This window comes from Eretmochelys imbricata, chromosome 1 (assembly GCF_965152235.1).
Source record: "Eretmochelys imbricata isolate rEreImb1 chromosome 1, rEreImb1.hap1, whole genome shotgun sequence".
NCBI classification, from domain to species: Eukaryota; Metazoa; Chordata; order Testudines; family Cheloniidae; genus Eretmochelys; species Eretmochelys imbricata.
In genome coordinates this window covers 60,992,271-61,064,359 of record NC_135572.1, presented here as the reverse complement: position 1 = coordinate 61,064,359, position 72,089 = coordinate 60,992,271, and the positions used below count along the sequence as shown (strand labels likewise).

The following is a 72,089-nucleotide window of genomic DNA, read 5'->3' as shown; positions in this document are numbered from 1 at the left end:
ATTCCCAAACTGCTATGGAATGATAGATAGCATGCATATCCCTACTTTTGCACCAGATCACCTTGCCACAAAGTACATCAACAGAAAAGGCTACTTTTCTATGGTTATGAAAGCATTGGTGGATCACCAAAGATACTTCATTGACATCAACATTGGCTGGTCAGGGAAGGAGTATGATGCTCATATCTTTAAGAACACAGGGCTGTTCAGAATGCTGCAAGGAAGGACTTTCTTTCCCAACCAGCTGATTACCACTTGTGATGTTGAAATGCTAATAGTGATCCTGGGGTACCCAACCTATCCCTTGCTCATGAAACCTTACTCGACCCACCTTGGCAGCACCATGGAAAGATTTAACTACTATCTTAGTAGGTGGAGAATGACAGTTGAATGTGCTTTTGGTATATTAAAGGGACGATGGTTGTTAGGATATAGATATTCAGGCCTGTCTGTAAAGGCCTATAGTCTAAGAATTTAGGTGTATTCTTATCACTTGGCTAGTTAGAGGTATAAAAGAATCAAAATCACTGTCTGCCAGGGTAAGGTCCTTCTCTTACTGTGCAGTCTGAGGCTCTGTTGCGTAGAATCAAAATCACTGTCTGCCAGGGTAAGGTCCTTCTCTTACTGTGACTGTCTGGCTAAGCAACAGAGCCTCAGACTGCACAGTAAGAGAAGGACCTTACCCTGGCAGACAGTGATTTTGATTCTTTCTTTTATACCTCTAACTAGCCAAGTGATAAGAATACACCTAAATTCTTAGACTATAGGCCTTTACAGACAGGCCTGAATATCTATATACTAACAATGGTGTTGTTTACTCACAAGATTGGATCTCAGTGAGAAAAATATTCCAATGATTATAGCTGATTGCTATGTCCTGCATAATATCTGTGAGGCAAAGGGGGGAAAGTTGTCACAAAGATGAAAGGCAGAGGTGGATCAATTGTCTGCTCAGTTTGATAAGCCAGATACAAGAGATATTAGAAGACCCCCAAAGTGGAGATATATGGCTCAGGGAGGTCTTGAAACAAGCCTTTAACAGTGAGCCACAGTAATGCATTGTGATATACTGTACTCGAGCTGGCCTTGATGTTTTGGGGCTTGTTAGAAATTTTGTAGTGCTTGGTATACATTTCTTACATCTCTTGGTATACATCTCTTATCTTACTGTCAATGCACCTATTAATTTTGTTGTGGTTGCTGCATAATTATTACATCATGTTTGCCACTGATCCTGTGAGTTGTGTCAAATTGTACAGTAACCAGAAACCGCTAGACACTCTGCAGCAAATGTTCTGATCTAATAAAGATGAAATATTTTCCAAATAATAGATTTTTTTCAGTAACAAAACCAATGTAAAGAAAAATCTGTGTAGTTTAAAAGCAAATACATTAAAAACTTATCAAATTAATGGAACAGAACTTAACAAGGGGAAAGGACATTCACATCCATTTTGTCTACGCATACAGCAGTGGCTCTGATACAGGTCAGTGTATGCAAAGCTACAATTGTCCATAATGTCCCCCGGTGTGGAGTGGTAGGAGTAAGATTGCAGCCTCAGATGCCATGTGGAATGTTGAGGATGAGTGTAGGGAGGTGCTATAATGGAGTTCTCCATGGACTGCAGTGGGAAGCAAGCCCATGATTGTTAAACCTGCACATTCACAAGAGTCCTCAGCATCCATGTTTGCTGCCCGAGAAGCCCCATTATGTCCTGGTGCATCTCCCTCTCCTGTCCACTCTTGCTTTCTCCATACAGTCTGCAATATTCACCCTCCAGGTCCTATGCTCATGATCTGATGCAGCACTGGCTTGCAGGATCTCATTGAATAGATCATCCTGAGTCCTCTTTTTTCTCTTCCTTATGTGACTCAGGCATTCCATGAGTGTACAGAGTGAACCCCAAGGCCACGACAACAGTAGTTACAATAAAACACACAGAAGTACAGTTGTCAGGATAGTCACAACAGAAAGCAAAAATTAAGGTTCAGAACTGCCTTCCTTTTCTCCCTAAAGTTTTGAACAAGACATGCTTATTAGCACTTCACGGTGCTTGTACACAGCGCCACTCACAGCGCCAAACATGGTGAGCATGGCCTGCTGGGGTGAGGGAAATGAGGATGGAATGGCTCAGTTGCATGAAACTATAAGGCAATGGCACTCAATACTGGCACCATTTTCAACAGGTGGTGGTGATTTTAGCTATATCTCACTCCTGAGGGTAATAAAGGCACAGAGAGCACAGCAGCTGCTGGCGTCCTGAAGCTGCCCACGCCCGAATGCTGCTAGTCTTTACTGCAGTGGTGCCTGCCCAAGTCATCACTGACTGGTGTGGCAAAGTGTCGTACTGCGGAGGAAAAAACAAGGCTGCCGTCCCTAGAAACTTTCAGGAGAGGATTGCAGAGTACCTCCGTGAAAATTTCATCGAGATCTCTCCAGAGGATTCAAGGGACATCCCTGTGTACGTAAACAAACTGCTTCACATGCCCCCTTGCCTCACTGTACAGGGGAATGAAGAGCAGATACCAAGTCTTCTTGTCTTTGTTGTACTCTACCTCTTCTAGTATGACTAGAAGGAATGAAAAGTCGATAGCTGTGCCCTGCTGAGTTGGAGGTACCATCAGTGCATCATTTTAATGAGAAGTACATTGACACACTTACCCCAGGTTCCTTCCCCGGCATCAGGTTCCCCTATGCTCAGCTGCCAGGACTGACTGCACTGCAGTGGAGTCTCAAACAGGTTTTGGCTCTCAGTATAGCTGGATCCCCCAGTTGCATGTCCCCCACCCACCTCCTCTTCCTCCTCCTCCTCCTGGCTGTTCACAGCAGGGGTCTGTGTCTTGGGTTCCTCAGAGGTGGTCTGGAGGGTGATGGTAGGGTATTTGCCAAGTATGGCATGCAGCTCATTGTAAAAGCAAGAGGTCTGAGGCTCCTCACCAGATTGACTGTGGGCCTTCCTGGCCTTCTGGTATTCCTGCCACAATTCCTTCGCTTTCATGCAGCACTGCTGCTGATCCCTGTCGTACCCCTTCTCCTGCATTCCCCGTGCAATCTTCTCCTATATGTCCACATTTGTATGGCTGGTCCGCAGCAGTGCCTGCACAGCTTATTCTGTCCATAGGTCCAGGAGATCCCATATCTCCTGTCTTCTCCAGGCTGGAGCACATGTGGAGCATGTAGTTGGCATGGCTGGCTGGGCAGCTGCACACAACAATGGAAAGCTGCTAATCTGCTCACCAAGCTGGACAATCAGGAAAAGGCATTTCCAAAATTTGCAGGGTTTTAAGGGAAACGGGGGAAGGAGGGAGGGCTTCCAGTATCTGAGATCTCTGGACAGGGGAGTTCACAACTGGGATCAGAACAGTCAGTGTCGGGTATCGTGGGATAGCTGCTGGAGGATGTTATGGTTGACGTAGGTAACACAGTGTCTATACTCACACCACATCAACCTCAGTACATCGACCATGGCTCAACACCATTTAGGGAGGTGGTGTTACAGTGTGACCATAACAGGCATTTACATCATTGGGAGACAATTTTACATGTAGACACACGCACAACTGGGTCTATGCAAGGCGGCTTACATCGACCTAGCTTTGTAATATAGACCAAGCCTGAGTGACTGGTTGACACTGTAGCATGGATGAGATCTAGGTTTCTGAGGTTCAACTGAAATAAAACTAAGGTTATGTTGGTAAGTTGTGGAAGCAAACAGAAAATCCACTGAGGATTATCTGTGCATCTTGTATTGAGGGTGTTTGTTCACTGTTTGTTTCTAAAGTTCAAAATTTGGTGATCTAGCTAGATCTTCAGCTGCTGTTGGGTGACTAGGCAGTAGCAGTGCCCATGACTATTGGTTTTTCTTTTTGTTTTTTATTAGATATTGAGCACAGGGGAAGACAATGAGTAGGTTTGGACAAAGTTAGCTAATGGTGTTTTTAAATACTTAAAATGTAGGCCTAGATAATTTCCTTATTGACTATTGTGACAAAGTTCCTGCTCTACGTTGGTGGGTCTTGCGCTTATTGGCGGATTTGCTTGCCTTGGAGCTTCACGGCAGCCCTCAGCTTAGCCGTTTTTCTGAACCCACAGTCCAGGTTGACTCCTCCTGTGTCTGACCAGGAGTTGGGAGGATTTGGGGGGAACCCGGGCCCGCCCTCTACTCCGGGTTCCAGCCCAGGGCCCTGTGGAATGCAGCCGTCTAGAGTGCCTCCTGGAACAGCTGTGCGACAGCCACAACTCCCTGGGCTACTTCCCCATGGCCTCCTCCCAACACCTTCTTTATCCTCACCACAGGACCTTCCTCCTGGTGTCTGATAATACTCGTACACCTCAGTCCTCCAACAGTCCGCGTTCTCACTCTCAGCTCCTAGTGCCTCTTGCTCCCAGCTCCCCACATGCACACCACAAACTGAAGTGAGCTCCTTTTTAAAACCCAGATGCCCTGATTAGCCTTCCTTAATTGATTCTAGCAGCTTCTTGATTGGCTGTAGGTGTTCTAATCAGCCTGTCTTAATGGTCTCCAGAAGGTTCCTGATTGTTCTGGAACCTTCCGTTACCTTACGCAGGGAAAAGGGATCTACTTAGCCTGGGGCTAATATATCTGCCTTCTATTACTCTCCTATAGCCATCTGGCCCGACCCTGTCACAGCTTGTTATCCCAAGGCGAGTCTCTGACATGCTTCAAACCAATTACACTGCTTCAGGTAGAATAAACAAAGATTAACTATAAAAAAAATTACTCTCCTATAGCCATCTGGCCCGATCCTGTCACACTATATAAATAAGGAAGTAGCCCAACCTACACCTTAAGGCCAAAATATTCAAATGTTCCCTCTAATTTGGGGGTGCCTCCATTTCTGAGTGCTGATCCTGGGACACCCTGAGTCTTGTGTGCAGGGTGTTGAAGGCTGGACACTCAAAAATACAGTCATCCAGAATGCAAGACCACATGAAAATTTGGCTGCAGGTCTCAGATTTGTTCTCCACTAATGGGTAATATACAGAAGCTGCTTGGATGCACAGAAAATATGAGCTAGAACAACCAGAACACATTCTCTTTCCTAGTGATCTTTCCAATACCATAAGCTGCTGCTTCACATTCTCTGCAGCTAGGGCCATTGCACACTGGGGAGAAATGAGACAAAGAGACCCCACGTGTTTTCAAATGGTAAAATGAGAATTATGGCTCTCAAATGCTTTCCCAAAAAACCCTAGCCCTATTCCTGAAAAAGAGCAATAAGCACTAAAACTAGAGTCTTATCTAAAAGACAGACAAGTCTGAATCAAGATTCTGTATTCATCACTATCCTGAGATAATACCAAAGAACATAGGGGGGCTTAAACAATTGACATATACAATATGGTAATATAAATCATAGTGGAATTTTGTTTTCTGCTGTTAAAATAAGTATGAGTTGAACACAATCATGGTATTGAGTCAAATCCTGCAGTCCTTACTTAGGCAAAACCTCCTTAGACTGCAGTCGGAGTTTTATCTATATGTGGACTGAAGGCCAAATCTTGCTTACTTTACCCATGCAGTTAGTCCATTTGAAGATAACTATTTGCATGAGTAAAATAATCAGGACTCGTACCTGAGTGAGGACTGAAGGATCTGTCCCACACAAATTAGAGATGGAAAATATTAGCTCATCAAGTCCAACACCAGCATGTGATGAATGAATTAGAGAAATCATTGAAACAAAATATGCTGGTAACATCAGTGTGATCTATGGAATCCAGTGAGTAAGCACAGTCTGCCCAGGCAGCTTTAACTTACATACTCAGATTTTCCAATGTTTAAGAAAACACTCTTGACAAGAAAATATTTAATATGCTTAATTGAGTTTCTTCCTTCCTCTTCTTTTTCCTCTCTGTTTCACGCCCCGTTTGAGCATAACCCTTGTATAACCCCCTCTTGTGCAACTGTCATGGTTTCCGAGATCTGTACACAGTTCTACGAGGGAAATAGCAAACGACGATAATTTTTGAGCAACATAATTCAAGATAAACCAATCATAATAATTTGCATTTTTGGAGTCCTAGTTTCACATCCCGCTTTAAGTGAAACTCCGTGCTGTACGCACTGCCATCATTGGGGGAGTTTTGTTTAAACACAGCTGGTATGATAGAGTTCCCACAGTGTATGAGATGGCCACAGCATTTGGAAAGAAGTCGGGGGACAGGAAGTGGGGAGTTGGAGGAGAGAGAGTCACAGAGGCGGAGTGAGAAAGTACTACTACGCAACATTTTCTTTCAGCAATTGTTTACTGGAATGCCGATGCTGACCGCCCCTGCCGTGGTCACCTGGCCTGGAAATCAATGAGGACGTAGAAAAGACACCACTGGTTACAGAATGGTTTGCCCACCCACTCTAGTGTCTCAGTAATTCAGCAAGTTTCTAAAAACACAGTAAGCTGTTTGAAAAAACAGCACTGGGAGAAGAGAATCTATAAAACAGAAACAGCAGAGGGGGAAGTTGGTAGGGGAGGGAGTGGTCTATTGCCACACACCCTAAAAACTTAACTATGGCCTTGTAATCAAGATCTCATAGTGAGTTGGTGGCAGAGCCGGTAGCAGGATACAGGAGTCTTTTCCTGGTTCTGTGCTCTTGTGTACAAGACCGCACTTCCAGACTGTGGCCTGAACCACACAGGGACTTAGGCAGTGGAATGCCTAACTTTTAGTCACCTAGAAAATCACAGTATCAGCACTGATGATCCACAAAGTTAGGCACATCGGCTCCCTGCACAATGAATGGTGAAAGACAGGCACCCAAGAATGAGATCCACAAAAGCCAGCATACTAGCTAATGAGAGATGCCAAAGAACCAGGGGTATGCTAAGGCCACCTCATCTCATGGAGATGAGTGCTTATCTCCACTAATCATCTACAACCAGATTCATTCCTGGAATCAGGCGGTTTAGGTCAGTGTTTCTCAACTACCAGTTTATGGATCGGTCTTGGTCCCTGAGATCTCCCTGACACAGTTTTGGGAGGCAGCAAGCCAGTCCCTGTTATCACAAAGGTTGAGAAACACTGGCTTAGGTGATAAGTGGTTTCTGATGAGAAAGAATTAAGCACCTGCCTCATTCCACACACAACAGCTGGAGGAGGAGGAGGAGCTGCTATTAATTTTAGAAGTTTAGCCCAGTGGTCAGAACACTCACTTGGGAGATGGGAGATCCCCATTCAATTCCCTCTTCTCCCTGCAGGGGAGAAAGGATATGATCAGGGATCTCCTATAACTCTCACAAGAGTGCTCTGGCCGCTGAGCTATAGGCTATTCAGACTCCCACAGTCTCATCTCATGAAGCTATTCCACTTTTTCTAAATAATTAGAGAGTCATGGGAGCCAGGGGATTAGACTTGGCATCTCCACCAGGGTACAGAGTCACTCTCACGCTCTCTCTGTGGCCCAGCAACTCTAAGTCTTTATACACAGTGGAACAGCTTCAAGAGAGGAGACTAAGGAAGACCAACATCAGAATATCCCATATGTCAGTGGTTAGAGCACTCCTCTGAGAGGTGAGGGAAACCCCTGTTCAAATCCTTTCTCCTGCTAAGATAGAGTAGGAAATGGACCTACATTTCCGACATTCCAAGTGAGTGTCCTAACCACCAGGCTAAAGGTTATAAGGTGGGTGGCACCACCTACAGTGAGGTGTTGAATAGGACCTGGTCTAGTAGGCGGCCTCTGAGCATGCCTACCAGATCAGGCCCTGCAGGCAAGGTAGACATGCAGATGCCTATCTTTCCACAGTTTGTGGATCACATTGGAGCTTATGTGGTAAAAGCATACAATGGGTAGAGGGAGGCAGCAGCCTGCTTATCAAGGGCTTAAGCACCTAGGGAACTTCTACCCTGAAAACTTAGGCACCTACAGAGTTAGGTGATAGCAGAGCAGGAATTTTGTGGATCACAACGGAGCCTAAAATTTTGACCTGAAGTCTGGGGTTTAGACACCCAAGTATCTTCGTGGATCTGGGCCTGGATCCCTAAATGTTTTTATGCCTGTTCAGTTATGATAAACATCAGGAATTATGAGTGAACTTTTGAATGCACATCTTTGACTAGTTATTTTTTTTTATATAACTCTGCATAGTAATTGTATGAAATGAAGGATTCAGACTTGCACTCTGGTTTTACTGAAGTTATAGAATCATAGAAGATTAGGGTTGGAAGAGACCTCAGGAGGTCATCTAGTCCAACCCCCTGGTCAAAGCAGCACCAACCCCAACTAAATCATCCCAGACAGGGATTTGCCAAGTTGGGCCTCTAAGCCCATTTTCCCTGCCAGCTTGGGACTCCAGAACTCTGCCTTGTTGAGCCAGACACGCTAGCCTGCTGCAGGTCTGGTCCATGCCCACAAAGCTGCACACTTAACTGAAAACAGCTTAGCAGGCAACCTGCCTCCAGCACTCAGACACTCAGCTCCCAATGGGATCCAAATCCCAAATAAATCTGTTTTACTCTGTATAAAGCTTATACAGTTCCAGCAGACATCTTAGGTGGAAAGTAGGAGTGTTCTCATGACTGACCCCTTTTACAGCTCTGGCACAAGGCGGGAATCTTTTGTCTCTCTGGGTCCCCACCCCTCCTTTTAAATGGAAAAGTACCAGATTTAAGATGGATTCCAATATCATGTGACATGGTCACGTCTTGTGAGACTTCTTTCTTCATTACCCACAGGCTGGCCCACACGTACACAGTCAGGCTTGCAGGTAAGTAAACCATCTACAACCAGTTGTCCTAGTCAATGGGAGCCATCAAGATTCTAAACCACCATTAAAGACTCACACTTTGCATAGTTACAATAGGACCTCAGAGTTATACTTCATATTTCTAGCTTCAGATACAAGGATGATACATGCATACAAATAGGATGAACACACTCAGTAGATTATAAGCCTTGTGATGATACCTTACAAGAGACCTTTTGAATAAAGCATATTCCAGTTACGTTATATTCACATTCATAAGCATATTTTCATAAAATATATGGAGTGCAACATCACAGGGTCTTAAAAACCTCTAAGGATGGAGATTCCATCACCTCCCTAAATAACCCATTCCAGTGCTTCACCACCCTCCTACTGAAACAGTTTTTCCTAATATCCCACCTAGACCTCCCCCACTGCAACCTGAGACCATTGCTCCTTGTTCTGTCATCTACCGCCACTGACAACAGCCTAGCTCCATCCTCTTTGGAACCTCCTTCAGGTAGTTGAAGGCCACTATCAAATCCCACCTCACCCTTCTCTTCTGCAGACTAAATAAGCCCAGTTCCCTCATAAGTCATGTGCACCAGCCCCCTAATCATTTTTGTTGCCCTCCACTGGATTCTCCAATTTGTCCACATCCTTTCTGTAGTGGGGGCCCAAAACTGGATGCAATACTCCAGATGTGGCCTCACCAGTGCCAAATAGAGGGGAATAATCACTTCCCTCGATCTGCTGGTAATGCGCCTACTAATGCAGCCCAATATACCGTTAGCCTTCTTAGCAAGAAGGGAACACTGTTGACTCATATCCACCTTCTTGTCCACTGTAATCCCCAGGTCCTTTTCCGCAGAACTTCCACTTAGCCAGTCTGTCCCCAGCCTGTAGTAGTGCCTAGGATTCTTCCGTCCTAAGTGCAGGACTCTGCACTTGTCCTTGTTGAACCTCAGATTTCTTTTAGCCCAATCCTCCAATTTGTCTAGGTCACTCTGGACCCTATCCCTACCCTCCAGCGTATCTCTCTCTCCTCCAAGCTTAGTGCCATCTGCGAACTTGCTGAGGGTGCAATCCATCCCATCATCCAGATCATTAATAAAGATGTTGAACAAAACCGGCCCTAGGACTGAACCCTGAGGCACTCCACTTCATACCAGCTGCCAACGAGACATGGAGCTGTTGATCACTACCCATTGACCCCCAACGATCTAGCCAACTTTCTATCCACCTTATAGTCCCTTCATCCAATCCATACTTTTTTAACTTGCTGGCAAGAATACTGTGGGAGACCACATCAAAAGCTTTGTTAAAGTCAAGATATATCGCGTCCACCACTTTCCCCATATCCACAGAGCCAGTTATTCATAGAAGACAATCAGGTTGGTCAGGCATGACTTGCCCTTGGTGAATCCATGTTGAGTGTTCCTGATCACCTTCCTTTCCTCCAAAATGAATTCCTTCAGAAACTGCTTCATGATTTTTCCAGGGTCTGAGGTGAGGCTGACCCATCCGCAGTTCCCTGGATTCTCCTTCCCTTTGTTAAAGATGGGCATTATATTTGCCTTTTTCCAATCATCTGGGACCTCCCCCAATCACCACGAGTTTTCCAATATAATGGTCAATGGCTCTGTAACCACATCACCCAACTCCCTCAGCACCCTCAAATATAAGTCCATGGCCAAACTCCCCATTGGCTTCAATGATGACCAGTATTTGCCCCTGGTAGCCAAACTTTCAAAAGTGACCATTGATTCTGGGTACCTCCTCTTTTGAGTTCCCAGCATGAGACACCTGACTTTCAGAATTCACAGCTCTCATTGCCATCAGCTGGAATTGTGGATAAACAACATTCCTGAAAAACAGTTCATAAGTGTCTGAGGACTGCCAAATGTCCCACATCTCAAGTGACGTGCATACATAGGAAATCATTACTACCATGCAGAATCATTGGATAATCAAATTATAGCAGTCAGGCAAAGCTCTCACATCCCCTGCCCAAGAAACTCTGTACTAGTCCTGGTCCCTTTCTCCCCTCAGCTGAGAGTTATCCCTGAACAGCTATAGGAAAGGGAAGAAATTGACTGGGATCCTATTGTTGGGCTTCAGCGGTCTCCCAGGAACCAAACACTTTTCCCCTCAGTGTGGCAGCAAAGTCCTAGCATGCCGTTCGGGGGCACTATGCTGTCAGAGGTGCCATCTTTCAATCACAACTGGGAGATTCTTTCTTGTACCTCATACATAAAATTGATGTCATTATAGTTACACCTTGGTGTCCTGGCGAAATTGTAGTTTTGGAAATTCTGCCTACCTCTGAAGTTTTCGCTGGATACTGTATTCTTCACTTCCTCTCCTGGTGAACAGTGGTCATCTGTCATGTCGGAGGTGGCTGCACTTCAGTAATGAATAAGTGATCCAAGTGTAGTCTATCATTCAGTTACTCTGCTTAAAGCACGTGCACACTTTGGAAATTCAGTTAATTACTTATTATAGGCAGAGCAAATAGACCTCCAGTGGTTAAGGTTAACCTACACTTCCCATTATAAGATCTTGTTTTCTGTAACTTCTAACTTTACCAAAATACAGCCGGCCATTCAAGCTGAAATTTTCCATGCTGAGTGTCTTCTCACGGTGAATCTTTCTGCAAAGTTTTAGCCAAAACAGTTTACCTGTTTCTGAAAACTAGGTTAGAGAAAACAAAAATATTGTTTCCCCCATGTTAAATTTTTTCCCATCCATTTCATGGATAAGCTTTAGTGCTTCTGTGCTTCAGAGAAGAGACCTGAACTCTGGCATGGGGCATGCTTTGTATCAGGGATGTGCCTTCTGCCATCCCTGTAAAAATTTACCCAAATTTTGCCAAGTTATAAGCCTTTGAAAAATCTCATTTCACACATGCTCAGTAAACACTTGTCAGAGTTTGGCCACTAAGTTCTCTGAAAATTCTCTCTGCACCCAAGCGTGCACTATTCTGGGGTTGCAGGGCTGAGCAAGATTTTCCCTGCATTTGTTCCTTCCAGCCCCCTGGGGCTACTGTGGTGCTGGGCACCAGAAATGAGAGAGGGAGACTCTCTCTCCTGTGTGCTCAATGCTCACTTAAGATCATGTTGGATGGCTAGAGGACTCAAAGAATTAGCAGTTATTTTCCCATTAGTAATATCATTGCCTTGCCCACACCGTGATGGGTACATTAGAAATGTAGCATAAATAACAGGCTATAAACCCTCTTGATCAACAGTTCAAATCCAGCCCAGGCTGGTAGCGACTGTAAATAATTGCCATCTAATAGATGTTCTGTGGCCATGAATTGGTGGTCTCACTTCATTCCCGGTAGACAGGTATCCACAATACAAAAAGAAACTTCTACTAAGGGCCAAATTTCTAGCCGATCTCCTTATCTACAGTTTCAAAATTTACAAATATCTTAGATACTTATATGGCCCCCATTAGTGTAGCATCTGAGTGCCTCAAAATCTTTGATGTACTTATCCTCACACTACCTCCAGGAGGGAGGGTCATACTATTATCCCCCTCTGACAGATTGAGAACTGCGGCACTTAGAGAATAAGTTACTTGCCCATGATATCTATAGCAGAGTAGGAATTGACTCCAAGTTTCAGATGGCCTAAACTAGCGCTCTAACCACTGGACCAGCTTCCTCTCCTGGGGAATCTGTTTGTCTGCACATAACCTTCTATCTGTGTACTGCTTAATAGGAAATTGCAAAAGCAAATGTTGCAGATTACACATGCCAGTCAGTATTGTGCATGAAGATGCAGGTGTTTGTGGTCACAGCTTTTCCTGTGAGGTTAATTGAAATTTGGCCCTAATAGGCAGCCTTGGTAGAGAAATCAGATTTGAAATGGCTTGAAAAGTGAATTGCCCTCACACACCTAGCCTTGGTCCCCGAAGAACTGAGTTGAGGCACGTCAGTAGCCGATGGCTTAAGCCTGCACTGGAACTTTATAGGGTCTGTGAATTCAGCCTCAGACTTTTTTTTTTTTTTTTTAAGAAATACCTGAAAAGACAAAAAAGAGATTTTACTTTTAATTCTGTGTGTTTAAAAAAAAAAGATAAACGGGTTCTTCTGCCATTACATATGAGGTCTATATAATCTTTTCTGTCCTGTTCTTACTGGAGGACCAGGGTGGACATGATGAATCTTTAACAAGAATGTATTTTCTTGCAGACTGACAAAAACTGCTTTCCCCTTCAGTTACTTCAGTATCACTTCTTTGCTGCTTATAATGTCATAGTCTATCCATGAAGTCATTGAGGATAAACAGGATAGACAAGAGCTGAATTTCTGATGTAATATAAAGAAGAAATTAAAAACTTTCAAGCCTTTATCAATCATAAAGGAGCAAAAAGTACAAACCTACTCTTCTCCCCCCCCCCCCCCCCCCCCACCGGGAGCAAAAGCATATTTAGATCTGACAGAAGCCTGCAGTGGATTTTAAGAGTCTGTTCTGATACACATACACAGTTCTACTTATGCAGTTTAAGTAATGGCAGAGTAATCATGTTTGTGAGAACAGGAAAAGATAAAATAACTAACAAGCTAGATAAGACTGGTTTGAACTAACACTAAACCTGTACTGATGGGGGAGGAAAGTTAACATGGAAATGAGAAACTAATACAAAATGTATAAGAAAAGAGAACAAAAAGTTATAAATAAGTTTGTGTATCAAATGGAGGTTGAAGCTGTACTGTCCGATGCTGGAGGCAACTATGATGAGATTGTCCTGATAAGCTTCCCACTTGTAAGAAACTGATCATTATTCTGAGCATTTTGCTGTAATAAATATTTGTTAGACTCCTCTGCTGAGTAAGTGAGCCTCAATCCAACACACACACTCTCACTCTGCAGACCTTTTTTATTTGCTGATAAAGTCCCATTCTCACCTATGGCACAATATAAAAACACTGCCAGTCCAGAACCTTTCACAAGCACTAAATTCCCCAGTTTCAGACATACTGTATTTAAAAATAAGAATCATTTGAGAAACTGTATGTCTGGCATCAGGACTGCTTCAGAGAATACAACCCAACCTGAGCCAAAGGAGGCCCACAGATTCTGAGGCCTCACCTCACCAAGGACAGATTGCAATGCTAGGGTGATGTTTACTCCTATGCTCCAGTTCCATGTAATGAGGGGCATAAGCTGCTTTGTGCTGACTGAGAGCGCAGTGGTCCTAACAACTTGAATCCCTTGAATACAAACATCCCTCAATGTATCTCTGCCTGGCTTGGGCACATAGCAGGTTCTCTCCTCGCCTGCTTAACAGGAAATCTTCTCCCACTCATATCAGTTTCAAACACATCCAGTTGTCACTGCACTTCAGTGAGACTTAACCTCACCAGTTAGCATGGCAAAGGAGTTTGGGCTAGTTGAGTAGGGTAGAAGATTTCTCACTGATGTTTGGACCTTTTAGTTGCACGGGCCAATTAAGCGGTATTGCAGGGAGCTCCATAGCTGCTTGAACTTCTCCTTTCTGGAACATTTTTTGGTTCTAGGAATTATTCTCCTTTTTCCTAAAGTGATACACCTTAGGTGACACCACACTTCTGCCCAATAATCAAAGTCCAAGTTAGTGGAAGAGAAGTTTGGCTGAGAAAAGACAATCAGGCCATTTTAAAAGAAACAGATTTTGCGGGAAGTTAACCTAGTTTTAAAAATACTTAAAATTAGTTCATTTTAATGTATAGGTTAAAAAAGGCTTTATTATATCTTCTCTCATCCCCATTAGCGCTTCTAATTGCTTGTGTGCCCAGAACTACAGTTCTGATTGACTTGTATACATACATGATTTCACTGTAACCTGCAAAATGTAATACAATCCAATAATGCTCTTCTTGGACAGGTTTAACCCTAAACAACAATGAATGGAGTTCAGAGAATCCCAGGAACTAGATCCCAAGATCTTCAACAGTGACTACTGAGGATGGATGCCTAAGGGTATGTCTACTCTGCTACTAAAAATCTGCGGCTGACCTCTGCTAGCTGACTTGGACTTGGACTAAGGGGCTGTTTAATTTCAGTATAGACATTCAGGCTAGGATGAAGCCTTGGCTCTGGGACCTTGCAAGGTGGGAGGGTCCTAGAGCTTAGTCTATACAACAATTAAACAGCCTCTTAACCCAAGCCCCTTGAGCCTGAGTCCACTAGTCTGGCCCAGCCAAGGGTTTTTAATCGCAATGTAGACATACCCTCAGTTTTTGCATGTCTGATACCTTTAACAGAGCCTTGTCTTAAGAGGGGACAGTGCTCAGCACTTCATGGAAATTGGGTACCCAAAACCAAGGTACCCAACATTGCTAATGACTTTTCAAAATTTTGGCTCGAGTATATAATCAAAACAGTTTGAGGGCAAAGGTCAGCCAGGAGACCTGCTGGTATTCAGCCAACAAATGTATGAAATGGGAGTGGGAAAGGGAAAATACCTTGTCAAGTCTAAACTACCAACATCAAATTACATTTTCAATATTTTATTATAGACATTTCATGATAAAAATCTCACAGATGTTCTGTTTAAAAAAGAAAAAAAGACATCAGTGATCAAAGACTGTGTATGAACAGCAGAGAATTACAAATGCTTAGAACTTAAAAACTTTGTTGAAAGACACTCAGAAGATTTAAAGATTCCAAATACAGCAATAGAGCTGAGGTTGTATAGTCAGACAATACGTGGCGTTTAAATGATTTATCTTCTCCTACTTTCAAGGAAGCACTGGTCTACAAGATGCACTGAGATATCGTGCTTCAGTTCTCCCCAGGAGCATTACAAAAAGAACTTGCTGGCATCCTATTGTAGCTAATCTTCTGGACACTTATATTCACAAACATTAAAGGATGTTCTCATGTATTATTTCACAATCTTAAAATGTAGAATCTGTTTCTTAAGTATATCATTTTAGACAGGGATTTCATCCGAGACTTCTGCTTAAGAACTGCTAGCATATTGTGTTTGTTTGTATGTTTGTTTTTTCAATAGAATGAACATTATAAATTTATAAATTGCTTTGTTGACATTAAAAAATAAGTAGCAACAACTGTCTGTATTATACTTGGAGTGCACTCTTCCCTCTATTTCCAAAGTGATGGCTCTCAATTCATACTGTACCCAGAAATAGATTCATTTTACCAAAATAGACAGGGGTACTAAATTGTTTCTGAGTCTCTCCTGTCAATAAAAGGAACAGGCAACTCAACCCAAGCAAGGCAATAAGCACTTTTAAAATTTTCATGTAACATTTCAAGATTAGAAAACATAACAATGTGGGGATAGGAAAAAATGAAGAAACTTCCCTTTCCTAAAAATGGTGATTGTTTATGGGAACAAAAAGGTTTTAAAAGGACCTGATTCACAGCTTCATTATTGCAGTTTTATATCAGAGTAACTTCAGGGAAATCCACGGCGTTTCACTGGTATAAAACTAGAATGTAATAGCAATGACTATGAGTAGTCCCACTAAATGTATGCAGTGTTGTGGTAGCTGTGTCAGTCCCAAGATATTAAAGAGACAAGGTGGGTGAGGTAATATCTTTTATTGGACCAACTTCTGTTGGTGAAAGAGACAAGCTTTCAAGCCTCACAGAGCTCAAAGTACTTTTTGCAGACCTGAGAAGAGCTCTATGTGACTCAAAAGCTCTTCTCTCTCACCAACAGAAGTTGGGCCAATAAAAGATCTTACCTCACCCACCTTATCTCTCTAGTCTCATTAAAGTCAATTAAGTGCTTGCAGGATCAGGGCCTTAGAGGACAAAATGAAACAGGATAATCTTATTATGGCATTTGCCTTTACAGTAAGAAATGACAGAAAAATACAGAAACATCTACTTAACTATTTTTTAAAACAGTAATTGTCAAGGACAAGTATCAGAGGGTTAGCCATGTTAGTCTATATCCACAAAGACAATGAGGAGTCCGGTGGCACCTTAAAGACTAACAGTTTTATTTGGGCATAAGCTTTTGTGGGTAAAAAACCCACTTCTTCAGAGACATGCCATGAAAACTTATGCCCAAATAAAACTGTTAGTCTTTAAGGTGCCACCGGACTCCTCATTGTTTTTGTCAAGGACATACCCTCAAAGCGTACTCTGGCAATAATATATCACAACAGGAAAGAAAGATTAAATACTGTATTAAAGCTTCAGTCACTAAAAGGAACAAAAGCAAAGCAATGTAAAGCTAGGGATAAAATTAATCATATTTAGGGAAAGTTGTTACATATCATTAAAAAATAAAGCAATTTTTTAAAAAATGTATAAGAAGGATCACAACAGGTAATCATTAAAAACAGAAGTTGTTATATTCCAAAAGAGCAATCAAATGTATTAACAACTTGTACTCCACCCACTAATATTATTGTGGAAGAAATTCACGTTCTTCAAACATTAAGAATCAAACCCAAATCCCAGTGCCCAGCATGAGAAACTGAACAAGACGACAAACAGGAGGGGAATCCTCGAGTACAGCGTGCAGAGCTACTCTGTGACCCCTCGATGACAGCCCAGCCACTTCCACTGCCTCTTGGAGCGTGCACCGGCTGTAGTGCCCCCAGCTTTTCCATTTTCCACAGCAGAATTGCACCAGTTTCATTGCTTAGGGGACTTCTGTGGCTACAGAGGAGGGAGCTGGATTTGCCCCTACAAGCACAATATTGAAGAAGCAGCAGCAGATTTCTTCCTTGTGCTGAATATCGAAGAATTTAGGGAATTAAAGTCCCCAAGCAGGCTCATGATGATGTCATGAATTTGTGGATTTTAACAAATGTGTTTACAGTATTGTATCCGTGTGTCACAATTACAGTACAGTCTACTAACTTCAAACTCAGCAAGTTTGGGTTTTTTTAAGAGAGCTCTTATCCCTGCTTTATATGCTGAAATGTAAAACATAAGCCCTGATCCTACAAACACTTAGGCAGAAGCTTAACTTTACTCACAAACACTAAGGGTGAAATCCTTGCCCTTTGGAAGCTAATGGGAATTTTACCAGTGATGTCAATGGGGCCAAAATTTCATCCTAAATGGTAGGTCTACACTGGATCTGGAGGAGTAATTTCCAGCTCATGTAGACATACCCACACTAGATCTGATTCAGCTAGCATGCTACACAGAGAAGCGTGGCCAAGGCAGCATGAGTGGCAGAAGGGGCTAGCTACCTGAGTATGTACTTATGGTCTTGGATGGCATCAGAGGGAACCCATCCAACCACTTGCAGCTATTCTATTTTTAGTGTGCGGTCTCAATCAGACCTAGTTAGTGCGGGTATGTCTACTCAGGCTGGAAATCCAGCTCCAGGGTAGACATACCCGTAAGGTTTGCAAAATCAGGGCCTTAAAATTTGGAGCCCAACCCTGCATTCCATATGCAAGTAATGAAGGATCAGGCCTACTATTTGGTTTTGACTTCCTAAAGAGTTGGAAGGCTAATACTGTTTAATATTTAAATACAATAATCTACCTTTCCTACAACTATATAATGCTCAATGCTTCAAACACTTCTTCTCACGTGCAGTCCTTACTCAGACTGTTGGTTTTATTGAGCTCAATGGCATTGCTTACATGAGGAAGAAGTATTAATTTCAGTATGGGTTTGTATGATTTTACTATACACGAGTCACAAAATTGCCCATTCAGAGTCAAAGACAAGGAACCCAACCAAATACGTCACTGTGGACAATGTGAAAATGTGAATTAGTTTCAGCACTACAGTTTTCTTGAGATCTGTTTAAACAAGAGGATTTCTTTAAAAGTCTTAATCAGGATGCGGGTCCTGTTATGCTACATGCTGTACAAATTTAGTAGTGGATGTGGTGCCTGCCCAAAAGAATTTACAGTCTAATCTAGAGTTCATCATTTCACATTACATTACTGTGAGAACACATCTTAGACATAACATTCAGAAGTATATGAGTTGTAGACCAAATATCACGTTGTTATTGATTAAGGAGTGATACTTATATGGAAAAATCTGAACATACTGATGTAATTTAGCAAATAACCCCCCTTCAATTTTCTATTATTTACCTTACATTCAATATCCTTTTTTTTTTTTTAATACAAAAGCAAACCAAAATCTCCCCTCCTCCCATTCCCGATCTGTAATCTTCCATGTAGCTGAATTTGTACGTTAAAAAAAGCACAAGACAGAACAATTGCTTTGATGACAGTACAGTTGAAAAACATTAACCTTGCAGATAAAGGACAAACAACATATTAAAATCAGCAACATGCAAAACACTTTCTTTATTTCCATACTAAGTTAGAGCAGGGGTGGGCAAACTATGGCCCATGGGCCGGATTCGGCCCATCAGGGCTTTGGATCTGGCCCGGGGGATTGCCACCCCTGTGGCGCCGTGGGCCCCGCGCCACTCCCAGAAGCAGCCAGCACCATGTCCCTGCAGCCCCTGGGGGAGGGAGGAGCAGCACACAGAGTCCTCTGCCCCTCCTCCCCCAGGGGCTGCAGGGACATGGTGCCAGCCACTTTTGGGAGTGGTGCAGATCCAGGGCAGGCAGGGAGCCTGCCTTAGCCCCGCTGAGTGCCGTTACCACCCTGGAGCCGCTCAAGCTAAGTACTCCTGCACCCCAACCCCCTGCCCTGAGCCTCCTGCCACACCGCCCCTACACCTCAACCCCCCGCCCTGAGCCACCTCCCACACTCCGCATCCCCGCCCTGAGCCACCTCCCACACTCCGCACTGCCTCCTGCGCCCCAAACCCCTGCCCCGAGGCCCCTCATACACACCGCACCCCTCCTCCGCCCCAACCCATTGCCCTGAGCCCCTTTCTGCACACCACACCCCCTCCCAAACCCCACACTCTCTCCCACACCCCAACCACCTGCCCCAGTCCTACATTCATGGCCCTGTATGCAATTTCCTCACCTAGATGAGGCCCTCGGGCCAAAAAGTTTGCCCACCCCCGAGTTAGAGAAAATGACCTTCAGTGTTTATGAAAACAATTACAAATATAAAGAAGTTTGCTCTAATGTGCCCCTTTAAAAAACTAAGATTAGTTGAATCACTGAAACAAAAAACAAGAGCCATCACTATTCACACAACAAAGATACTATCTTCCTGCTACTCCTAAACATGTCACTGAACTTAATGTTTTCACCTAACAGAGATATGAAAAGCAACTCCATCTCTGCTTTCTCTCTCACTCCTTCCCCTTTATAAATAGTCTGGAATGGACCCAGTGTAGTCTTTTCTCAGGCAACATTTCTAGTGCAATCAATCAATAGGAGTTTTGCTTGAATCAGGACTGCAGTATTGGTGACCCTGCTGAAATCTAATGTTATCTGAAGGGAGCTTGAGTCAATTTGGAAATAAAATCCACTAAGAAACCTGCACTGTTATTAAATACAATTGGTAACACTACGTGCAGTAGATAATAAGTCAAGGTTAAACGAATACAACTAAGCTAAATTTGAAGTTTCTTTGATTTTTTTTTTTAAATCACTGCTAAGGTGAATTCCCTTTTACTCTACACCTTTCCAGACTACACACAGACAAAAACTATTTTGTCAACTGTCTTAAGGCTGATAACTTAACACACAACAAGAAACATGGGGAAAACCAGACACAACATCCAGAGCAACAAACATAAGATGAATGTGACAGGAGATAATGGTTTCAAAACTCACTGTTTGATTTGTTTTCTTTTTAACTGGTGCTGCTGCCGTTCAGCCAGTGGTTTTCGTTCCTAGGCACACAAACAGGCATTGGAATCCTGCGCTGAAAGGAAAGGATGAGAAAAAGGGTAAGTACTCCTGAGTCATTAACTAGCAAGCAGCACGCTCAATAAGTCCCCTCATCAACAAAGAACAATATTAAACAGCAATAAAGATTATTAAAAAATCATCAGTCAGTACAGAAAAATCTAATACAAATAACATGCCAGTAATAAATCACAATAACAAATAGCAATGAGAAACATACGTCATAAGGACTATGGTAACACCACAGCTGATAAATAACTGCAGATGGTAATGAAGGAAGTAAAACAAAAAGGTAACAGCAATAATAAGCTCATCAATAATTACTTATCACTAATAATGATAAAGCTAACCCTATAGCAGTAGTGATAAGGACTATTCTAGCATCATCCATAACTATTCAGAGACACCAATAACTATGGAAATGCTGACTAGGAAAGACTATAACTGCACTAACGAATGAAACGAGAGGAGCCCATGCTAATTACGAGTGTGTCATATTAATAATCTTCACCACTCCTGCAGTGCAATGCTGCTGCACAGGGGTCCAGCGCCGCCTCCTATTTGCCGCCCCACCTTGGCCACTAGCACCTTGCAGCTGAGCTGCACCCCGCCTAGCCACCAGCCCCAACCCCAGCCCCAGCCCACGCCCAAGCCAAGGCGCGCGCGCGCGCGCCGCCCCGCGGCTGAACCCCTGGCGGGAGCGCGCCGGCCTCCCTCTCTCCCTCCCACCAGCCAGGGAGGAATAGAAGGCGGGGACGCGCATTCGCGCTCGTTCTCTCTCGCCGCGGGGGCTGGCGTCTGAGCCCGCTGCCAGAACGAGGCTCCCCTGGGGGTTGCGAGGGCCCGTCTCCAGGGACGCCTGGGAGGCATGTGAGGGGCTGCGGCGGAGGCGGCGGCTGCTGCTGGGCGGAGAGGAGCCCCTCCCCCACCGCCCCCGCCCCTGACCTCGCCCGACTCCACCTGAGGAGAGGCCGGGGCGCCCAGCCCATGCCGCTGCAGCGCTGCGAGAGGCGATGCCAGGCCCTGGGCTGTAAGGTGTGGCTGGGGGTGGTTGGTCTTCTTGGGATCCAGGAAGTGCTAAAGGATCCCCCCAGCCTAAGGGAGGGGAGGGGAGGGGAGGGGGTCCACAGGACCTGGAAAACCAAATAATTCCGGGGGACAAGTAATGAACAACAGGGACAGGAGTGCGGTCAAAGGGTCAAACGAAGGGATCCGGACGGGGACGCCGAGCAGAGAACCCCGGACAGCGCCCACTGCTTCTCGAAGGCGTCAAGGGAGTCAGTGGACGCCGCCCAGAGGAACTCTGCCCGGCGGCGTGAACGGACGGAGGATCGGAAATAGGCCCCACCGTCACAGGAGACTCCATCGGCCAACCTCCTCACTCTGGTTTTATAGATGTTTAGCCAGGGCCAGGAAGAGGTTGATCAGGTGGTCCCTTGACTTAGTGGGGCCACAGACAGGGAGTGCATAGATAAGGAGGTGAGGGGGAAAGTGCAACCAAAATCTTAACAAAATATTTGTGAGGAGCCAGAATAGGGGCTGCAGCCCCGCGCACTCCAGGTATACTTGCGCCAGGGTGTCCCTCACACCGCAAAAGGGGCAGGTGTCCGGGATTGGGATGAACTGTGCCAAGTACACGCCCGTGCTCGCTGCCCTGTGAAGGAGCCGCCAACTGATATCCCTGGCGGGCCTCAGGACCAGGGTGGAATATAGGCCAGCCCACCGGGCCTACTCACCCTCTAGAGGGCTGGGGGTGGTTGGTGTTGGGGGGCAGAACAGTGTGACAAAGGGATCCTGGATCCCCCCACATACACACTTCCCCTGGCGGCTGTAATGCTGCCAGATTTCTGACTGCGGGGGTTGTTCTCAGAGCCCCAGCAAGCCCGTGTTGGCTCAGCACTTCAGCCTGCTTCGATGTGATAAGCGTTTCTAGCTCTCCTGGTTGTGGTGGAATCAGAACACCTGGACTGAGTGCACCTCCGCGGCTGGAAGACCAATAGAAACAAGCCCGAGTCGATTGCTGTTGTAAAATCCCATGATTTTTAAGCCAGTCTCACAATTTATTTTTTTTTACCACTTGTGGTCAGCAGTGCTGTTTTTGGATGAAACAAAGTGTGCGGCTGTCAGAAAATAGCACAACATATCACAACTCTTTGTACAGTGTTTTGATATCCTTGCATGGAAGGAGGGATAGACATGCAGAGTATTATATTCTTATCTATGTGTGTGTACACATATATACATAAATATATATATCTTCACTTTAATAACATTTGGGCAGGGGCTTAAAATATAGTTTGACTATAGCAGGGATGTTACTGTACTAAAATGTGCTTTTTTAAAAGGACATGTAGAAATAATGTATGATAATTAACAGGAAGGAATTTTTTTTGAGGTTGAGTCCAAGATTGGGGGGAGGAGGGGCAGAGAGAGGATTCTTGGTTACAAAACAAAAGCAAGTATAATGTTGTATATTACCAGTAGTTTTTGTTCAGTAGTCTTTATTTGTCCCTAATTGTAATATTCTTTTCAAAGTACACATTTATGAAAAAGTTACTTTTTTATTTAACATGCAAAGCAGATGCTTTGTCCTCGGCAGTTAATAATATGAATCTATGTGGGTTAGTGTGACCAGATAGCAAGTGTGAAAAATCAGGACAGGGGGTCGGGGGCCTGTATAAGAAAAAGCCCCAAATATTGGGACTGTCCCTATAAAATCAGGACATCTGGTCACCGTAATGTGGGTATAAATCTATTTCTGCTATACACAGAGCATAGTGATTCTGATATTTAGTAATTATTAAAGCCAAATAGAATCTGGTTCACACTTTACATTGATTTGTGTCCCATATTGTACTAGGCACAAAAGATGAGAGAAAATTTAGAGTGAAAGACATTGAAAGCATTTGGCCTTCAGTGCAAATTTATAACATGATTGAAGAAGAGTGCTAGAATTAGATATAGATAAAGAGGTCTTGTTGCTACAGCTGTGTCAAACTTAGTTTTGTTTGCAAGGGTTTATATATTCTTCTCCAACTTAATAGTTTTTTAAGATGAGACAGGACCACTATGATAATCCAGTCTGACTATTTGCATAAGGCCATACAACCTTACCCAAAAAGAAAAGGAGTACTTGTGGCACCTTAGAGACTAACCAATTTATTTGAGCATAAGCTTTCATGAGCTACAGCTCACTTCAATAAATTGGTTAGTCTCTAAGGTGCCACAAGTACTCCTTTTCTTTTTGCGGATACAGACTAACACGGCTGTTACAACCTTACCCAGTAATTTGTGCATCAAGCCCATAACTTCGGTTTGAGCTATAGCTTATCTGTTAGAAAAATAACTAGTCTAGGTTTAAGTGATAGAGAATCCACCTTGTCCTTAGGTAAGTTGTTCCAGGGGTTAAATACTCTGTGTTAAAAATGTGTGCCTTATTTCTTGCCTGAATTGGTATAGCTTCTGTGCACTGGATTTCGTTAATACTTTTTTTTCTGCTTGATTAAAGAACAGTCTACTATCAGAAATCTCTTCCACATGTAGGTACTTTCCAGACTATGATCAAGTCATCTCTTAATTGTTGTTTCACTTTGAGGGTTTCTTCACACACAAAAAGAAAAGGAGTACTTGTGGCACCTTAGAGACTAACCAATTTATTTGAGCATGAGCTTTCGTGAGCTACAGCTCACTTCATCAGATACATACCGTGGAAACTGCAGCAGACTTTATATATACACAGAGAATATGAAACAATACCTCCTCCCACCCCACTGTCCTGCTGGTAATAGCTTATCTAAAGTAATCGTCAGGTTAGGCCATTTCCAGCACAAATCCAGGATTTGTGCTGGAAATGGCCTAACCTGACGATTACTTTAGATAAGCTATTACCAGCAGGACAGTGGGGTGGGAGGAGGTATTGTTTCATATTCTCTGTGTATATATAAAGTCTGCTGCAGTTTCCACGGTATGTATCTGATGAAGTGAGCTGTAGCTCACGAAAGCTCATGCTCAAATAAATTGGTTAGTCTCTAAGGTGCCACAAGTACTCCTTTTCTTTTTGCGAATACAGACTAACACGGCTGTTACTCTGAAACCTGTCTTCACACACAAAGTTGCACCTGTTTAGCTAAATTGGTACGTCACACTTAGTTAAACCAGTGCGTAGTGTGTGTAGTCCAGCATCAGGTTTGAACAAACTCAAAATGACTTCCAAATGAAACCATCAAATTGATGCTAATTTCATATGAAATCATTCAAAACCGAATATTGCATTATTTGAAAGCAAACCAACAGAGTCGCACGAAAGCCCAGAGTCATAGGAAAACTTCTTTCTATGAACCTCTTTACACACTCTATATAGCTTAAACTTCTAGTCCTGCCTTTCAGTGACTTAATCTAGAGCTGTGTCCCTGCCTACATTATAGACTTTGTCTCCTATCCTGTCTCCCCTTGACATTTCTGCCCCATCAATTAACCCTAACAATGGTATTGATCCATTACTACAGGGATTGGCAACCTTTGGCACGCAGCCCATCAGGGAAGTCCGCTGGCGCAATGTTCCCTCTGATTTTTGATAGGCTGTGTGCGCAAAAAATTTCTTCTGTGCAAATTGTTGAAGCACAGTTCAAATTTGTGGCCAACAGGCAAATGCGCCCAAGCGAGTAAAATGCTTATACATTTAAAAAGTTTTAATTTTCAATTTGTGATAATAGTTTTACACTGTTATTTTATAAATGTCAGTTTTAAATACTTAGAAAAAGGAAATTTAACCATTCTTCATGAAGCAGAAGTTAGTTTTAAGTATTACGCTTTATGATCTTTTTTTATAGACAATCACGAGCATATATCAAGCACATATTAATCATGATCTTTATCAGTCCATAGGCTTCTACCCGTTGGTGTCCACTTTCACCTTTCATTCTATACAAATGTCCGAAAAGATTTTGATAAACATATAATAAAGACAATTTAATAAGTATGCCATTATGTCAATTTATATGGGTTTTCAGATAGAGACATCATAAGTAAAAAAAGAAAAACAAGAGTTTGTGTTTTAAATTTAAAATTTTCCTAAAACATATCAATAAATGATTATCAGTCAAGAATAAGATATGTATTTACAAATGTATTTTAATTTCCTTATTGGTCAAAATGTCAAAGACTGCTAAACTAACCTTACTGTTTTTCCCTGCAATCTTTTTTATTTGCCCATTCAATATAAACTCTGTCCAGATCTATCAGTCCTCCAATCAGCTGGTAACTCTTAATACACATCAGCATGTCCAAATGATCTACTCTTAAACGATTCCGTAGTTTGTTTTTTAGAATGTTCATTAAGCTAAAGCCACGCTCACAGTCTGCACTTGATGCTAGGAATGTTCCTCCAATATCCATCAACTTTGCAAGATCCTAAAACTGTTCGTTCTGGTGAGCAAATGTCACCATATCCGGGAAACTTAAAACCTATTGGCTTTTGATTCTTTCGGCTACTGCAAACTTGACATCATTGTACTGGTTGACTATAACAATCTCTTCAGCAAGAAAGTCTTTGTATTTTGAACATAGGGATTTGACCTGATGAATTCCAAAATTGAAATTGCACTTAACTATTGCTGCACAATCAAAAGCGGACCACACCTGGACTTCATCCTCTGGAAACCTGTCTGCCAAATGTGCACACAAGATGTTTGTGAAAGTTATTATGGAATTGGTATCAATTTCATTATTGCATGCTCATATCTAAGAGAGCCTTAACTTTGTCACTCCATAAGACTGAATCTCCAAGGTACTGTCTTCTGATTTTGTTCAGTTTACCTTGGGCAAGGTGAAATGCTTCAAGAGGTGTAAGGCCCCGTTTCTGGAGCAGTGTGGATAGTGAAGCCAGCTCTGATAAAACATCATTCAAAACTTTTAATGTTATTCGGCATTCCATGGTATTCAGCTTTTTGTGGCAATATTTAGAAACTGGATCAGTATCTTTGTCTTGCTCAAAATATTCCAGAAGAGGATTATAGTTGCGAATAATTGCTCGAAGTGCAAAGTGCCTAGATAACCAGCGCACTTCATTGAGTGGCCTGAAAGCCACTGACTCACATTCAGAAGCATCCACTGTTTCCTGAAATTTGCATTTTCTCCTGGATGACCGACAGAAGTCCGTGTAGACAGTTCTCATTAAGGTTTCGATGTCTCTTATCAGCTTGACCTCTATCCATGCATCGGAAATCCCCAAGTCTTCCCGGTGTGCAACGCAATGTTGCTGGACTAAGTGAGGAATATCACGTTTCAGCTGAGCCGCCATGCCATTGGGTTTGCCCAACATCACAGAGGCACCATCAGATGTGAACATCACCATTTTCATTAGATCAAGTTGGTGTTTTTTATAAAACTCTTTGATTGCAGCCACTATTGAAACAGCATCACATTCTTGCAATCGTAATAGTCCACCAAACAAAGTTTTATAGTCTGCAAAATTTATGGATCTATATTTAAAGTAGAGTATCAAGTATCTGTTAATGGATATTCAGTGCTTTCATCAACAGCTAGAGTTTGAAACATTGCCAATGCTATTTCATGCATGAGGTCATTTTGGACAATGCAGTTGATAATGTCAAGAAATTAAAAAGCATAATTTTTACTTCTCCAGCTTGCTGGTATGCGCACATACTTTTCCATTTGGTCACTAATATCCTGAACAGAAAGCATTGAGCTGTTAATTTTAATAGCCAACAACACACAGTCAATAAGTACCTTGATTTCTTCTGGGTTTGAGCGCTTTTGTTCAAGATTAATTTGCCTCCTCTGCTTTTGAGCTGGACTTTCAAGAATCATGCTTAGCAATCCGCTCCGTAAGGAAGAGTTGTTGTTTCTAAGTCTTGTTACGCCATCTATATGAGACTTACTTGACAGATGATGCTTTAAGAAATCCAACTTCCATACATCGTTCCACATTCTTCCTGTTGAAAATTCTCCCAAAGCTCTGGCATCTTGACAATATACACAAACCACTCCATTGTCCTCATGTGAATATTTCACGAAGTTTAACAAGCATTACACTATGTGACTTTGGTGTAACCATCTCTATAGTCTTATCCAGCCATCCAGATTTAAATGAAGTCGCTGTTCTTTTACGCTTTAGACCTCTAGACAGTGACATTTTGGAATTGATTTTTTTATCGGATTGGTTTATTTAAAATTAATACTTTTATTATGTGGCTACTATCTTCAATATGCTTAACAGCATGACTCGACAAAAGGGCAAACGGGAGATCATTCAGATCAGGATACTGGAAGTTTGTGCATAGCTCCGATAACGTCCATGTATCTGCTGCAAAAAAAGCGGGAAAATGGTAAAACATCACGAGTAAATGTATGAAGTCCAATGCCTGTGAAAGATTTCAATCACGAAAAGAACATTTACCTTTGTTCATTTCTGCGAAATCTTTGCAGTTCCTTAGCAACTACAGCCAGGCATTTTGACCTATTCGCACGTACTTGAGTTTGTACACAGCCAAATGAACAGACTACAAGGAGATGTGTGGGTCCTGACCGTCCCAATGTGATCAACATTTCACGTTCGGAATGCTGGTGTGGAGGGGTATGATTCATTGCCCTCCTTTCCTTCCCGCCCTCCCCCCTTGCCAGCTAGTAGAATCTGGCTGTGTTGATAGATGGCAGGCGAACAGTGTCAAAAGTCACCCGTAAATGATATTTCAGCCTGGCCCTGATGTAGTATTTCATTTTTTGTGCACGTGGTGTTTCACCATGTGCATGGAGTTCAGGATCTGTGTGAGCGTGCACACGTGCACAGCTTAGAGGGAAAAGTGGCTGGTGGGCCAGGACTGTCTGTTTACCTGCAGTGTCAGCTGGTTCAGCCGATCGCAGTTCCCACTGGTCACGATTTGCTGTTATAGGCCAATGGGGGCTGCGGGAAGTGGCAGCCAGCACATCCCTCAGCCCGCGCCTCTTCCCGCAGCCCCCATTGGCCTGGAATAGTGAACCGCGGCCAGTGGGAGCTGTGATTGGCCGAACCTGCGGAAGCTGCAGGTAAACAAAGTATCCCAGCCTGCCAGCGCCTTTCCCTGGTGGGCTGCATGCCAAAGGTTGCTGATCCCTGCATCACTAGATAGAAATGGTAGAATTGTCAATAAAATAATGAAGAAAAGGCAGAAGTGTTCAATAAATATTTGTTCTCTATTTGGTGGAAGAAATAGCTGCTTTATCATGATGATAATAAAACACTTTCTAATCCAATAATAACCCAAGAGGATGTTAAACAGCAGCTATTGAAGTTAGACATTTTTAAATCCGCATGTCCAGATAACTTGCATCCAAGAGTTTTAAAAGAGCTGGCCAAAAAGCTCGCTGGACCATTAATTTTGATTTTCAATTACTCTTGGAATATTGGGGAAGTTCCAGAAGTCTGGAAGAAAGCTATATTGTTCCAATGTTTAAAAAGGGTAAATGGGATAACCTGGGTAATTATAGGCCTGTCAGCCTGACCTCAGTCCTGAGCAAAATAACAGAACAGCTGGTATGGGACTTGATTAATAATGAATTAAAGGAGGGTAATATAATTAATGCCAATCAACATGGATTTATGAAAAATAGATCCTGTCAAATTAACTTGATATCTTTTTTCGTGAGATTACAAGCTTGGTTGTAATATACTTAGACTTCTGTAAGCCATTTTACTTAGTACCACTCAACATTTTGATTTAAAAAATGAGAACAATACAAAATTAATATTGCACACATTAAATGGATTAAAAATGCCTAACTGATAGGTCTCAATATAATTTTAAACAGCAAATTTTCATCAAGCAGGTGTGTTTCTAATGAGGTCCTACAGGAATCCATTTTTGGCACCACAGTATTTAGCATTTTCCTCAATGACGTGGAAGAAAAGTAAAATCATTACTGATTAAGTTTGCAGATGACACAAAGATTGTGGGAGTGGTAAATAATGAAGAGGTCAGGTCAGGGATTCAGAGTGATGTGGATTGTTTGGAAAGCTGTTTGGAAGCACACAATATGTGTTTTAATAAGGCCAATGTAAAATTGTACATCTAGGAACAAAATTGTAGCCCATACTTACAGGATGGGGACTGTATCCTTGGAAGCAGTGACACTGAGAAAGGTTTGGAATAGTAGTGGATAATCAGCTGATCATGAACACCTAGTGTGATTGTGTGGCCAAAAAGGCTAACGCAATCGTTGGTTGTATAAGTGGTACTCCTAGGAGAATTCTGCACCATTGTTTGTGCGCAGAATTCATGGCCCCCGCAGATTTCTGTGCTTTCTCACTGAATAATGACTTTCTGATGAGGAAGTGAAGAGAAGCCACAAGAGTGGTCATGTGCCCCTCCCCAGCAGCTTAGGCGTGTCATTTCGGGCACCTGGAGCAGCTGGCAGAGAGGTAAAGCATGGGGGAAAAGCAGGTCTGGGGACACCCTGGCTGGTGCCAAGTCAGACCCACCTCCAATCTGCCCAATGCCTGTGCATCCAGACCCCCCTGGACCCTCTGCTGAGCCTACCCTCCCCTTCGCAACCATAATCCCCCCCCACCGAGCCATCTGCATCCGAATCTCCCAGTACTAAACCTTACTTCCTGAACCCAGCCCTCCCCAGCCCCTGTGCCTTGAACCTCCCGCACAAGATGCTGTGCATCCAGATCCCTGCCACACACAGCCCCCCCTCCAGTGAACCCCCACACCCAGATTGCCTCACACAGAACTCTGTCACCCACACCTGGACCCCCCCACACTAAGCCACTCCACACTTGGATCCTGCTGGGCTGCGCCTGCCTGCCCACACCTGGTGTGGAGTCAGGGCCTCGGGTGTTTCTGGGGCAAGCCTGGCCCGTGTGCTGTGTCAGGGTTGGGTGCAGCCTCACGACCACTGAGTCCATGTCCCGGGGGTGGGGGGACTGCAGGGTGATCTCACACCTCCATGCAGCCAGTGGCATGTGCTCCCCACTGCCATGCTAGAACCGCCACATTTATTGACAAATAAATGGTGCACACAATATTTTAAAAAACTGCAAAATTCTGCTGATTTTTTTGGGGGGGGGCACTTTTTTTTATTTTTTGACGCAGAATTCCCTCAGGAGTAAAATGGGAATCTTTAGTAGGAGTAAGGAGGTTATATTACTTCTGTATTTGGTACTGGTGTGACTGGTGTGACTGGAATACTGTGTCCAGTTCCGGTGCCAACAATTCAAGAAGGATGTTGATAAATTGGAGAGGGTTCAGAGAAGGACCAAAAAAGTATTAAAGGATGTAAAACCTGCCTTATCGTAATAGACTCAAAGAGCTCAGTTTATTTATCTTAACAAAGAGACGGTTAAGGGGTGACTTAGTCATAGTTTATAAGTAATTCATGGAGACCAAAAATTTGATAGTGGGCTCTTTGATATAGCAGACAAAGGTATAAGAAGATTTACTGGCTGAAGGCTGAAGCTAGACAATTTAGTCTGGAAATAAAGAAAAAATTTTGAACAGTAACTGTAATTAACCATTGGAAAAATTTAGCAAAGGTTGTTGTAGATTCCCCATCACTAACAATTTTTAGATCAAGATTGGATGTGTTTCTAAAAGATGTGCTCTAGTTCAAGCAGGAATTAATTCAGGGAAGTCCAATGGCCTGTCTTGTATAAGAGATCAGACTAGACCTAGATGATGACAGTGGTCCCTTCTGGCCTTATAATCTGTGAATGATGCCAGTTTCAATTACTTGTTTGTTTCTTTCTTTCTTTCTCCCAATCCCATCTGTGTGGGCTTTTTCCAGGAATACCCCTATGCATGGAATGCTATCCCCATGCTGCTGTACCAAGCTGCTACTTTCTCTTCATTAAAGTCCCTTTTATAATACCCTTTTGCCACTAGGCCCTAAAGAGTGAGTTTATAAATTACAAACAAAAAAATGAAATCATCCTCACCAATGTGTTGCATCTCTGAAAATCTACAAGATAGACACATTTCTTAGGACAGAGGCTATCTCTGTTTTCATGTACTGTACACCACCACATACATATTTTATAATAGCAATTCACGGTGCACTTAAAGCACAGATAAAAGTTAAATTTTTAAGTTCCTGGGTTAGTGTTTCTGTGGTGTGGTGTGTAGTTGCTGGTGAGTATTTGCTTCAGGTTGGGGGGCTGTCTGTAAGCAAGGACTGGCCTGCTCCCAAGGACTGAGAGAGTGAGGGATCATTTTCCAGGGTAGGTTGTAGATCGTTGATAATGTGCTGGAGAGGTTTTAACTGGGAGCTGTACGTGATGGCCCGTGGTGTTCTGTTATTTTCCTTGTTGGGCCTGTCCTGTAGTAGGTGATTTCTGGGTACCCGTCTCGCTCTGTCAGTCTGTTTCCTCACTTCCCCAGGTGGGTAGTTTTAAGAATGCTTGATAAAGATCTTGTAGGTGTTTGTCTCTGTCTGAGGGATTAGAGCAAATTTGGTTGTATCTTAGGGCTTGGCTGTAGACAATGGATCATGTGATGTGTCGTGGATGGAAGCTGGAGGCATGTAGGTAAGTATAGTGGTCAGTAGGTTTCCGGTATAGGATGGTGTTTATGTGACTATCACTTATTAGCACTGTAGTGTCTGGGAAGTGGATCTCTTGTGTGGACTGGTCCAGGCTGAGGTTGATGGTGGGGTGGAAATTGTTGAAATCCAAGTGGAATTCTTCAAGGGCCTCCTTCCCGTGGGTCCATATGATGAAGATGTCATCAATGTAGCGCAAGTAGAGGAGTTCTAAGCATAAGTATAATATGCTTATGCCCAGCTGCTTCACTAAATCAGAAGAATTAACTGTTACCCACAGCATTAAGAAATACCACTTTAAAATTGAATTTTTATTATTAACTATAAATCTATTTATCCATGGCTAGAAATGCTGCTTTTTGTGAACTTTCAAAAAGTTTCATGTCGTGAAAATTAGGTTTCCTTTTTTTCACCATTTGCTTCTTAGAGGAAGAACCAACCACTGCCTCACTTTTATGACAATGGTGTCATACGTCATTCTGTATTATGAGTATTCCAAACCTAAATTAACAGAACAGATAGATTATTTTTTAATAATGTCACCTTTTAGTTTCCAAAAACACTACTGATAATTAGCAAAATGTCAAATTAGTTACTAAGTAAACAGAGTACCATTTTCATCCATTTATACTGGTGTTTTCTAACAGCAACTGTTTCTGGGCAGACATTTACAGTTCAATACATAAATCCAGAGATGATTTTCTTTTCTTTGCCTTATATCTAGAATTTTCAAACTTCTGAATCCTCCTCAGTTGTCCAGCAAAAATAATTATTAGGCAGAAAATGTTTGAGCAACCAAAACTACTTCGTAGGCCTCTGCCTCCAAAGCTGCTACCTGAACTGTCTATGCCAAGGGAGAACACCTATAAAGGTAAGCAGTACTAATAACAGATAGTCTTCACAATGCATAGTTCCAAGATTTACATATTCTTTGGAGACAATATTGAAGGAATGTGTATTAATCAATTTAAGTATTCATTTAAACACCATATGGTTGCTATCATTATTCAGCAAATAATAAATGAAACCAGAAGAATTCCTCAAAGAAACTGCACTGTGACAACAAGTATTGGAGTTGGAGGTGTAATGCAGTGTGAATATGACTGGAAGATGATCACTGCATGTGTTCACAACCCAAAGGAAAGCCAGCGCTTGATAAAATTTGAGATTGCTATACTGGTTTTTGTATGAGAGTGTGGGATTAAGTATGAAGAAGACCCATACAGTCTCTTGTCCTACTGAACTGTCTTCAAGATGCAGCTGTACAAAAAGTTTACTAGCTACTTAACTTGTAGAATAGAGTATTGATTAATTAGCATCCTGTGCAGCAGCATAAAGGAGAACAAGAGAAGATCGCTTCAGGGCCCTGCCAAATGCCCCAGAATAGCCATTAAACCAGAGAACATAAATACCACAGTTAGCAAAATAAAATATGTATTAGCTAATATTTATGCACTAAATCAGGAATCCCCTAATTTCCATGTTCTAATGCAGAATGTAATGAGTATTCTGAGGGGTTGGTTGGCTGATTTTTGATGAATCAACTTGTACACAATGTAAAAGCTATATCTAAAGAAGCTACACTTGCTTTCTTGACATTTTCTACTTTCCTTCATTATGGGTAGGGCTGACTCCAGCGTTTTTGCTGCCCCCCCCAAAAACAAAACAAAACACCTTGCCGCCAAACACGGAGGCGAAGAGTTGCGTCCCCGCCGCCGAATTGCTGCTGAGTGCAAAATGCGCTCTGATGGAGCGGCCGCCGAATTGCTGCCGAGGATGGATTGCCATCCCAGAGCCCGACGTCCTGCCGCCCCTTTACATTTGCTGTCCCAGGCTCCTGCTTGGTTCGCTGGTGCCTGGAGCCGGCCCTGATTATGGGCCACTGATTGATGCAGAAGGCATTTTTCCTGTAAGTGCCAGGGACCTAAGGTGTGATCTCTCTTTGAGCTTGCTCTGGGTCTGTGCTGCTGTAGACCTTGCCCAAGGACACCTGTGTCACAAAGACAAATTCTAGCCCTTAATATTGAGAATTTGAAGTATATACATGTGTACTTTCCCAAGCAGATTTCAAACCTGATATGTTCAACTCCCTGTGTGAATTTCAACCTCCCCGACCTCAATGCTCAAATGAGTTTTAAATTAGGAGTATAAAATGTGCTCATCCTCATTATCTTTGCTATCTTCTAACAGATATATATTGTAAAATACAGCTATTTTTTAATTGGTTTATTTCTCTAAATCAGATTTAGATCTCTCAGTGCTACTGATCCAAAGCCAGTCTGTTGCCTTCAGTGGTGTGGATCTGGATTTACACTGTTTGATGTGTGATCAGATTGTGCCCCCCTATATTTTTTTAATCTCTACCTGGTTATTTACATTTTTGGCATTACATGCAACTACCTTAGGGGCCTCAATTCAGGAAGGTACTAGGCACATGCTTACCTCCATTTCTATTAAGGAAAGTACTTAACTTAAAAGCATGTTCTTATGTCCCATTGACTTCAGTGAGACTTAAAGTACCCACTTAAAATTAAGCATGAGCTCAAGTGCCCTTCCTGGAATCAGGGCTTTAAATTGGTAGCCATTTTAAGGTAAAGTTAAAGAGACAGTAGCTTGGACTCCTTTTTCTTCCAACTGCTTTGCACTGCTCAGGCAGTGCAGAACAGTCAGAAAGCTGCCCCTGAGTATTCCAATTTGTTGGGAAGTTGCCACTTGCCAGGTGGCATAAAGCCAATGTAGCTGGCTCTATGCCACTTGCTTCAGGTGTCCCATGACAGAGACAATGGGGAGGCTGTAAAAGAACTGGAGCAGGCAAGACCAGAGCATGCTGTGTTTCAGCTGTCCTTGCTTATGTAATGGGCTCTTGGGGGCATTAAAACCAGGTGCAAGTTAGAGCAGTTCCTAGGCTGCTCCATTTTGTGCTGAAGCTTGTTTGGCCCTATAGTCACCATTAGCATCAGGGTGGGGGAATGGAAACTGCTCCCGTGCTTGTGGATTTAACTTCAAACACTTGCTTATGGTTTCATACATTCAACATATCATAAGTTCATACATTAGCTGAGATGACCCAAAACTACAGTTAGTGCTGAGATAACATGTAAAAAAAATCTTTAATCTGTGACAAAATAAATGCTTGGTTTCACATGGTCTCCCCTCCAATCCCAGAACAAACCAATGTTATAAAAAATAAATTTATAATTAAAATTCAGGATATATGAGGCTCTTTCTTGCATGCATCAAAGTTAATGGCAAAACTCTCATTGACTTCAGTGGGATCAGGAATAGACCACAAGTAATCATTATCAGACACCAGGCCATAACTGATTTCCCTAACACCATAATGAATGCTTATGTTATGATCCAACCAAGGCCTGTCACTATGTGGGTGAGTTACAAAATGACAAACAAAAAGATGTGGCAAGAGATAAAGGTGTTGGGAGAGATGAGAGAGGATGGAGTCAGGAACCAGGGCCGGCTCCAGGCACCAGCTTTCCAAGCAGGTGCTTGGGGCGGCATTTAGAATGGGGTGGCAGTCCGTGTCCCGCAACGGCAATTCGGCGGCAGCTCGGCTGCTCTTCCCTCCACAGCGGCAATTCGGCGGCGGCAATTCGGTGGCGACTGCTTGGGGCAGCAAAATTGGTAGAGCCGCCCCTGTCAGGAACACAGGTAAAGATACAGGGAAGTACAATTGTGATTAGTGATTATGAAAAAATTAAGGGCCTTTGGGGATGGTCCCATCCCTCCTGTGTACAGCTGCATAAGTAAACACTTACATATATACATCTAGAGTCATGTTGCCTTTGAAGGCAATGGGGAGTTCTGCTTAAAAACTGATATCACTGATGATACAATACAGTTCAGAAATATCTGTACATTTTGTATGCTATAGGTGACCTAGAAGATGCAAAAATGCTCTTCGCCATTTATTTAACAATGGCTAGTAACTAGAGCTGTCAAGTGATTAAAAAAATTAAGCGCAATTTAAAAAATTAATCGTGATTAATCGTGCTGTTAAACAATAATAAAATACCATTTAAATATTTTTGGATGTTTTCTACATTTTCAAGTATATTGATTTCAGTTACAACACAGAATACAAAGTGTACAATGCTCACTTTATATTTTTTAATAGAAATATTTGCACTGTAAAAAACAAAAGAAATAGTGTATTTCAAAAGGAGTACTTGTGGCACCTTAGAGACTAACCAATTTATTTGAGCATAAGCTTTCGTGAGCTCATGAAAGCTTATGCTCAAATAAATTGGTTAGTCTCTAAGTTGCCACAAGTACTCCTTTTCTTTTTGCGAATACAGACTAACACGGCTGTTACTCTGAAACCAGTATATTTCAGTTCACCTAATACAAGTACTGTAGTGCAATCTCTTTATCATGAAAGTTGAACTTACAAATGTAGAATTATGTACAAAAAATAACTGCATTCAAAAATAAAACAATGTAAAACTTTAGAACCTACAAGTCCACTCAGTCCTTCTTCAGCCATTCGCTCAGACAAAGAAGTTTGGTTATAATTTGCAGGAGATAATGCTGCCCACGTCATGTTTACAATGTCACCTGAAAGTGAGAACAGGCGTTCGCAGATACCTTGCAACGCCAGCTACAAAAGTGCCATGCGAATGCCTGTTCTCACTTTCAGGTGACAGTGTAAATAAGAAGCAGGCAGCAGTATCTCCCGTAAATGTAAACAAACTTGTTTGTCTTAGCAATTGGCTGAACAAGAAGTAGGATTGAGTGGATTTGTAGGCTCTGAAGTTTTACATTGTTTTGGTTTGAGTACAGTTATGTAACAAAAAAAATCTACATTTGTAAGTTACACTTTCACAATAAAGACATTGCACTTCAGTACTTGTCTGAGGTGAATTGAAAAATACTATTTCTTTTGTTTATCATTTTTACAGTGCAAATGTTTGTAATAAAAAATAATCATATAAAGTGATCACTGTACACTTTGTATTCTGTGTTGTAATAGAAATCAATATATTTGCAAATGTAGGAAAACATTCAAAATATTTAATAAATTTCAATTGGTATTCTATTGTTTAACAGTGCGATTAATAGTGATTAATTTTTTAAATTGCAGTTAAGTGTTTTGAGTTAATCGCGTGGGTTAACTGCGATTAATCAACTAATAACTAATAATTACATATTAACTTTAAATATAGAGTTAACAGCCAATAACAATTGATAGTAGGAATATTAGCTCAATAATAGCTCAAAGAAAGAGCTGAAAACTCCACTGCTTGAGACTTTTTAAAAACTAGGTTCTGATCCTACCAGAAGGGCTCTTACTTCTGTACTGTCCCATTGACTTCAGTCAAACTTGTGCTCCTACAAGAGGCTGCTGTGCAGATTCTGATGTAGGGGGGTCAGTACTTTAGACTGGACAATATGTTAAAATAAACTAGCACTGTAAAAGAACAATCCTGCGTTGGCATGGAAAAGATGTCCTAATAGGTCTTTTCTATGACCTATATGTAAAACAATTTAAATAGCTAAAACTATTAAATCTGAACATAATAAGTAAACTAAAGGAAAAAGTTCTGAAACAAATTTTTCATAGTATTTGATATGCATAACTAATTTGAAATTTCTTAACATTAATATTATGATATTGTTTTATTAATATAGTGTCACTTATGGTGTGTTTATTATTTATACCAATTCCAGTTATCATTTATTATTTCACTAATTGATAAAGAATACTCATAACATTATACTGGTATGGTAAAAAATAAGTAAGAAGGGAAATCTCAGCAAGTGAATTAAAGTTGAAAAGTAAGAAGTTGCATTTCTTGTTCTCTTGATATTATTAAGTCCATTAGGGGATTAGTTGGTGAAATTTTCCATCTCTGTCAAAACATTTCCAGTCTGGCACCATCCAAAATGTATCTAAATATTTCTGGCTCAATACCAGAGCTCTGCTCCACTGATTTTAAATGATTTAAAATGATAAACCTTTTATCCAGAGACAGTGTTCTGTTGCAATGGCTTTTTTTCTAGTATAACATATGATTAGTGATGAATGCTATTTAGAATGTATAGATTTATACAGTACCCTGACAAGAATCAAAGTGCTGTACAATAAAGTACATTCAAGGATCACTTCGCACCACAAAATGCAGCCATTACATTTGATGGATGTTTATAAAGTGGAGTGACCGTTGATCAGAATCCAGCTTTTCAGTAATGGTAATATGATCACCTTGGAGTACACGCTTGTTCTGTGTTTCATCAAGTATGAAACAAGTTCATTCCTTAAGAATAAGATGAACCTATTCCCAGGAAGGTGGGGCACTAAGTGGGTGATATAACGTATCCAGACAATACACAGGAGTCCTATGTGGCTGCTCTTCTAGCTGGTAGCCTAGAAAAAAGGCTGCAGCTCCTCTGTGGAGATTTTTGGGCACTGGACCCATATAGTCACCATTTAAGTTTCCTTTCACAGGCTTATCACACTGGTCGCATCTGCATCATCCTAGTTGAAGCCAGCACAGAGCCCACATCACGGTGTTTAGGGGATGTGGAAGCCCCCTGCATGGTTGCTTCTGCCTGAGCCTCCGCTCCACACAACCATGGCTATCATGGGGCCTAGATGGTATAGAGAGCCTTATGTGGGTCCTGCGTAATGGGATGGATGTTAGTCCAAGTGACCATTATTAGAAACTAAATATGTCAGTTCATGACTGGCTAATAGTTTAAAATTATTTGTTGGTAAATTAACAAATCAGCCATTTGGCAGTTTAACCAGTGGAAGTTTAATTTGCTGCTTCTTGTTAAAGATGGTATATATTGTTCTTTGGAGCAACACATTTCATAAGGGATTAAATTGTGGCTCTCAGTCACAGCCCCAGAGTAGGGGATCTGTGGAGGAACACTGCCCCAAAAAGAGCCCCTGCAAGCTTCTTGCAGCAAGGACTGCCTTTTTGTTATGTGTTTCCAGTGCCTCACACAGTGGGACCTGATCCTTGATTCAGGACTCTAAGCATTATCACAGTAATCAAGCTTTATGTGCACTGGAACCTCAGTAATTAGTTTTTCACTAATCTGTGTGGCTCATCATAAGCATTCTAAATATACATGTCTAACACTTACATGTTTACAAATTACTACAGATCATTCAGTGTTGTTTACTTTGTTTAAAATTAAATTATACTTGTCAAATAAATTTACAAAGCAAAACATTTTGTGATGCAGTAGGGTTGATTTTTTTTAAATGATTATTTTTGTGTGTTTACTCAGTGTAGGGGAAATTCTCTCTAAAGCATCCAGTTTGAGTCAATCACAATATTTTCTTGAAAAACGTGTGAAATGTATGCCTAGGTATAAATGTATCTTCACTTTTCTTGCTTTTGTGTTCTCCAGACAGGATTCCTCAAAAAGACCAACCTGGAGTGACCAGAAGCACAAATGATGAAGACAGTAATATTTTTTCCAGTAGTTATTTCAGTGGTCAAACACAAGTCCATCCCAAAGATACACACTTCCTTCTTGATCAAAATCTAAAAAAGGAATTGACTCTTACTGCTCCTTATTGTTGTATACCTCCTGACTGCCCATTGCAGAAAGATGGTAGATCCTTGGACATGGAGGTTCTAGCTCCCCCTGAGGAGAGTGACTCTGTTTATTGGTCTTTACCAGACTCTGCTGCTGCTGCAAGCACAACTGACAAGGATAGAGTTACTCTTTCTGGCTATTATTCGAGCAGTCGAACATCAGTCCAACTCAAAGTCCAACATCTTTTTCCTGATCAAATTCTTAAAGATATTATTATAACTCCAACTCCTAGTGGTCCTGCCAGCTTCCCATTACACAAATGTCGTAAATCCTTTCGCAGGCAGCTTCTTGGTTTACCGAAGGATGAGCCTGCTTATTTTACTTCACCAGAGTTTACCTTTGGGAGCTTAGCTGCCGTGTCCCCTTCTCACCCATCACCTGTGATGGCAACCTTTAGAAAGTTACAGCGAGAAACAGCTGGCTATCAAAATCTCACTACCCAGTTGACCAATAAAGAAAGAAAGACCATACAGACTGAAGTTAACACAATAGTATTGTCTGATAATGAAGAGTTCCCAGTAATTTCACGAAGAAAGCCTGAGAGACAGAGTATCATTGGTACTGTATTTTATATTGTCAAGTGTTCTAATTCACTTTTGTCTGTGCATGATTTTTACTGAAAGCATTTCCGAAATAGGCCTCCTTTACAGGAAAAAACGATGCCATTTGTCTGTGAGAATGTTACATCATTATTTAAGAACTAGATAGGGCAAAATTGTAGCTAGTAATAACTAAACTAACTTTATGTTTAAAAACATTAATAGCAGGTAACAATTTATACTAAGAATATCTTAAAATACTTAATAGTATAAGGAAAATGTTTAAAGCCCCATTGCTTGAGGCTTTGAAAACTGGCCCCTAATCCTGCAACGGGATCCATGAAAGATAGTCCTAACACCTGCACAGAGTCCTTCTAGGCCCAGTTCATTGTAGCTCTGCATCTTGTGTAGTCATTTAAATGAGTGTAAAATGCTAATATTCTGGTTTACTATCATTTTGCAATTACTTTGCACTAGTGTAAGGTCCAGATTTGTAAAGGTATTTAGGTGTTGCTGAGCTTAGTGTTGCATTGCCTATATCAATTAGCCTTAATCTTATTTTCTGAAGTGGTTTAGGCACTGAAGAGCCTAAATCCCATTGCCAGTAAGTAGGATTTTGGCTCTTAAGTGAGAATAAGATTTAGGCTCCTGAGCACAGCAGCATCTAAATACCCATAAGAATCTAGGTCTAAATGACTACATAAGGTGCAGGACAACAGTGAATTGGGCCCACTGGCTTCAGTAGGACTCTGATGGTATTTCTGGGTAAAGAGTGGATTGGGCTTTTTAACCATAGTAGTTTTTGCTTATGTGCACAGAGTTGAACAGGGATCTTGGGTTCTTATGACTTTCCTCCAAGTCTAAAGCACTAAGCAGAGATCTTTGATTAGGAGAAGATGAGTGTACATCTCACAATCAACTTCCTTTGCTCCCAGAAGAGACAGGCACTAGTGAACCATATTTCTTCCAATTTTTTACCTCTAAGTAAATAACAGGTTTGATAAAATTATGGTGTAGCAGTGCCCACACTACAGTTAAGATTGTGTTACAGCATAACTTTTAACCTTTTACTTATTTATTTATAGATATAGATATCTCATTGAATAGGCAAAAATCAAAACATAGAATATAAACTTTGAGCACTGTTTGAATTTTTCATGATGGTGTGATGAAAATTGAATTGATAGGGTAATTTTATTATTATTCTCTTTCTGATGATTCCTTCTTCCACTGCCTCCCTGGATTGCTTCACTCTTCTTTGTATACCTTTTGCAAAAACTCTGCAACTCTCTGGGACCTATCTTTTGTCCAGATTGTTGCTCCTCACGTGCTGATTCCTAGAATATCAGTTATACATCGGTATTGTTTATCAATATTTTATACCTCTTCAGCTGTAACAGAAAATGTGTGCCAAAGCAAACCCACTGAATTTTAATTCAACAATAAATAACGTACCAAGAGATAGGACTTAATGTGAAATCACTGGTGGCCTAGAACCCAAGCTTATGGCATGAGCAATCCCAAGTTTAGCCACTGTGCTATGACCTTTCAGAGCAACTAACCTACTTTTAGTTAGCCTATCTTTAAACTGTAAACTGCACTTCATCCCAAAGCCAGGGATAGAATCAACTGGTGATTTCCAGTCACCAATTTTATATTAGCTACTAAATAGGTGGGTAATCCACTGTGAAAGTGTGTCGTCTCCTCTGATGGCTGGTCTAGAAAAGGGTGAGCAATTATTCCTGTAGCTAAGTTAGTAGTGATTCCCACAGGGGAAATAAGCAAGCCTTAACTGTTGCTAAATGTAATTTTTGTTTGCTAATGAAAATTTAAGAATCTGATTCTAGGACTGGTCAGACAGTCCAGTTCTATTATTTCTCTGTGCTAATTTACAGGCTTGGCCTTTTATGACCTGAAACATTGTAAACATTTTTAATGTATTTTTTTCTGGGGAAGGGTGATGGGTGGAAAAAAGTGAGTAGGCAACATTCACCCATTATTTTCTTAAAATATTTCTTAGAGAGACACTTATTTCAAGGGTTGCATGGAACGTTAAAATGAGTATACACTGTAACCAGATAGTTATGGCATTTTGTCGTTAAATTGATTGTACAATCTATAGTTCAGAACTGTTAATGTTAATATATATCTCCACCCTCATCCTGAACAAATAGGCACTGAACTCCCACTGTAAATATAACACACCAGCTGACACACATGCATATTTCAATTCTGTGATTTTTACATTAAAATTGCTTCCAAATTTGGGCCCATCACCAACCAAATAAATCACCCATTTACATAACATTTCCTGAATGTTACATAAAAACATGGTTTGCAGCCACCATTTGCAGTCTCACCCTCTATCTCATTTACACACCCCAGTACCAGTACAAAACTATATACAGAATTATGTAAAATGGAACATGAAACCACACCAACTCTATATTAATCATATGAACACGTAACCATTAATGTGGCTGTGGTGTTGAGGCTGCACATTGGTTGTTCAAAATGGGTGGAGATAAGTGGATTGTGGTTGGTGGAAGGGAGGGAGCTGAGGTTGAGAAAGGGAACTGATGAGTGGCGTGCAGATGGGCTGTTGAATGACATAGAGGCGTATTTCCTTTCTTCTTATGGTTTGCATTGGCTGGAAATAAAGTGCATCAATCTTAACTCTAAGATAAGCCTATATTGCATTTTAGTGGGAATATAGGTGTGGTGGTGGTTTTTTTGTTTTTTTTTTAAATGACTGCTGGGAATACTGGAGAAATAGTGTATCAGGAATTTCAGATAGCTGTCCTATGACACATGCAAGCTATGATAAGAAATTTGGTTCCCTGATGGTCATTTATACTATGTCCCTTTATGCTGCTCTGGTAATGTAAAGAGGCCTTAAAAGTAAACGTTGACTTGATGGTCCATTTATGCTGCCAGAGCTGTGTAAATGATCCTTTGGGTAAATGAGAAATGGGCTAGTCTGACTAAGTTAATACATTTCTCACATACCTCTTCTACCACCACTCCCAACTTTTTTCAGAAATGGCTTTGGAGGAGAAAATAAGAAAATCTAACTCATTGGAACAGATTTTAGAAGAAGGTGATGAAGGGGAAGAATCTTATATGGACAGTTTAAAGCTGTACGCTCATGGACAGAGCAAAAAAGTGTCCTATTCAGGTAGGGGCAAGATATATACATTACAATTATGAAATAAACTATGTACAGCACTGTAGTGGGAATTTTGTAATGGCAATATAAAAGATGAAGAACAGTCCTACTATCAACTCCCAGTACTGCATGCCATTTTTAAGGGGAGAATGAAATGGATGTTATAATAAATTATAATGGATGTTGTCATAATAAATAATAGAAATGTACAATTACAATAAAACCAAGACAGGAAGGAAATTCAGAGCCAAAGCTTTTCACTCTCACCCTGTTGGGCTTTTGGATTGTAGGGTCTTAAACCAGTGAGTGAGGAATCCATTTGGGCTATTAACAGTAAGAGTGGTAGAAAGCTTTTGTAACCAAACCTGAAATTCATCCCAAGCTTGTGCCATGGATTGAGCCACCCAGAATTAAAGCCCTCAATCAATTGCCACTTTCTGAAAATTTAGGCTTTAATGGTTTATCTAAACAGAATCAAAATCTTCAATCTCTTTAACATCATCTGTTGTGGGTTGAAGCTATAGATGGACCTGAACAAGATGCTCCCAAACTTTAGGAAAGTTCTTCTCCAAATCCAAACATCACTGCTCAGGCCCTTGTATCAATAGCTGAAACCCATTCTGCTGCTCCCCCTTCAAAAAAAAAAGTTGAATAAATTTGAATGCTTTTAAAGGGTCAAATTCTGCAGTCTTTATCCAGGTAATGCTAAGATACTGATTTGTAACAGGGAATTTTGCCTGAGTAAGGCCTGACAGTGCATGGAAGGATTTGGCTATAAATTTGGGATCTACATAATGAAGCTTTAGTTCTTTATTTCCTAATCTCAATGATTATTTCTTTATTTGACTACGTATATTTTTTAATTGCAGAACCTGATCGTGCCCTTGATGATGATACTATAAAGGGTATCCAGGGATTCGGGTACCAGAATTTGTTAAGAGATCAGGATGAACAAGAAAAACTGATGGCCAGGTCCAGAATGGCAGTTTTATACTGCACAATCCATAGAAGAACTGAACTTAATCTTAAGGTATACCTTTTAAAAATTACAGCTGCACCCACTTTCCATATCGCTATCCTTAATGATCAACTGCTGCTTTCATTAGAAACACAGTTTCCCTGGGATTCATAAGTTGGCTTTCTTAACTTCATTCACCTAGAACCTGGTATTAAAATTGTCAGTATATGGCCACTTTTTAAAAATTAAAAATGGCTAAAATAATTTAAGATTTGTTTACCAATTTTAGATTAGTCTTAAGCTTGGTTGTTCTAGATGCGCCTTTTTAATTCTCTTGCCTCACCTTGATCTCCCTCTTTATTATCTATTTCCTCTCCTTTTTCACCCTCACTCTTCTTCCCTTATATTGTGTGTCTCTCCTCATTTTTCTGATGCACCTCATGATTTATGTGACATCTCTTGGCCCTAGCACCTCTTGCAGTATTGGACTGAGTTTGGACACATTGCTACTTCTTCTCCTCCATATAGTGCCATCAGATTGCTTCAGCACCATGCAAGTAGGAGTGGCAAGATCCTGAAGGTGGGATAAGGTGCCCAGCCCTCTTTCTAGGAGGCCAGAGACTTCACAGTCTAAAGTTTCTGGAACCCTGCCTGGCATTAATTCGGCCCTGTTATGTAGATGCTGTTTTTAATTATTTCTGTTTTCATGTAATGCATGGATCTGTTGAGTCAAAGCATTGACAATTGATCTGTTTGTCAGTATAATAATGCTTAATATTTATTCAACTATTTATTATTGTTCCCTGTTTACATTCAATCTGTAGTATCTGTTAGGAACGTATGGTTTACTAAGTAACTTTCATAGAAATGACTCACAATTCTAGCTTACAAGGAAATAGTTACTTCACATAAATTTCTCTAAGGTTGTAGAGAAAAGTATATTAATGTATTAAGATTATAATATATGATATAATTAAATACTGTATCCAACTATTTATACCCAAGGGTGTAGACAAAGGTTGTGCATGCAATCGTGACTTAATTTCCTGATTTGAGTCAAAATCATGAATTCATATTTTTTTACCATAGCTTTTTGTATGGGGTTTCCTAGCTTTGAAAGAAAGGGGTTTTAAAAAATGAAAAGAGGAAGCTTCACTTTCTAAGACTCTGGATCTCTGAGTTGCAAACATCATGTACATTCCAGAACCTATTTAGCTAGACAGCTCCAGAGTACACATCCCGTGCACCTTAGGAAGATCACAGGAAACAGCCCCGTACATTTCATACAAAGAGGGCATAATAAAAGATAAAAGTAGTAACTAGGTCATGCAGAGCATAGAAAGTGGGAACAAGTAGCTTAAATTTGATGCAAGAGGAAAGAGGAGATCAATGAAGTGGGAGGTGAGAGGCAATGTGGCCCTCAGTTAGGCAAATCCTTTGATGCTCCTTGCATAATGATTTGATACTGTCTCGCATGACTTTCTTATAAACAAACTAGGGAAATACAACCTAGACTGAGCTGTTATAAGGTAGGTGCATAACTGGTTGGAAAACCATTCCCAGAGAGTAGTTATTAGTGGATCACAGTCAAGCTGCAAAGGCATATCAAGTGGGGACTCACAGGGATTGGTAATGGGTCGGTTCAGTATCTTCATCAGTGATTTAGAAAGTGTCAGAGAGAGTACACTTATAAAGTTTGCAGACGATACCAAGCTGGCAGGGGTTGGTTGCAAGTGCATTGGAGGATATGATTAAAATTCAAAATGATCTGGACAAACTGGAGAAATAGCCTGAAGTAAATAGGGTGAAATTCAGTGAGGACAAATGCAAAGTACTCCACTTATGAAGGAATAATCAGTTACACACCCACAAAATAGGAAATGACTGCATAGGAAGGAGAACTGCGGAAAGGGATCTGAGGTTTATAGTGGATCACAAGTTAAATATGAGTCAATGGTGTAAAACTGTTGCAAAAAAGCAAACATAATTCTGGGATATATTAGCAGGAGTATTGTAAGCAAGACACACTGATAAGGCCTCAGCTGGAGTATTGTGTCCAGTTCTGGGTGCCACATTTCAGGAAAGAGGTGGACAAATTAGAGGAAGTCTAGAGGAGAGCAACAAAAATGAGTAAAGTTCTAGAAAATGTGAACTATGAAGAAAGATTGGAAAAAATGGGGTTTGTTTAGTCTGGAGAAGAGAAGACTGAGAAGGGACATAACAGTTTTCAAGTACATAAAAATTTACTAAAAGGAGGAGGGAGAAAAATTGTTTTTGTTAACCTCTCAGGATAGGACAAGAAGCAATGGGCTTAAATTGCAGCAAGGGAGGTTTAGGTTGGACATTAGGAAAAACTTCCAAACTGTCAGGATAGTTAAACACTGGAATAAATTGCCTAGTCCTGCCTTGAGTGAAGGAGGTTGGACTAGATGACCTGAGGTCCCTTCCAGTCCTACACTTCTATGATTCTTTGTATCCATCAATGGAGTCATTTTGGTGATTTGTCTAACTATTTTTTTTTTAAATCTTTTAAATTACATCCTGATGGAGCCCGTTCTTAGCTCTGCCCCTCCCCCACCCCATTGATAAAAAATGTTGATTTTTTAATTTAGTTAATATATCCTTTCTACTGAATATGTCTTCTAGGGTTATTTCCTGACTCTCCTTCCAGACCTGACACCTTTAGTCGACACTTTGTTGTATCTTAACCTATCATTCAATGACTTACACTTCTTTCCCAGGGAGGTATGTACCAGTTATTTTCCTTATCGTTATTAAGAGTAAAACTGTAAGGCTGTCTGAATTTTTACAGTTTAATATTAAACTAAACATAAAAAAATGTAACTTTCAAACAACAATGATTTAATAAGAGGTGCAATAAGAGATGCAAATTGCATAGCTCAGATATTAGAAAAACATCATTCCTTTACATTTCTGGTTATTTATGGGATAGTAAGAATCAATGTGAGCCTGGAAAGATTCCAACAAGATTTAGAAATATCTCTGCATCTGTGTCTGAAGGTCCCATTCTGATCTTGCTTTATACTAGTGTCACTCAGTTGACTTCAATGGGAAGTGACTCCTGATTTAAACTTATCCTCATTTATGGAGCACCAATCTATGGTTAATACTAATATTCCACACAAAAAATACGCTGAAAGAACCTTAATCCGGTTGCAAAGTCAAGCACTCAAAAGTTAGGAAATTCCAGAATTAAAGTTGCCTGTGCAATCTTAATGCAACTCCCTTGTGCATATGCTATGATCCAGTCCTCAATTACATGATCACATACTACTTTTTCCACAGGATCCATGCCTCGTTCAGTGCACAGGACAGACAGTACTCAACTAATAAGCAGCTAGTCAATATTTTTTTCCTCATTGTTCAGTGTGTGACTGTAGGCTTTACTTACTGCACATTATTCAGATCCTACTCTGAAGTCAGAAGTATTAATTTTCTCAGGGGCTTTGATTAATGCTCAGAACTATAGTATCTGAGTGTTTCACAAACATTGGTGATTTGATTTTCACCACACTTCTGTGAGATGAGTGCGTATTTATTATCCCTCTTTTGCAGATGGAGAGCTGAGGCACAAAGAGATTAAAGTCAAAACTATCCACTAATTTTGGGAGCCCAGTTTGTGATCCTGGAACCTGATTTTTCAGAGTACTTACCATTATATAGCACAGTATATGTATGTTTAGGGCCCTACCAAATTCATGGTCCATTCTGATCAATTTCATGGTCATAGGATTTTAAAAATTATAAATTTCATGACTTCAGCTATTTAAATCTGAAATTTCATTATGTTGTAATTGTAGGGATACTGACCCAAGAAGGAGTTTGGGAGAGGGTCACAAGGTTATTGTAGGAGTGGTTGCAGTACTGCTACCCTTACTTCTGTGCTGCTGGCAGCAGTGCTGCCTTCAGAGCTGGGCAGCTGGAGAGTGGTGGATGCTGGCTGGGAGCCCATCTCTGAAGGCAGAGCTGCCTCCAGCAGCAGCGTAGAAGTAAGGATGGCATGGTATGGTATTGCCACCTTTACTTCTGCGCTGCTGCCTGCACAGCTGGGCCCTCAGTCAGCAGCCGCCACTCTCACTTCTGCGCTGCTGCCTTCAGAGCTGTGCAGCTGGAGTGTGGCATGGTATGGTATTGCCACCCTTACTTTTGTGCTGCTGCTGACTGGGAGCTGCCTTCAGAAATGGGAGCCTGGCCAACAGCCGCCACTCTCTGGTTGCCCAGCACTGAAGGCAGCACAAAAGTAAGGGTGGTAATACCGTGACCCCCCCCTAAAATAACCTTATGACACCCCCCATAACTCCCTTCTGAGTCAGGACCCCCAGTTTGAGAAATGCTGGTCTCCTCCCCCTTCCCCCCCCCCATGAAATTGGCATAGTATAGGGTAAAAGCACACAAAAGACCAGATTTCACGGCGAGAGACCAGATTTCACGGTCTGTGATGCGTTTTTCATAGCCATGAATTTGGTAGGCTATGTAGGTCCAAAGCACAGCTTCCATTGACTTCAGTTGCAGCTGTGAGTGCTCAGCACTTCTGCACATAAAGCCCCAAGGTCTCACTCTGGGCGCCCAGAAAATGAGGAACACACAATTAGTGACCACCTGGTAAAAGTTTGGTTTAAGTGATTTGCCCAGTATCACATAGGAACTCTATGGCAGAGGTAGGAGTAGAATCAAATTCTCCACTTCAACTCTATTCTGTGCTGATAAGGCCTCAGCTGGAGTATTGTGTACAGTTCTGGGTGCCACGTTTCAGGAAAGATGTGGACAAATTGGAGAAAGTCCAGAGAAGGGCAACAAAAATGACTAAAGGTCTAGAAAACATGAGATATGAAGGAAGATTGGAAAAAATAGGGTTTGTTTAGTCTGGAGAAGAGAAGACTGAGTGGGGGCATGATAACAATTTTCAAGTACATAAAATATGGTTCTAAGGACGAGGGGAAAAAATTGTTCTTGTTTACCTCTGAGGATAGGACAAGAAGCAGTGGACTTAAATTGCAGAAAGGGAACTTTAGTTTGGACATTAGGAAAAGCTTCCTAACTGTAATTAAGCACTGGAATAAATTGCTTAGGGAGGTTGTGGAATCTCCATCATTGGAGGTTTTAAGAACAGGTTGTACAAACACCTGTCAGGAATGGTCTAGTTATTACATAGTCCTGCCCTGAGTGCAGGGGTTTGGATTGGATGACCTCTCGAGGTCCCTTCCATTCCTACACTGCTATGATTCTATGAGACAATCATTCCTCTTCCTACAATCCCCTGTCCCATTCACCACACACCTTCCAACTGCAATAAATGAAGCAGGGTGCCTGCAGACCACAGCCTCCTGTACTACACAACCCTGATTCATCCCCAGAGCAGGTTCATCCTGTGCATTGAAAGAGGTAGGGGTCCTGTGGGAAAATAGTATGTGATAGTGTAATTAGACTGATCATAATACATACCCATAAGGGCCAAATTAAGGTTGTGCTGGCAATCTTAATTTTGGAATTTCCAAATGTTGAGTGTTTGACTGTGCAAGCCAAATAATGTTTGCTTAACATAGTTTTTGTGTAATTTCCTAGGTTTTTGAAAAAGCAAACTGAAAAACATTGTACCGAGGCCCAAATGGGTCATCAGCAGGGTTGGAATCTTTGGATCCATCACAAAAACCTCTGCCATTTGAACTAACAGAGTAACTGACAGATGATAACATACAACTGCTGTGGAGCAGTATTCAAGGAGGCCAGCACACTTTGCCATTGGGTTACACCAGTACTTATTCACAGGAGAGGAATGGTGGGACTCTGGAATATTGGTTTTCATTCCAGACTGGTCTGTCCATTTCCCCCAAGCGTGATCTGTAGTACCTCATCTCTCCCACTGGTCCGTGTCCCAGTCCTGCCTCTTCCCCACCCCGGCTTCTCATCTTAGTCCCATTCTCCTTATCTAGCCACTCCCAGTCTCTACTTCTTAGGCTTTTCATCTAAATGCCAAATCCTTGTCCAGCAAGCCCTACCTCACCCCTCGGAGCTTCCTGTTCTAGTCTCCTTGCCCAGAGATTGCCAGTCCATCCCAGACCTTCATCTAAGCTGTCTCTCTCCCCCAGACTGGCCTCCAGTCTAGTCTCATCATCCACATTCCCCATCCCCACTGGCTTTCAGTCCAGTTCCAATTTCTCTCCCCAGCCTCCTCATCCAATCTCAGTGTTGTTCACCCCCCCCACACACATAGCGGGTTCTTATCTTAAGTCTCTTTACCTAGTCAGTCCCGCACTCCCCACAGCTCCTCATGCAATCTCTGTCTCTCCCATCCCCCACCTACTGAGCTTAAACTCAAAAAAGAAGCTTACAAGAACTGGAAATTTTGACAGATGACTAGGGAAGAGGATAAAATATTGCTAGAGCATGCAGGGATGTAATCAGGAAGGCCAAGGCACAATGGGAGTTGCAGCTACCAAGGGATGTGAAGGGTAACAAGAAGGGTTTCTACAGGTATGTTAGCAACAAGAAGAAGGTCAGGGAAAGTGTGGAACCCTTATTGAATGAGAGAGGCAACATCGTGGCAGATGATGTGGAAAAAGCTAAAGTACTCAGTGCTCTTTTTGCCTCGGACTTCACAGGCAAGGGCAGCTCCCAGACTGCTGCACTGGGCAACACAGCATGGGGAGTAGGTGAGCAGCCCTCAGTGGTGAAAGAACAGGTTAAGGACTATTTAGAAAAGTCGGACATGCACAAGTCCGTGGATCCAGATCTAATACATCCAAGGGTTCTGAGGGAGTTGGCTGATGTGACTGCAGAGCCATTGGCCATTATCTTTGAAAATTTGTGGCGATCGGGGGAGGTCCCGGACAATTGGAAAAAGGCAAATATAGTGCCCATATTTTTAAAAGGGGAAAAAAGAGAACCTAGGGAACTACAGACCAGTCTGCCTCACTTCAGTCTCCAGCAAAATCATAGAGCAGGTCCTCAAGGAATCCATTTTGAAGCACTTGGAGGAGAGGAAGATGATCAGGAACAGTCAACATGGATTCACCAAGGGCAAGTCATGCCTGACCAACCCGATTGCCTTCTATGATGAGATAACTGGCTCTGTGGATCTTTGGAAAAAAGCAGTAGATGTGATATATCTTGACTTTAGCAAAGCTTTTGATGCGGTCTCCCACAGTATTCTTGCCAGCAAGTTAAAAAAGTATGGATTGGATGAATGGACTATAAAGTGGATAGAAAGCAGGCTAGATTGTTGGGCTCAACGGGTAGTGATCAACAGCTCGATGTTAGTTGGCAGCCGGTATCAAATGGCATGCCTCAGGGGTCGATCCTGGAGCCGGTTTTGTTTAACATCTTTATTAATGATCTGGATGATGGGATTAATTGCACCCTCAGCAAGTTTTCAGATGACACTAAGCTGGGGGGAGAGGTAGATACGATGGAGGATAGGGATAGGGTCCAGAGTGACACAGACAGTTTGGAGGATTGGGCCAAAAGAAATCTGGTGAGGTTCAACAAGGACAAGTGCAGAGTTCTGCACTTAGGAAGAAAGAATCCCATGCACCGCTACAGGCTGGGGACTGATTAGCTAAGCAGCAGTTCTCCAGAAAAGGACTTGAGGATTACAGTGGATGAGAAGCTGGATATGAGTCAGCAGTGTGCCCTTGTTGCTAAGAAGGCCAATGGCATATTGGGCTATATTAATAGGAGCATTGCCAGCAGATCGAGGGAAGTGATTATTCCCCTCTATTGGACACTGATGAGACCATGCCAGGAGTATTGCATCCAGTTTTGGTCCCCCCCAATACAGAAGAGATGTGGACAAATTGGAGAGAGTCCAGCAGAGAGTAACGAAAATGATTAGGGGGCTAGGGCACATGACTTACGAGGAGAGGCTGAGGGAACTGGGGTTATTTAATCTACAGAAGAGACGAGTGAGGGCAGATTTGATAGCAGCCTTCAATTACCTGAAGGGGGTTTCCAAAGAGGATGGAGCTCGGCTGTTCTCAGTGGTGGCAGATGACAGAACAAGGAGCAATGGTCTCAAGTTGCAGTGGGGGAGGTCTAGGTTGGATATTAGGAAACACTATTTCACTAGGAGGGTGGTGAAGCACTGGAATGGGTTACCTAGGGAAGTGGTGGAATCTCCATCCTTAAAGGTTTTTAAGGCGTGGTTTGACAAAGCCTTGGCTGGGATGATTTAGTTGGTGTTGGTCCCGCTTTGAGCAGGGGATTGGACTAGATGACCTCCTGAGGTCTCTTCCAACCCTGATATTTTATGATTCTATTCTATGATACTGATTCCCCATCCCCATTCCCATTGTCCCCTCCTGTCTCCTAGTTTCCTTCCAACCAAGTCCCAGTTTCTGTGCACAACCAGTCCCCGAACTCCCTCCTGGCTCCCAGTCTCTGTCTCCTCCATGCTGCATGGGCCAGGCGGTGGGTGTGTGTGGGGGGTGTCATTAACTCACCTGTGTTCTCAATTTCTCAGTTAACGTGCTTGGACCCAGATATGGTATGGGCTGCAGCAGCCCAGAGCTGCAATCACTGGAAAGGTCCTGCTCTGACCTGGGCTGGAGCATACTCAGTGCAGACAGAATCTTTGGGGAAATTAGCTGCTAAAATCTAAAGAAGTCTCTACTGATCATATGTGACCTGTGATTTTTTTCAAAGGCTTATAACTTGGCCAAATTAGGGCTGATTTTCATAGGGACAGCAAAAAACACATCCAAGACACAAAGGCCACCCCTCTGCCACATTTTAAATCCCAAAGTATCAGGGTGCTAGAACTTAAAAAAAAAGGTTTTAATCAGATGTTTAACATGGTCAAAAGAATGTATTTTTCCCTAGCCCCATTCTTCAAAATGGCTGAACTGTTTTGGCTGAAATTTTCCAAAAAGATTCAGCCTGTGGCAGACACCCAGCATGGAAAATTTCAGCCGAAACAGTTAGTTTGGTTAAGTTATAAGCAACTGGAAACATGTTTTTGTAATGGAAAGTGTAGGGCAACCTTAATAGTAGATGGTGCTACCAGCCCAACCTATAATACTACAGCAGTGTAAGTGAGATCAGGAGCAGGCCCAGAAACCACATGACATTTTTATAAGATACTTTAACTAAAATAACATTACTAATTAGCTACTGCTGTACATTAAATGCAAGATTCATACAATATTAGGACAGTTTCCTTGTTTCTAGTTATTACAGTGTCACTTACTAATGTTAGAAATGTAGAAACTCTTACCATAACAAGAATCAGATTATCTTTGTGGTAAACAACCTTTTTTCCATTACTTTTTCCCCCCCCGAAGGTATATAATATTAAAAACTTAGAAGTACTGAAGCTCCGAAACAACCCCATCAAAGAGATCCCTGATGATGTCCACAAACTCAAGACACTTAGAATACTTAACATGTCCTTCAATTTACTATCTGCCCTTCCCACTGGGTAAGGTGTTTACTATTAATTAATAGATTGGATTACACTATTTCTATGCTCAAACAAGGATTAAATTTTTTGTGTGACTTACATTATATTCATTCATTAATTCATTTCCATACTGGCTTTGTTAATTACACCTACAGAAAGGCTTTCTAAGAATGTATATATATAGTAGGGCTGTCAAGCGATTAAAAAAATTTATCGTGATTAATCGCACTATTAAAGAACAATAGAATACTATTTATTTTAAATATTTGTGGATGTTTTCTACATTTTCAAATATATTTATTTCAATTATAACAGAATACAAAGTGTACAGTGCTCACTTTATATTTTTATTACAAATATTTGCACTGTAAAAAACAAAAACGTATTTTTCAATTCACCTCATACAAGTACTGTAGTACAATCTCTTTATCATGAAAGTTAAACTTACAAATGTAAAATTATGTACAAAAAAAACTGCATTCAAAAATAAAACAATGTAAAACTTTAGAACCTACAAGTCCACTCAGTCCTACTTCTTGGTCAGCCAATCACTCAGACAAACAAGGTTGGTTACAATTTACAGGAGATAATGCTGCCTGTTTCTTGTTTACGATGTCACCTGAAAGTGAGAACAGGCGTTTGCATGGCACTGTTGTAGCTGGCATTGCAAGATATTTAAGTGCCAGATGCATTAAAGAGTCATATGTCCCTTCATGCTTCAATCATCATTCCAGAGGACATGCATCCATGCTGATGATGGATTCTGCTCGATAATGATCCAAAGCAGTGCGGACCGACGCTTGTTCATTTTCATCATCTGGTCAGATGCCACCAACAGAAGGTTGATTTTCTTTTTTGGTGGTTTGGGTTCTGTAGTTTCCACATCAGAGTGTTGCTCTTTCAAGACTCTCAAAAGCACGCTCCACACCTCGTCCTGCTCAGATTTTGGACGGCACTTCAGATTCTTAAACCTAGGGTTGAGTGCTGTAGCTATATTTAGAAATCTCACATTGGTACCTTCTTTGCCTTTTATCAAATCTGCTGTGAAAGTGTTCTTAAAATGAACATGTGCTGGGTCACCATCTGAGACTGCTATAACATGATATATGCAGAATACAGGTAAAACAGAGCAGGAGACATACAATTATCCCCCCAAGGAGTACAGTCACAAATTTAATTGATGCATTATTTTTTTAATGAGCATCATCAGCATGGAAGCATGTCTTCTGGAATGGTGGCCAAAGCATGAAAGAGCATACGAGTGTTTAGCATATCTGGCATGTAAATACCTTGCAGTGCTGGCTACAAAAGTGCCATGTGAATGCCTGTTCTCACTTTCAGGTGACATTGTAAATAAGAAGCATGCAGTAATATCTCCAGTCAATGTAAACAAACTCGTTCGTCTTAGGATTGGTAGAATAAGAAGTAGGACTGAGTGCACTTGTAAGCTCTAAAGTTGTACACTGTTTTTGAGTGCAGTTATGTAACCAAAAAATATCTGCATTTGTAAGTTATACTTTTACGATAAAGAGACTGCACTTCAGTACTGGTATGAGGTGAATTAAAAAATACTATTTCTTTTGTTTATCATTTTTACAGTGCATATATTTGTAATAAAAAATAATAATATAAAGTGAGCACTGTGCACTTTATATTCTGTGTTGTAATTGAAATCAATATTGAAAATGTAGAAAAACATCCAAAAATATTGAATAAATTTTAATTGGTATTCTATTGTTATAAGTTTCAGAGTGGTAGCCGTGTTAGTCTATATCAGCAAAAACAACGAGGAGTCCTTGTTGCACTTTAGAGACTAACAAATTTATTTGGGCATAAGCTTTCGTGGGCTAGAACCCACTTCATCAGATGCATGGAGTGGAAAATACAAGAGCAGTTATAAATATGTGAAAAGATGTGAGTTGCCTTACCAAGTGTGAGGTTGTTAGAGAGAAAGTATAAACAAGGATTGATGACATCACCACTTGGCCTCTCTCCTCTCCCACCTACTCTGAAGGCAACAAGAAATTAGGAAGACAAAGACTTTGAACTGTGGAGATTGGTCCCAGGCTAAGAAAGAAATTCAGCCTGTGTAATAAGAAATGTAAACTGCTGGAACATCTAGAGGGGCGAGAAAGTGCTTGATTCAAATCTTGCTTAGCCTGTAGAATTTAGGCTGCGATTTTATTTTTATTTCTTATGTAACCAACTTTGATCTCTATGCCTACCCCTTATAATCATTCAAAATCTATCCTTCTATAGTTAATAAATCTCTTTTTTATATTTGATCTAAAACAGTGTGTTTTGGATTGAAGTGCTTGGGGAATCTGCTTAGATTACAAAGATTGGTGCATGGTCGCTTTCCTTTGACGAAGTGGCTAACTAATTAATGAGCTTGCACTGTCTAGGGAGTCTTGAGCAGTGTAAAATGGCACATTACTGGAGCGCAAGGTTTGGGGCTTGGGACATTTGCTGGTGTCTCTTTATACAGTTCATGAGTGGCTTAGAGAGCAGTCATACAACTCAACTGGGTGTGTGTCACCACATATTGATGGGTGAGTGATCATAGCCTCTGGAGAGGTTTATTGCTTGTCACTAGCATAGCATATTGAGAGTCAGCCCAGGCTGGGGAATTTAAGGGGACACAGTGGTTTCACAGTCTAGATTGTACCCCGAGGACATGTCATAGTGGTGCAGCAAGCAGACTGAAATGCACAGCTTGTTGTTCTGAATGAAATTTGCACTTCATACACTGGTGCCGAGATTTTAAGAGGGTTGGCTGAATACAGTAAAAAAAAAAAAAAGTTACACTTTTGTTATTTTCTGTTTCTTATTTTGGGAAAGGGAAATAGGAGCAGAAAGGCATAAAAATGGATGAGAGCGATGCAGTTGCAAAGTTAGAGCTGTACAGACTGCAGGTAGCAGAAAAAGAGAGAGACTATGAGTATCAGTTGAGAATGAAAATATCCCCATTGACATGCTTATTGGGAATGATTTTTTCCATGTAGTTTCTCAAGAAGGAATATTATGGTGGGACCCCAGAGGAAAAGAGTAAAGTCCCAGGAAGTGCTGGAGGAAAGGGAGCAATTCTCTTTGATTCTTCTGCAGCAAAGGGAAGCAGCATGGTTCCAAGTGTGGATGGAGTTGAGACTGTCTCCTGCACTGCAGCTGAAGGCAGCACCTCATCAGGAAAGGAGAGAGTGGGGGTGGAGTGCCTGTCACTGACAGAACTGTTTCAGCTGTTAGCTGCAAGCCCTTTGCAGCTGAACAAAGGCCGGATCCTGCTCTAGTGAGCATAGAGAGATGTGTCCTAGAGGGAGGCCCAGAGAAGGGAAATAAGGAAAAGATTTCTGTAGGAAATAAGCAACCTTGTAAGCATATTGTGTCAATGCACAGTGCAGTGTACCATAGCTAGGTATCCCAGTGTGCAACCTGCCACCATCCCGTGCACTGTCTTTTGGGAAGTTTTGGCAATGAATGGTGGGGAAAAAATGAGTCATGAGGGGTAACAGGTAGCAAGGGGTCAACTTTCCAGTGTGCAATTTTCTCCATCCCATAATAGCCCATAATTTTCACAGCTTTTTAAAAAATCCCATGAATCAGCACAGCCCTCCTCACTGTCCACCATCTCTGACAGAAGCATGGAATCTGCACATCTCTGCACTATTGTCGTAAGCATTGCAATCACAGAACAGATGCCGATCCTTCAGTATTTGCAGAGCCGCAAGAAGAACTGAATCAGCAGGGAACATCACAATTTTATGGAGGACAGATTGCTGTGGGACATAGCAAGAATCAGTTCAAGTGTTTTGGTGGCATTTATGGAGCAGCTGCAAATGGTGGAGCACTGCTTCTGGGCCCAAGAAACAAGCACTGACTGGTGGGCTCGCATCGTAATTCGGGCTGATGATGAGCAGTGGCTGCAGAGCTTTCGGATGTGCTAGGCCACATTTCTGGATCTGTGGGCTGAGTTTGCTCCAGCCCTCCAGCGCAGGGACACCAGAATGAGTGCCACACTGAGAGCGAAGAAGCAAGCGGCAGTCACAAACACCAGTCAGTGGATAATCATTTTGGAGTTAGAAAATTGACTGCCGGGGCAATTGTCATGCAAGTGTGCAGGGCCATTCATTACTTTTTGCTATGCAGGATTGTGACTCTCAGCAATGTGCAGGACATAGTGCATGGATTTACAGCAATGGGGGTCCTGAACTGCAGTGGGGCAATAGAGAGCACATATATCCCTATTTTGGCACCAGACCACCTTGCCACTCAACTGAAAGGACTACTTTTTTCTGGTTATGCAAGTATTGCTGGATCACTGGGGACGTTTCACCAACGTCAGTGTTGGCTGGTCAGGAAAGAGCATGATTCTCATATCTTTAAGAACATAAGATTGTTCATAAATCTACAAGCAGGGACTTTCTTTTAGCACTGGCTGATTACCAGTAGCAATATTGAAATGCCAATAGTGATCCTGGGGGACCCAGCCTATACCTTGCTCCTCTGGACATGAAGCCATACACCAGCCATCTTGACAGCACCAAGGAAAGATTCAGCTACTGACTCAGCAAATGCAAAATGACAGTTGAGTATGCTTTCGGTAGATTGAATGGATGCTGGCAATGCTAACTCACAAGATTGGATTTCAGTGAAAAAAATATCCTAGTGGTTACAGCTGCCCGCTGTGTCTTTCATAATATCTGTGATGCCAAGGGGGGAAGTTGCCTTTGGGGTGGAGGGAAGAGGTAGAGTCTGCTGAGTTTGAACAGTCAGGCACAAGGGTGATTACAAGAGCTCAAATGGAGCTATATGGCTCAGGGTGGCTTTGAAAGAGTACTTTAACAGTGAGCCACAGTCATGCATTGTGATATACTGTGCTCTGCCTGGCTCTGCAGTGTGGGGACCTGTTAGGAATTGTGGGTGCTTGCTGTACATTTATGATTATTACACTGTTCGTCACTGATTCTGAGTTTTGTGTCACACTGTACGGAAACCAGTAAGTGGTTGCTTTCAGTACTGCTAAGGACTCTGCATATGTTCTGAACTAATAAAGATGAATCATTCTCCAAATAACAGAATTTGAGTAACAAAACCAGTACAAAGAAAAATCTGTGCAATTTAAAAGCAAATACATTAAAAACTTACTAAATTAATAGAACAGAACTTAACGGGGAAAGAACGTTCATGTCCATTTTAGCTACACATACAGCAACTGGAGCTTCCATAGGTCAGTGCTTGTGAAGCTGTGGTTGTTTGTCTCCCGGGGTGGAGTGGTAGGGTAGGGATGTGGCCACAGAGGCCACGTGGAATGCTGGGGGAAAGAGAAATAGGGAGGTGCTATAATTGAGTTCTCCAGACACTGCAAAGGGAAGTGAGCTGGGATTGTTGAATCAGTAGGTCCACAAGAGTTTGCAGCATCTGTGTTTGCTGCTGGAGAAGCCCCATTATATCCTAGCGCATCTCCCTTTTCCTGTTGCAACTCCTGGGCCTTTCTCCTATCTGCTCTTTCCTTCTCCATACAGTCTGTGATATTCACCCTCCAGGCACTCTGCTCACAGTCTGATGCAGCCCTGGCTTGCAGCATCTCACTGAACATGTTATCCTGAGTCCTTTTCTTTCTCCTTCTTGTCTGCTCAGGCATTCCATCAGTGTGGAGGGGGAAACCCCTCAAAGCCACAATGGCAGCAGCTACAGACAAAACACACAGAGGTACTAGTGTCAATACAGTCACAAAAGAAAGTGAACATTAAGATTCAGAACTCCCTTCCCTTGCTCCCCTAAAGTTTTAAACCAGACATGCTTATTGCCACTTCTGGTTCAGAGTGCTTGTGCATGGCACCACTCACAGCACCAAACAGGGTGAGCATGGCCCGCCTGGGGTGAGGGAAATGAGACAGGAATTGCTCAGTTGTATAAAGACTATATGGCAATGGCACTGAACAGTGGCACCGTTGTCCACAGGTGGTCGTGATTTTAGCTGATATCTCACTCCTGAGAGTAACAAAGGCACAGAGAGCACAGCTGCTGCTGACTTCCCGAAGCTGCTCAGGCCCATATGCTGCTGGCCTGTTAACTTGGGCAGGCACCATTGCAGTAATCACTGACTGGCCTGGGAAAAAAATCCTATCTCAGAGGAAGAAATAAGGCTGCCTTCCTAGAAATCTTCAGGAGAGGATTGCAGAGTACCTCCATGAAAGTTTCATCAAGATCTCTCTGGAGGATTCAAGGGACACCCCTGTGTACATAAACAAACGGTTTCACATGGTCCACCCTGCCTAACTGTACAGGGAAATGAAAAAAGCACATAAACAATTCTACTTCTCTTTGTAGTACTACTACCTCTTCTAGTATGAGTAAATTTAATGAAAAGTCGATAGCTGTGTCCTGTTAAGTTGGGCACTTCATTAATACATCACTGTAATGGGAAATACATTTACACACTTATCCAAGGTTCCTTCCCCTGCATTGGACTTACCTGTGCTCAACTGCCAGGACTCACTGGTCTGCAATCAAATCTCAAACAGGTTCTGGACTGTGGCATAGCTGCACCCCCACAGTTGCATATCTCCCACCCTTCTCCTCCTCCTCCTCCTCCTCCTCGCTGTTCACGCCAGAGACCCGTGACGGGCTCCTCAAAGGTATCCAAGGTTGTCTACGGGTAATGGGGTGTCTACCAAGTATGGCATGCAGGTCTTTGTAAAAACGGCAGGTCTGAGGCTTGGCACTGGATCAACTGTTGGCCTCCCTGGCCTTATGGTATTCCTGCCACACTCTGCTTTCATGCAGCACTGCTGCTGATCCCTGCCATACCACTTCTCCTGCATCCCCTGTGCAATCTGCTTGTAGGTGTCCACACTTTTATGGCTAGCCTGTAGCTGCGCCTGCATAGCCTCTTCTCCCTACAGCCCCAGGAGATCCAATACCTCCTGTCTACTCCAAGCCAGAGCATCTCTGGAGCGTGTAGCTGGCATGGTCAGTTGGGCAGTTGCATACAACAATGGAGAGCTGGTAGGTGTGCTTACCAAGCTGGACAATCATGAAAAGGTATTTCAAAAACTCACAGGACTTTAGAGGGTCAGGAGGCCTTCAGGTCTCCAGACCCCTGAGAAGTAGAGTTCACAATTGTGACCAGAGTGGTCAGTGTCAGGCATTATGGGATAGCTGCAGGAGGACTGTTAGGGTTGACATAAGTAATGCAGTGTCTACGCTTGTGGTTTGTCAACCCCAGTATGTTACCATGGCTCAATGCTGCTTGGGGAAGTGGTGTTACTACATCGCTGTAATGGGGCACTTACACACGGTGGGAGACAAATTTAAGTGTAGACATACGTGCAACTAGGTCGATGCAAGGCAAGGTTGACCTAGCTTTGTAGTGAAGGCCAGGCCACAGCCAGGTGACGATCTTGAAATTTTTATATATTTACATATAACCTCTTTTCTCTTGGCACGGCCTCTTTAAGTGATCTGTAGCTCTTCCTTCTTTGGTATTGTCCTTGTTAGTTCTGGATATATCTTAAGGAATTCTGTAACTCAAGCACTACTCTTCTGGCAAATGTATTTATTGGGCTTAATTGAGAAGACAGGGCACAGAAAGTGAAAGAAAGACACACAACTAATTTCCATTGATCAACAATAGTCAAAAATAATGCTCTTCTCTACTCCTGAAATGATTGCTTTGTAAACCATTTAACATTAAGTTCCCTAAAACACAGCTTACAGGTGGCTGGGAAAGGAAAGAACATTAGATATCTTGCAAAACAAATGATGCATTACAATATGGGAAGAACTACTGTAGAAGTGAAACCAAGCAACCTAATTGCCTGACAAGGAGCTGGAGAATTTTAATAATATATTTACTGGATGCAAAGTAGTAGTGTGCATTCACTGAAATTGGAAGGATGCTTTGTTATATTTATGCTATATAAAGATATGTACAAAGCTGTGGATCTTCTGTATATTCACCATCCTTGGGCCCTTCCCCATAAGATAGGCAATAAACCAAACTTCAGATCATGGCTTTCCCAACCTTCCTCTGCTCACTTTGCTTTTTTAGTTGTATGTACCCCTTTTCCTCTACACTTCATCTTTCATATCTGGTTTGTAAGCTCTAGCTCTCACTACGTAGTTGCACAGTGCCTGACCTTGATTGAGGCCTCAGTTCTATGTTAGTACTCATGTCGCACTGGCTGGAGTGACTGTTGACCGAGAGCGCCAACCTCAGGGAAGACTGTCAAAAACCAGGGCAGACACCCCAAACTGATTGTTCTATAATTAGATTTCACCAACCCAGTAACAAATGTGAACTCCTAAAGCACTATAACAGTCTTATCATGGAGTCAAAGACCGTGGCCGGGGGCATTCCAATCTGTCTTGCCAAGCAGGCAAGCTGGACTATGTGACAGATGGTCACTTTACACCAAAATCACAACAATATTCAGGTTACTTCCAATGTCAAAGGACCAGTCTCTTACTCAAAGGACCACGTCAATTGTACTCCGATCTCAAACCAAGGCAATAGCCAATCCTGTAATAAAACAAAGTTTTATTTAAAAAAAAAAGAGTTATTTACAAGGTTAAAACAAGAAACATACAAACACAAATGAGATACAGTCTTGGATTTAATAAGGTAATATACGCTTCTATAATAAGCAGCTCTATATATGCTTTAGGACTGACCCATGCGAAGCAGCATGGGGATCGCTTGCTTATGTTTAGGAATCCTTGCCTTTCAGAGTCCAGATGCATAAAGATCCAGTTTCTCCTTGTCAGGGATTTTTATCCCCTTCTCCCCAGAGCCCACACTGATAGAACAAGTGTCGGCGCCTGATTCCTCTTTATGTGAGTGGGGACGTCCATCAACAATCTTTGTCCTTTTGATGTCTTACAATGGCTCATTTGGTTTCAAAGGCCTCTTGTTTGAAGGACTCGCACTTTTCCTTAGTTAATACTTCTTTCCTGTTTGAGGCCAGTTCTGCACTACAGACCTATGTCCATATAACTGCATCACTCAGGAACGTGAAAAATCCATACCCCTGAGTGACGTAGTATACTGACCTTAACCCCTGTGTACAGCGCGCTATGTCAACGTGAGAGCTTAACAGGGAGATGCAGCATTTTAAGTGTAGACCTGCCCTGAGTTACACAATAGCAGATGTTTACAGTGCAAACACTCAATATAATTTTATACCATGGGCAACAGAGGTTATAAGTGAGATCAATACATGCAGCATCCTACACTGTTCATAGGGGCTAAACACCAAACACATTCTTACAACTCTAATATTTATCTTAACACTACGAACACCCAGGTAAGTCAGACTGGTTTCCAGCTATGTATTTGTTAGTGTTCAGTGAGGCCCTGGGCCTTAGCATGAGCTGGCACCTGGTCTGCCAGCATCACAACTAGTAACGAATAGTCCTGGAGGATAATATTTTCACAATTTCTAGAGGTCTCTAGTGGAGCCACTGCTTGGGCTTATTCTACTTCTTGCATTGGCCTGTCAAATGCACACCCTATCAGGTCTGCCTCTGTGTGGCTCCTTGAACCTCTTGCCAGCAGTGGCAGTACAGTTGGCTGATTGTCTGCTGCTATTGTGTACCATTTGCTGGCTTCACTCAACTGACTCCTCTGAGGATTTGCAGAATATAGGAGTTGAGTACACTTTGGGACTCTTAACCTACCAGTATTTCAACCTCTCTCTCTCTCTTGCTCTCTCTGGGTGGGGATTTTGGCTCACAAACACACACACACACCAAGGAAGCATGGGGGGGGAGGAATCCTGTTAGGAATAAATTCATAATGCAGCGATTTCATTCGTAATATTGCTTTATATTGTCAGCACTACTTTAGCTTCTGTGCATGGAGCTATTTCTAATTTTGGGGTGACACCGTATCTTAGTGGAATGTTTTCTGTTTTCTGCTCATTTTGGCCAACATCAATCTAAGAAATGGATGGTCTTGAAAGGACTTGTTCCCTTCCAGAAACCTATCTGTCCAGTGGGAGTAAATCAGTCTTTTAAAACTCGTAACAGTTAACACTGATAGCAGCTGCCCCATCACAGATTTTATAGGTGGATATAAATGAGATATATACATCAGTTAGCATAGATCAATGTATTTAAATAGTTCTTCTGTAATGTACTGTGTTTTCTCTTTTTTTCAGGCTGTTTTTATTACCATATCTTAGTTATCTGGATGTTTCCTACAATGATATTAGTGTTATCCCTCATGAAATCAGGAATCTCAGGTATTGATATATAATATACACTGGAACCAGACCTATGTGTAAAATATTGTGAGCCTATTAGGAAGTCGATTGTTAATAAATCTGGAGTAACGCCACTGATGTCCATGGATTTACTCTGGATTTGCACCGGTATAACAGAGATCACAGTCTGGCCCACTGCCCTGTAATGGGGGTCTGATTTTTAAAATTAAATGCATGTCCAACTGCTTAAATATCATGATTATGCTTGTAAATCAGGTAACTTCACACAAATTATGATCATTTGTTAATTGTGCCCATATGCATGTGCACTTGCCTAATTTGCACGCATGATCATGGTAATTGTATGCCCTCAAATCATGTAAACCACATTGTCATTCCCAGAATGTGCAAATGAAGGTGTGATTGCAGTGTGGGCAGGCATACCTGCTCTAGCTTTAATCCGGCTAGCACATGTAACAATGGTAGTGAGGATGTGGGAGCAGGGGCTTTAGCATGGGCACCAGAGGACATACCCGGGATCCCCTTGTACACTGATTGCTAGCCTGTTCTCCCACTTCTTCACTACTATTATTACACATTAGCTAGGTTAAAGCTAGCACAGGTATGTCTACCCATGCTACAATTACACCTTCACTTGCAGTGTAGACATACCCTCAGTGTGTTTGTGTGTGGTAGACAGGGGAGGTTAATACTTTGGCCTTAAGGGAATGATACAGTAGAAATTTTGTGATAGACTGAAAAGGTTTTTCTGAAAAAAGCATGGAATTAATGTACCTTTTAGAATGACGGTTAACATCTTTGAGGTTTATTGTATTAAAAGCAATTGTATATGTGTTATTGTGGCATTGCATGTACCTTCTCTAGTAGGGATGGGGATGCTAATATACTTCTTCCATTATAAACCCTTTGAAGCCACCCTCTGGAGAGGTGCACATATGCCAGTTCAGAGTGGATTCTTCAGGCACCAACAGACAGAGAAAGGGTTTTTGAATAAACAGCCTGGTTTTAAACTGGCTCATGACCGTCTTCCTGATCCAGCAAATGGACAGGACCATTGGTCCAGGGAGGGCCCCAGTCCTTTAGGGCAGTGGCTCTCAACCTTTTCAGACTATGGTGCTGCTTTCAGGAGTTTGATTTGTCTTTTGTACCCGCAAATTTCACCTCACTTAAAATCTATTTGACTATAAAATCAGACGTAAAAATACACAACTGTCACAGCGCATTATTACTGATCAATTACTTATTTTCTCATTTTACCATATAATTATAAAATAAATCAATTGGAATATAAATATTGTACTTACTTTTCAGCATATAATATATAGAGCAGTATAAATAAGTCACTGTATGAAATTTTAATTTGTACTGATTTCGGTAGTGTTTTTATGTAGCCTGTTGTAAAACTAAGCAAATATCAAGATGAGTTGATGTACCCCTAGAATACCACTGCATACCCCCAGGGGTATACGTACCCCTGGTTGAGAACCACTGCTCTAGGGAAAGGTTGGAAGGGCAGGGCCCACTGAGGCCTATATGACTGTTGGCATGGTCTAAGCTGAAGCTGTGATGAATTTGTTTCTAAAAGGAAACCCTTAGTATGGGGTGTTGAAGGACTGCTCCTTCCAGAGCCCATGTTAGGGCTGGGGTGAAGACTAGTCAGTTTATTAGTATGTGTGTAGATTCTTTTATTGTTTTAATATGTTTTTTTTTTTTGTAAAGCTTTGTACCTGAAGGATAAAGTAGGTTTGTGTAGGAAGTGCTGTATGACATAGGCACCGACTCCGTGGGTGCTCCGGGGCTGGAGCACCCATGGGGAAAAATTAGTGGGTGCTCTGCACCCAGCAGCAGCCAAGCTCCCCCCCATCCCCACACCCGACCTACTCCTCCTCCCCCTCCCCTGAGCGCGCTGCGTCCCTACTCCTCCACCTACCTCCCAGCGCTTCCCGCCTTGCCGCCACCAAACAGCTGGAGGGGGAGGAGTGGGAACATGGTGCGCTCAGCGGAGGAGTTGGGGAAGAGGCGGGGCCAGGGTGGGGATTTGGGGAAGGAGTCAGAATAGGGGCAGGGAGGGGGCGGAGTTGGGGCAGGGACTTTGGGGAGGGGGTTGGAATGGAGGCGGGGCGCAAGCGGGGCAGGAGTGGAGTCAGGGCGAGGCCGGGGGGGTCGAACACCCATTTGCGGGAGCAGAAGTCGGCTCTTATGCTGTATGGTGCCTTATAACAATTATACCTGTTAACCATCCCTAATGAGAAAGCATGTAGGTGCCATTGGGCAACTTGTCTGTGTTGGTAGTAACACAGTGAAAGCAGGGAACTGTGCAGCCTGGAGATACTCCAGTCAGAAGGGAGAGAAATATGGGTCTCTGCCCAGGACAGGTGATGACTGGGGGAGCTGGTAACTTGAGAATGGTTGCCCTTGCTGGACTGTAAAGGGGGAATACAGGTGCAGTTGCCCTAAACTGTGACACTATGAAAGAGGACTTTTTTCCCACAAAGAGTTAATCTGTCGCTGTTTTTGGTGAGAAAGTTTGTCGGAATATCAGCAGCTGTTTATATGAGCAGAAGGAGGGCAGATATAGAAGTATACTTACATGTTAATAAGCAAGAGTGTGAAGTTGAGAACACACACACTTAACATTAAGTTTTTGAGAAATCTGATGATGGCCTGTGTGTGTGTTTGGACACCTGTCTTAAGCTTTCAGTTGGATACACACACAATCCCTTATTTCCAGTTGCACTAGTTGTTTAAATTGTACTTCAGAAAATAATTCTCTTTGTGCACATAATTGCATCATTGAATCAACACTTAAAATGTATTATTTTTTAAAACTTAGCCTTTTATACATACAGATACATGTGCCATCTAGGTGCAGTAACTCAGCAAGTGGGAAGTAGGATATGTATACAATTATAGCTGAGATGAATTGTGTACATAATTTGGTGGTCTTTAAAATTACAGGGCACTGGAATATCTGAATGTTGAAGGAAATCAGCTGTGTGCTTTGCCTTGTGGGGTTTTGAAGCTTCCCGTGAAACTCCTTAACACAGAAAATAATTTGATGCATCCCTCTTTATGGAAAGAAAACAGCCAGAACCAGCCACAGAGACTTACTGATCTGGCTGCCCTTTACTTCTCCAGAAACCACATGTGGCAAAGATATACTGAGATCTCAAAGGATATTCAAGAAATATTAAACAAGTAAGTGACAGAAATCTCTAGCTGACACTCTGGCTTCCATGGGAGTTTTGGATACACAAGAAATGTACCAATGGCCCCTAATCACTTATTCTGGCAATGTCAGAAGGACACCGGCTTTAGACCTGGTAATGTATACTTTCTCCATCATGAAACCACCTCTGTAGATCACCACTGTAGGAGCTCCATGCCATGCATTGTGAGCCACAGAATAAGTTAAGAGAAGTTATTGACATCTTCACATTAAAATAATGCTGATCAATAATAGTGCAGTTACTTATAACAATTCTCATGCAGGTATACTCAGCTATGTATCTGAATGCATACCAGGCCTATGTATTTTTGATAATATATGGAACTGTACATTTAATCAAGTTCATCAAACATGTGCAAATTATTGCTTTGATCCATTTAAATAGCTTAACTAGTTCTGTACTGTCACCTATCACCATCGTATATTCCAGCCAAAAATGTTTGCTGCATCGTCATGTTGAGGTTGTGCACTGAACCAGTCTGTTCAAGAGAGAGCTGTGAGCTTCAGAACAATCTAAGTTGAAAAAAATACCAGCTCAATTTCTGGGAGTGGCAGAGCTATCCCCACCCCTGCACTGCATCTCTCTATTTTCACTTTGTCTGCCTCAGACTTCCACTTGTCCTCCTTCCCCACTGGAGCCATACAAGTATAACTATACCCTTAGGGCTAGAGTCATTACCCCCGTGGAATAGAGAGCAGCCTACACCACAATGTAGTTCTGGAAGTGCAGGAACCTTCCACAACCATCAGTCTCAAAATCAATCTGAGGCCAGCTAGATCCCTTAATTTCTAGTTGAAGATGCAGAAAGTGAACTGGAATGTACTGTGTGTGTATAGTCATGTGCAATGTTTCTGACTCATTTTTCTCTCCATCTTAGCTGTAGAGTCTGTGACTGTTGCAAAGGACCCTTGTATGGTCAAGGACTTCGTCTCATTCGATCTTGCAGGAACATATTTAGATTCCGCAAACTTCCTTTTCTCTTTAATGCCTGCTCACCATCCTGTTACAGCAGGTACATGTCTCAGACTGACTCTCAGACTTGAATGCTTTATGGAAATTGATCTGGGTTGCAGCAGAGAAACCGGTGATATAATGCAGTTAAGAAATATGAGGTTTTTTAGGTCATGTTGTACAAGAAAATAGCTTGTGATACTGGAGTGTTTGGGATCACTTTCTCTGTGCAATTATCATATCCTCCTTAATGTGCTTTCTGGCCTAAATGTTCTATTTTTATTTGGAAAGGAGTCTTTGCCTGTTTAGGTTTGTTTGGGATCACTCACTAGCCTTCTCGGAAGGATTTTAAGAACTGCTTATGCTTAGCTATTAATCATAGAATCATAGAATCATAGAATATCAGGGTTGGAAGGGACCCCTGAAGGTCATCTAGTCCAACCCCCTGCTCGAAGCAGGACCAATTCCCAGTTAAATCATCCCAGCCAGGGCTTTGTCAAGCCTGACCTTAAAAACTTCCAAGGAAGGAGATTCCACCACCTCCCTAGGCAAGACATGACAAGTTCTATACAAATAGCTTAAATCCACAATTCATAACTTGCTTATGTTTCATTAGACACCAGTGAATAATTGAATCAACAATATAGCAGGCCAAATTCATCGCCGTATAAGCCAAGTGAAGTTTATAAATTGTACCACCAATGATTTTGGCCCCATACTTCCTGGAGTAATAATGCATAGAAGAGAATTTTTTAATCCTCTTTCACCCTACCAATAGTACACCATATTATAAATTGGTTCTTAACATGGTTTAAAATTGGACAACAAAGTTTGTATCCCTGTAACACAACGTTAACACCATTCTGTAACGTTGTCCTAAAACCTTGTTCAAGCCCTGCTAGAGGAGTAGTCTCGAACATGGTTCTAATTCAGTGTTCAGTTCCACAAACACATGCCATTGGCCTTAGAGTGAAATTGACCCATTTGCAGAGAGCCAGTGCAAGCCCTTTGCACCACTTGAGATCTGCTTAAGCCCTCAAAACAAAGCTTAAGTAGGATTTAAATGATGCATAGGACTTGGTGTTGGTCCTCTGCACAAGTCACTTTCAGCCTTAGTACTTACTGCTGCAAAGAGTTCCATTCACATACACGGGACTACTTGTGATAGTAAGCACTGTGTCCAGGAGTAAGCATTTGCAAGTTCAGGCTCTAGCGTGGGTCATACCTTTCCAGGAACCATGTCACTGTGCTGTGACACAGGGTATATTTACACAGCACTGGTAGACAGAAATGTCTGCTCAGAGGGGGTAGGTGGGATGGTTGTACTTAGCTGGCTGTCATGAGCCACCTTCTGCTGTATAGCAGCCACACTGCTATGTTTAGCATGCTAGCTCAAGCAGAGGTAACATGTCTGTCTATCTGTTCTGGGAAGCGCCATCCCAACTGCTGTGTAGACATAGCCACAGTTCCCAGAGGAGTAGTTTGGCTGTAGTAGCCTGGTTTTGATTTGAACTGAACATGATTAAACTATACTAGCAAAACTGCTTTTTTCCACTGGTATAAAAAGTGGTTTAAAGTGCTACACTATCTGCCACATACAAAACACTAATTTGGCTATTAGTAATTGTTAAACGGCACAACTACAAAAAGGTGCCTCTTGAACATGTCTTCAACCCAGACTTAATATACTGTTGATAATCCAGGTGCAGAGTTTATATGGGGGCTAAGATTCTCAAAAACAACTAATGATTTTTTGGATAACCAGCTGGAGACACCTCCAGGAGGCCTGATTTTTCAGAAAGTGCTGAGCAGTCACTCTGAAAATCAGACCTCGGTAAATTGTCTCAAGTTGGCACCCAAAATCACTAGTTGCTTTTGGAAATCTTAGCTGTAGTGCATATTTTATTACAAATAGCTTTGACAAAGGAAATTCACGCTAAAGTGAAGTTTGCTAGATAGTGTTCTCATTTATTTGAACACGAGACAGACGCCAATAATCTAATGTCTGGCTGATTATAGGTATGTATATTTTTGTATAGTCCTTAATTTTTTTTAATGTCAAAATCCAAGATAGGAGCTTTCCAAAGGAACCCTGTAATTTGTATTTAAAGGATGTTTGGGCTATGTCTGCTTTTAATTATATAATGTGACATTGTCAAATACAAAACATTGGTTGGTGGAAAATGTTTAATAAAAGATTAAACTTGGGGGTCCGAAGAAAAATTTGCTCTGCAAATTTCAAAAGATTATTTATCAGATTTCCTAAGTAGGAAGTCTGAATTTCTTCACCCTCAGTCACCAGTTTTGATTTGATGGGCTTGGGCTTGCTCTCCTTAAAATGACTAGTAGCAGCAGCAGCAGCCGCCAATAGGAACACAAGGTTTTGGTGGCATCTGTAGAGAGATCTTTTATGGCTGATGTCTTTCCAACAAGTCTCCTCTATTTCAGAGAAGTATAGTCACAGCAGAAATGGTCATAGTTCAGCATTTCGCTCGTTTGAAGTTGTGATAGTGTGTTTATCCCACACAAATCATGAAGGGATTAATGTGGGCCTGAGACCAATTTTAACCCACGTGGTTGTAACTGGAGAGTGAGCCAGACATAATTAGAGAAGAAGCCGAATTGGGGAAGGAGCTGGGTTGTGGTTATTAGAAAGGGAAGGAACCCACAGTAGAAGAATGCTGCAGGGGGAGAAAAAGTAAGTCTGCAGTCACTTTCTGGCATTAGAGAGACTAGGACAGTTGAGGAGTAAGCCCCGGGATCCTTGCCTGTGTGTAGAGAAGGCTGGTATGTGGCCAAGAGAGACAGGGAGCAGCCACGGGGGTGGAGCTGGTTCTAGAGGTATGCCATGAAAGAAAGCAGCAGCTGGTCTTCTAAGAAGAGAGTCCTGGGAGTCAATCAATCAGGGAATACAGCAGGGTAACTGAAAGAGGGATGAAAGTCAAGCCCAAGGAAGGCAGAAGTGGGGTTAAATTTTAATTGTGGGTTTGGGATTTTGTTGGGGGATTCCGGGTGAGGGCCCTGAAAGTAGGAATAACCTAGAGAGGTAGTAGGGGAGAAAGCATGAGTGAGACATGGGAGGAAGAAATCTAAGGTCTGGTCTGCACTAAGACCTATGTTGGTATAACTACATCACTCAGGGGTGTGAAAAATATAGCAACATAGTTATACCGACCTAACCACCTGTGCTGACAACACAGTGTTGGTGGGAGAGCTTCTTCCATCAATGTAGCTACCACCTCTCAGGGAGGTGGATTAACTACACCCACAAGAGAGTTCTCTTCTGTCAGCTTACAGCATCTTGATTAAAGTGTTACAGCAGCGCAAGTGCACCAATGCAGCATTTTAAGTGTAGACGTGCCCTAAGGAGGTGACAGCAAGAAGTCTGGGGCTGTGAACTTTGCCAGTCTGTCCTTTGGTCCCTGGACTAGAGCCCAGTGGAGTAGGACGGCTGGGTTTCCCTAGTAGCCACTGGTAAGGTGGTGTGAAGCCCTAAGAAGGGGCCAGGGATGATGGAAAGCCCTGAAAGAAAGGTGTGAGGACTACAGGATTCTGAGGACTGAAGATTTCTTTGTCAGCATATTTGAACTCGTATTTGTTGGACGTTGTTACCCCAAAAGGGGTGAGACTAAACTGACCTGTACACCGGGGGAATTCTGCACCTAAAAATTCTGCAAAATTCTGTATATTTTATTTGTCAAAATAACACAATATAATCATGCCCGTTCAATTATTTTGGTAATTTATTTCAAAATACCTATCGACAAGTATGTCTAACAATACAGACAACAAAAAAGATTCAGGAAGTGGTTTTGACAGATAGATTCCTTACTAGGCCTATTAATACAGAACTTTGAGTAATAATTCATTTAAACTGCAATATAGAAATGTATTTCCAGAACCCCTCAGAAGCAGTGCAAAGGCTTGGGGGAGTCAGGGATAATGGAGGAGCTGAGGGAGAGGGAAGTAGGTGCTGGGAGTGAACCTGGAGGGTTGTTGGGTGGGGGTGGGAGAAGTATAGAACAGTGTTTTGTTTTGGTTATTT

At 42.0% G+C, this 72,089-nt stretch overlaps 1 protein-coding gene across 1 annotated transcript; it reads left to right on the top strand.

Moving 5' to 3' along the window:
- The first annotated feature begins 32,764 nt into the window (after nt 1-32,764).
- LRRC63 (leucine rich repeat containing 63) lies at nt 32,765-68,136 on the top strand. Its single transcript, XM_077806833.1, has 9 exons — nt 32,765-32,852; nt 39,362-40,111; nt 43,133-43,270; nt 44,131-44,291; nt 46,866-46,964; nt 53,519-53,655; nt 63,798-63,881; nt 66,822-67,061; nt 67,971-68,136. The coding sequence occupies exons 1-9, from the start codon at nt 32,765-32,767 to the stop codon at nt 68,134-68,136; spliced, it is 1,863 nt and encodes a 620-aa protein (XP_077662959.1).
- Nucleotides 68,137-72,089: the final 3,953 nt, after the last annotated feature.

Excerpts from the sequence above, each read along its gene's own strand:
- LRRC63 (XM_077806833.1), top strand. The coding sequence starts at position 32,765 with ATGTTTGAGCAACCAAAACTACTTCGTAGGCCTCTGCCTCCAAAGCTG. Across the intron at positions 43,271-44,130 it reads CAAAAAAGTGTCCTATTCAG|AACCTGATCGTGCCCTTGAT; the intron begins GTAGGGGCAAGA and ends TTTTAATTGCAG. Across the intron at positions 63,882-66,821 it reads CATGAAATCAGGAATCTCAG|GGCACTGGAATATCTGAATG; the intron begins GTATTGATATAT and ends TTAAAATTACAG.